We start from the raw sequence: 72089 nt of genomic DNA, 5'->3' as shown, positions 1-72089 counted from the left end.
CCGAATAAAAGTGGAGAATGGAGAATTGCACTAGGCAATCACTACGCGTGGCTCCAGACTCATTGGTGGAGGATGCATAAACGACAATCAATTCATGGGGCTCCGAATAAAAGTGGAGAATGGAGAATTGCACTAGGCAATCACTACGCGTGGCTCCAGACTCACGGGTGGAGGATGCATGAACGACAATCAATTCATGGGGCTCCATATTACCCACTTTGCAAGGAATTTTATGCCATATATTCACATATATACACATCATTGAAAGGTGTTTTCCATGCTACCTATATTTACACACATATTTACATACCATCGAAAGGTATTTTCCATGCTACCTAGGTGCAAAGTACCCCTCATGGGGCAGCCCAAATTCGGGTAAAAACTCTCACAAGCATATCCTAACTTTCATGCCTTTTTACTTTTAAAACCAAAATTCAGATTTTTAGACATAAGCCATGTTTCCTTGCATTGAAACTAAAAGCTTGGGTTCTTAAGCTTAGAACTGCATGTGGGCATCTATTTCGAATCCTCTATGCTGTCCCTATGTACATAAAACAGTCCCACAACCCCAATCTTACAAAACTACATTCATATGTCATTGGGGCATTTCACCGAGCACTTGGTGGGCGCTTGTTTAGGCATAAATTGCAAGAGAATGGGGGCAATGTGGCATGCCCCATTGTTTCAGAATACCACATAGGCCTAAGGCCATCCCCTACAACCCCTCAACTCTAACATATCAAGCATAAAAAACCCCAAAACTGCCCCACAAATATGAGCACATTCTTACAACTTAGACTCCAAAAGATGAACAAAATACACAAATGGAAAGCAAAAAACTCAAGGATTGAATACTTACTTGTTGGAGTGAGTAGGAATACGAAAAATGAAAGCAAAATGAGACCAAAAGTGGCTTGGGAGACCAAAAGACGCAAGCTTCGTGAGGTCTCTCTTTTGAATGGGGGGGGGGGGGGAGTTTTTGGGTGCAGAAAATGTCCCCCTCCCTCATTTTTTATAATCTGGTGCAGGGGTTGCTCGCCCAGGCGAGCTAACCTGCAATTTTTTTTAAGGGGAAACATAACCACGGTCCCCCCCCCCTTTTTTACAGGTTAGCGTTTGCCTACTCGAACCTACTTAAGTTAGAAACAGGCATCGATTACATATTCAACATAACAATAGTAAAAATACTATGAATTCAAAGGATACTGGGCTGCCTTACAGCGACGTGCTCTGCTTGTCCAGCGCCGGGAAGGGACGAAGATCGGTCGGTCGTGACCCTATCTTCCATTTGCACCCATCCCTAAGTACCTGCAAGTAGGGAACAAACAATGTGCGGCCCATCATGACCGGGTCATTGTCTTACCTTGGTTGATTTCTGCCGTCAACTTTGTCTCGACTTCTGACCGCGGCCTAAGACGATCCTGCCCCTGTTACCACAAGATATGCATGTGTACGTACATGTATAAATGTTTTTAATGCAATGATTTTCCTTAGTGAAGGCTGGTTAGGTTCAGTTTTAATTTAAGCATTTGGGGCACCCCATGAACCGAGCGAAGAGGGCTCAGGTTATTATAAACTAACACAAGGTTTAAAACCAAAGGGAGGACTGAAGCCTCACCCATCTTCTCTTGTTTTAAAGAAACGAGACAAATACAGTGAAAGGGAATCCCTGGAGGAAACCAAGAAGAACAAAAAACTCAGAAGTAAAAGAACATGCAACGGTCCTCTCAATTGCCCCAGACTTTAAGCGTAATATCACTTAACGACATCGGAGTTCACGGGCGAGGGTAGCTCCTCGCCATCCATGTTGGTGAGTATCAGAGCACCCCTAGAAAAAGCTCTGTTCACAACGAAAGGTCCTTCATAATTCGGGGTCCACTTGCCTCGATTATCCTTAACAGCGTGGGACATCTTCTTCAGCACAAGGTCCCCCTCGTTGAACTTGCGCGGGTGTACCTTCATGTCGAACACATTCTTTATCCTTCGTTGATACAGACACCCATGGCTCATGGCCGTCAAACGCTTACCTTCAATAAGGTTGAGTTGGTCGTAGTGTGCTTGAGCCCATTCTGACTCTTTTAGGCCTGATTCCGCTATTATCCTCTGAGAAGGAACCTCTACCTTAAATGGGAGTACTGCTTCCATCCCGTAAACCAAGGAATACGGCGTTGCCCCAGTAGAAGTTCGTACCGAGGTTCTATATCCGTGCAGGGCGAAAGGCAACATCTCATGCCAATCTTTGTATGACACCGTCATCTTCTGAACAATCTTCTTAATATTCTTATTCGCGGCCTCTACAGCCCCATTTATCTTTGGCCGATAAGGGGTGGAATTATGATGCTGGATCTTGAAATCCTTGCACATTTCTTGCATCATTTTGTTGTTCAGATTGGTGCCATTGTTAGTAATGATCTTCCTAGGGAGTCCATATCGACAAATCAGCTCCCTCTTTATGAATCTGACCACCACACTTCTCGTGACATTAGTATAAGAAGCCGCTTCGACCCATTTGGTGAAGTAATCTATCGCCACAAGAATGAAGCGGTGACCATTCGACGCTTTGGGTTCGATGGCCCTAATGACATCTATTCCCCACATGGAAAAGGGCCAAGGGGCGGACATAACATTCAGAGGATGTGGCGGAACATTGACATTTTCCGCGTGTGCCTGACATTTATGACACTTTCTTACATGGGCGCAACAATCGCTCTCCATAGTGAGCCAGAATAACCGGCCCTAAGGATCTTCCTGGCCATAGCATGCCCATTGGCATGTGTCCCAAATGAACCCTCGTGGATTTCCTCAATCATGAAGTTTGCCTCTTTGGCATCTACGCATCGTAGGAGGGTCATGTCATGGTTTCGTTTGTACAGGATGGTACCACTTACAAAGAAACCAGTAGCCAATCTCCTTAATGTTCTTTTGTCATTGTCAGAAATCCCTGGTGGATATTCTTTGTTCTCAACATATTGCTTGATATCGAAGTACCACGGTTTCCCATCCCGCTCTTCCTCTATTGCACAACAATACGCTGGCCTGCCCTGAGATCTAAATTCGATGTACGACAGATCCCCGTGTGGGGCAAGTTGAAACATGGATGCTAGGGTGGCTAATGCATCGGCCATTTGATTCTCTTCCCAAGGTATGTGGCTAATGCATCGGATCCCTAGTTTCCCATTCTCCTTTCAACTGGCGTATCACCAAAGCCGAGTCTCTGTATACTTTGAGCAGCTTTACATCAAAATCAATGGCCGCTTGAACCCCAAGAGCGCATGCTTCATATTCGGCCATATTGTTGGTACAATCGAAACCTAGCCTGGCCGTGAAAGGAATACACTGATCATCCGGGGATACAAGGACTGCCCCTACTCCATGACCCAAAGCATTAGATGCCCCATCAAAGCAAACAATCCATTTGTCTAGGTCCTCGTGTGTCCGCTTCTCTTCGAACAGGGCCATGATATCTTCATCTGGGAACTCAGGGTGCATCGGTCGATAATCCTGGAGGGGTTACTGGGCCAAATAATCTGCCAAGGCGCTTCCCTTTACCGCCTTTTGGGTGACGTACACGATATCGAATTCAGATAGTAGTACCTGCCACCTAGCGATTCGTCCCGTGAGGGCCGGTTTCTCAAAGATGTATTTCCCGAGATCCATTTTGGAAATAAGCCACGTGGTATGGCTGAGCATGTACTGCCTAAGCCGATGTGATGCCTATACCAGAGCACAACACGTCCTTTCCAGCATTGAGTAATTCATCTCACATGCGGTAGACTTCTTGCTTAGATAGTAAATGGCTTGTTCCTTTTTCCCAGAATCATCGTGCTGACCCAACATGCACCCCATAGACTCGTCCAACACGGTCATGTACAGGAAAAGAGGTCTTCCTGTTACAGGTGGCATGAGCACCGGGGGGTTTGCGAGACTCTGTTTGATCTTCTCGAAGGCTTCTTGGCAGTCGCTATTCCACAGGACCGCCTAGTTCTTATGTAAAAGCTTGAAAATGGGCTCACATGTAGGGGTGAGTTGCGAGATAAATCTCGCGATATAATTCAACCTGCCCAAGAAACCTCGAACCTGCTTCTCCGTGCGTGGTTCCGGCATTTCAATAATGGCCTTCACTTTCTCGGGATCTATCTCTATCCCTTTCTGATTTACGATAAATCCCAGCAACTTCCCCGACTTTACCCCGAAGGTACATTTGGTTGGGTTTAGCTTTAGTTGGTATTTCCGCAACCTTCCGAACAGCTTGCGCTGATTGACGAGGTGTTCGTCCTCAGTTCGAGATTTGACAATCATGTCATCTACGTAGACCTCTATTTCCTTATGCATCATGTCATGGAACAACGCCACCATGGCACGCTGATAGGTTTCCCCAGCATTTTTCAGCCCGAAGGCCATCACTTTATAGCAGAACGTTCCCCATAGGGTGACGAAAGTGGTCTTCTCTACATCTTCAGGTGCCATATTTATTTGATTATACCCCGAGAAACCGTCCATAAACGAGAAAAGGGCGAACTTAGCTGTATTATCTACCAGTATATCAATGTGTGGCAGGGGAAAATTGTCTTTAGGATTGGCTCGGTTTAAGTCCCGATAGTCTACACACATTCGCACCTTGTCGTCCTTTTTCGGGATCGGGACAATGTTGGCCACCCACTTCGGGTATCGAGCTACAGCTAAGAAACCCGCATCGAACTGCTTTCTTACTTCTTCTTTGATTTTTAAAGACATCTCGGGCCTCATCCTTCGTAGCTTTTGCTTGACTGGGGAAGACCCAGGATTCAATGGCAACTTATGCTGCACAATGTCGGAGTCCAGACCGGGCATGTCTTGGTACGACCACGCAAAGACGTCTTGATATTCTTCAAGAAGGGTTATCAAGCCTTGGCAGATGGGTGCGGTCATACCGCTTCCTACTTTTACTTCTTTCTTTCCTTCCCCGGTCCCTAAGTTTACCAATTTGGTTTCTTCTTGGTAAGGCTTCATTTCGCGTTCTTTCTGAGCAATCAACCTCTCCAACTCTGGTGAAAGGACGTCCTCTTCCTCTTCCTTGTTCATCGTTTGGCTTACATCTCGGTCAAAATCGATCGTCAAACCCTCATCGTTAGAATCCCCAAAGAATTGACCCTCATATCTATACCAATCAAGACAAAAGAAACAAAAACATGCAAAATGATATGAGAAAAGGTGGGACTGCAAGAACAGATGAAACAAGATCTCTTTATTTATTTAATAAGGTAGATTTCACAAAACAAGAGAGAAAGGAAACTATAGCCTCTAATTACATTGAATCAGCAGTATAGACCTCTGACTGGCTTATCACGCGCCAGTTCCCTACTTGGGAATCGGGATGGCATGGCCGCACGAAACTTGGCGGGTCTTGAAGGCACTCCTCTCCGATTGCTGCCACCTCTTCGTCGAACATGATTCCGGCACTGGTGAAACATTGGCTAACATGGCCGGGCCATGTCCTATCCGCCCGGAATCTTGACGGTGCATTCCTCCTTCCCGGCATCCCGGGTTCATACCCCAATCCATACTTGTACGGATTTCCCCTAATATCGACTACATCGGCATTCCTGAGGCCGTCCTTGCCTAGACCCATTCCGGGCTCATATCCGTGCTTGAGTATCACCCGTGCCACCATTATGGCCGCGTTGGAGAGAGAAGGTAGCAACGGACTTGGTTCTACAGAGGCGCAGCTCACCACCTCGAAGGATTGGAAAGCTGTTTCCAATGATTCTTCCGCCACTTCTACGTATGGTGCGGAGGAGGGGCAACTCACCAACATATCCTCTTCACCCGACACTATCACTAAAAGTCCACCCACCGCGAACTTCAATATTTGGTGAAGTGTCGAAGGGACCACTCCCAGCGCATGAATCCATGGTCTCCCCAAGAGGCAGCTATAGGCGAGATTTATGTCCATCACTTGAAACACCACATTGCAAGTGTGGGGGCCTATCTGAATGGGAATGTCGATTTCCCCCATCACTTCCCGCCGGGTACCATCAAAGGCTCGTACCACCATCGAACTTGGTTTTAAACGTGACGCACTAAAAGGAAGTTTTTCCAAGGTGGTCTTCGGCATCACATTTAAACTCGATCCATTGTCGATAAGTACCTTTGTGACGACATGGTCCATACACCTCACCGACACATGTAGAGCCTTGTTGTGTCCTCTCCCCTCAACGGGAATCTCTTCTTCCGCAAACGCGATATAATTATTGGTGGTTATATGATTAACGATGCCTTCAAAACCCTCTAGTGAGATATCGTGTGCTACATGGGCATCGTTGAGAACCTTTATCAACAGCGCACGATGAGGCTCAGAGTTTATGAGAAGTTCAAGCAAAGAGATCCTTGCTGGAGTTTTATTCAGTTGCTCAACTACTTTAAACTCGCTTTGTTGGATGAGGCGAAGGAACTCATGAGCCTCTTCCAAAGTCACCGTTTTTCCTTGAAGACCCTCTTTCTTTTCAGCCCCTTTTACCATCGGGGGATCCACTTCTTTTGAGGGGGTGGCTACGTTTGTGGGCTCTTGGACCATGGGCGCTTTCCCCTTGGAGGGCAATTTCGCCGAGTGAGGGGGAGCGAACACTCGGCCACTGTGGGTTACGCCACTGAGGCCGGTGATGTTGGTCACCTTGGCTGACAGGGAGTCAACTTCGGTTGCAACTCTTTCTCCAAATGCGGGAGGGGTATACTTCCACGGAATGACCTTATTGCTTTGATATGCAAACGGCGTCGGCTTAGGCGCTGTCCGGGGGTATATGGGCGTGGAGCCGGTCCCTTTCCTAGTAAAACATATTACTAGGGCTTTGGGGGTTGGGGGAACCTTCTTTTCTTCTGACTGCATGCAAATCTGTGGTTCTTCCCTCCCTCCTTTGGACACTTCTAGCTGCCCCCAGTCCATGAGCCGCTGAAGCAATTCTTCCACCGCGGGATAAGTTTCCATGTCGTGTGACTCCCCGAGGTGAAACAAACATTCGTTCCTTTCGTCTCCGCCACGGGAGTCCATACATGCCGCTTGCAGCGATTGGTAGATGAAGCGTCTAGAAGTAGCCACCTCTTCTAATCTCTTTGCCCGCGATGGTCCATCCTCTTCGATAGCGTTTACGCTAGCCCCTCCATGACTGGCTAGTGGGTTGGTTTTAACATTGGGGCCCTCCTCTTGGAATGATAGCCAGCCGACATTAATTAGGTGCTGCACCTTATACTTAAATGGGATGCAGGAGTCAATGTTGTGTCCGGGAGCTCCACTATGGTATACACACTTGGCATTCGGGTTGTACCACTTGGGGTATGGTGGCTGGAAGACCTTCCCGGGTATGGCCACCACCAAATGATTCTCCAATAATGAAGGCCACAACTCGGAGTACACCATGGGAATAGGAGAGAAATCATCTTTTGGGGGTGGGCGCCGTGTATTATTATAGCTCGTGCCAGGAGCTGTATTATTGACTGGCCGAGGAGTGGTTGGAGCTGTGTGTTGGGCCGGCGTTCTTTCTACTGCGGGTGGTCCTTTCACTTGAGTTGGGAGGGAACTCCCGGCTCGGATTGAAAAATTCGGGGGGTTGGGCTGGTATGAGCTTTGGATATTTTGGGGTGCTCTCATCCACGTTGGGGCGGTGGTGACCGCGTGGTTATCTCCTTCCTTTTTCCTCGCGCCCACCACTGGGGCTCTTCTGTTGTTGTTGGGGGCCACGTTGGAGGCATATTCGAACTTGCCTTTTCTTAGTCCAAATTCAATTCTTTCTCCGACGAAGACGAGATCCGCAAAGTTAGCTGGCATGTATCCTATCAGCTTTTCATAGTAGAACGTAGGCAATGTATCTACCATAATTGTGATCATCTCCCTCTCCGTCATGGGCGGGACGACTTGGGCTGCGAGATCTCTCCACCTTTGGGCATATTCTTTAATGGACTCATGTTCTCGCTTGGTCATACTCTGAAGCTGGTTCCGATCAGGAGCCATATCCGTATTGTATTGGTACTGCCTAATGAAGGCAGTTGCCAAGTCCTTCCACGACCGGATCTGAGAAGTTTCCAGATTAGTATACCATGCCACTGCTGCTCCGGCCAAGCTGTCTTGAAAGAAATGCACCAACAGCTTTTCGTCCACAGAATATGCCCCCATCTTTCGGCAATACATCCGAAGATGCCCTTTTGGACATGTCGTCCCTTTATACTTATCAAAATCTGGTACTTTGAACTCGGGAGGGATGACGATGTCAGGTACCAGACATAGGTCCGCTAAATCCGAGAACGGGTAATTGCCGAGGCCCTCTACCGCTCTTAGCCTCTCTTCAAGTGAATCAATCTTTCCCTTATCTTCTGCAAAGGGAACGGATTCTTTTACGGGTGTGGGTGAAGATGGGACATGGCGGACTATGTTTGGTTGGGGTAATTCATGGGGGGCCGGATCCTTGAGGGGAAGCAGAGGGCCTAGATGGGCATCTCCTTCATCATCTTCTTGCAGGGGATAGTCGGCATAAGGAGGGAGTTGCCCCTCGAAGGTAAGGGCTTGGCTCAAATCTTCTGGAGCGGCACGGGGAGTGAAGTCCGGAGGCAAGCCATAAGGGTAAGCTTGCGGACTATACCTCCGACCGAACACCGTTGTGTTTCTATCTCGGCCCAAGTTTATTGCGGGCTGTAGCACCGGTTCCGCTTCCCTAACTGCATTGGAGGCGGTCGCCGTGGCATTATCCTCTATAGTTTTCTGGAGTTTTAGCATGGTCTCCGTGATAGAAGCCATTTGATCTTTTAAGGCCGATAGGTCGGCCTTCATCTGTTCTTGCACGCCTTCTTCATTGTCCATTTTTTTGGACCGAGTGTTATAGGGGTGCCTTTGTGCTTTCTTAGTTATGGTGAATTCCCTAAAGAAACAAACAACGGTGAGTACACCACCAAAACATGAATATGAAAATGAATGATCGGAGCACTTGGATCCACCTCAAGGTTTTTTAGATAATGTGATGAGTTCAAAACTTCTCGTTTTATAAAAAGAACAAAGCTTTCATCTAGCCAAGATTATACAAAAGTGTTACAACAGAACCTAACGATTTCTAATTATATGGGCCATCAAATCTATCATGTGTTGACAGTAATTGATTAGCCCATGAATTTCCTCGGGGGATGTACACACTTTGGCGATGGCTTTTGCTTTGGCTAGTAGTCGCGGGAGGTCTTGACTTCCGTTCAAGGTCAAGGCGAACCTATCCATCCACATAGTCGCTTCTTGATGCAATGCATCAATCACCCTCCCTCTTGCTTCCTTTTCGGCGTACACTTGTGCGAAATCCTCTACTAGCTTTTGTTCATGGATCACGAACTGGTTTAACTCTTCCTTGTACTGCCCTATGATAGCTAGCATGCTTTGCTCCGTGGCTTCTAAGTGTTGAGCCAAACTCCTCTTGGATCTTGCACAAGCAACTAACTCTTCTTTTAAGATCATGCCATGCACCTGTGACTGGTCTCTTTCCTCTCTCTGGAGCTTGAGCTCATTGTTGCTACCCCACAAGGCTCCTCGGAATTTATCTCGGCCATGTTCCTCCTTGCGGGCCCTTTTGGTTTCTTGTTCAAGGGCTTTTGCAGTGGCCACGTTTTCCTCTCGTAACTCGGTGCACTCTTTCCGGATGTTTGTAGCGGCTGACTTAAACTTTTCTTTGGTGAGTCTTGCCTTCCCTAGCTCTAATTTTAGAGCTTAGACTTCTTCATCTTCCTCCGGAGCTTCAAAGTTCTCCTCATTGATAACTTTCAACTTGGAGAGCCAATCTAACCCTCGCGTATGAACTCTTAGCCATCCATGATAACCACCGATGATGCCATTACGGATGCCCCTAAGCTCTTTGTCTTTCCTCAACGGACTTCTCCACGCCTTGTGGACTCTTTGTATAACCTTGAGACTTTGCGCGCCAAAATCTCTCACAAGGAAAGGCGAGAGACTCTCTTCTGTTGGCGCTCCCCTCATGGGGTACCCTAGCTGTCTTATGGCAAGTGCGGGGTTATAGTTAATACAACCCCTCGTCCCTATCAATGGAACATTAGGGTAGTCCCCACATGAGAAAAGAACTCCCTCCTTTCCTTCCTTCCATCGAGGAAACCAATTGATCACGTTGCCTCCTATCCCAGCCAAGTGTTGGTCCCAATCGACTCTTCTTTTTTCGATGCACGAGCGATAACTTTGAAGCAGACACGGATGTCTTATGTCTTGTTGGAATAGGTGCGAACCCAACCACACACAGAGAACGGGTAAGCAACAGACAATCCATGCGCTGTTCTTCTCGCACCTTCGGTCAAAGGTATCAAATAAGTCCGCCAAGATAGCCACCACTAGGCTCTCCTTGCTATGGTGATAGGCAAGGAAAGCATCGATCGCGGCTAAGTCCACCAAGCCGTCCACGTTCGGAAAGAGGACAACTCCAAAAATTAGCAAAGCTAGTATATCCGCAAACGGGACCCACTTCTCTTGGCTTGCCATATCTCTTGCCTTGCCTTCCAAGTATTTCCGCGGCAGGCCTACTACGCCGTTCCGAGTTTGCTTCATGCGATCCAACTCTTTTGCCGAATCTCCGACCACAACTGCAATCTTACTCAAGGAGGGAAGAAACCCGGAGAAAAGGTACGGTTTTCTTCCCCCAAGAAGGCATCCTAATATCTCCTCAAACTCTTCAACAGTCGGTACCATTTGGAAGTCCCCAAACGTAAAGCATCTCAACGGCTGGTCATAGTATTGGGCGAGGGATACAACAGCTTCCGTAAATACCTTCGCTGCGGTCAAATCTAGAATCTTTCCGTACACTTTGCGGAAGGCTTGCCTTTGGAGAGGTCCCATCAATCGTCCCAATTCCCTGAGGCTGGTGACATCTAGACCCTTAACCTTGACTTGATAAAATCTTTTTCCGTTTTGATTAGTCCCCATCATTTACCTAAAAAAAGGGGTGGATCAAGACTCCGATATGAATGATGCAATGTGTATGCATGAAACAAAAAGAAAACAAAACAAAGGGGTAATTTACATATACGAGACCGCAAAGATCCATCTTTTTAATGCTACGTTTTAGGCATCATGGCGCCTCAACGTAAGTATTAAAAAGTTACGTATTACACTAAAGAAACAAAATATCACTAGCAAAACTATAATTTAGTGCTATTTGCAAAAAATGGCATGAGAACAAATGGCACGGAGCATGTTTGCTCCTTGCCCCTATTTGGGAACCTATAGGACAATCTCTAGGGGTCTCTAATCATTACCCCCAACAATTCATAACTCACACGGCTGTTTTCTAGAGGTATCATCACTCAAAATAATAATATTGTGGCGGTATGGAATACCAGCGACAACATATTATAAAGAGAGAAAGCTCTAGACAAGGTTTCACTATTATCAAGCAAGTCGGAGACCTAGCATGATGATAGATTCACCTCCACTCCTTAGATTCCCATGAACCCGGGTATAGGGCCCCTTTTTTACTCAAACCTGTGGGTGCTTAGAATGCAGTGTAAAGAATGCGAAATAGACAACAGTTATTTACATTTTACACAGTTCAACAAGTGCACACACAAAGTTTCACAATTCCACAATTCTTTAAAATAGTCCTAACTCACAAAAAGTCCCCAGTAGAGTCGCCAACTGTCGCAACATGCCCTTTTGCGGGCGAGTGAGGCGAGGCTCACGGGTGCGCTTTCCAAAGGAGGAAAGATGCGCGGAGTCACCACCAACGTTTATTTGTGGAAAACGTCGGAAAAACCGAAGGAAACCGGTCAAAACGAAAATTCTAAGTTCGGGTGTTGTATTTACGTTTGAGGAAGGTATTAGCACCTCTCACATTTGTCTCAAAGGACAACAGCCTATTTTTAGAATTGTGAAATTGTGTTATCTTACCTTTTATTTCTTTTTATTTTTTGAGGTCGACAAAAGTGGGGCTTTTGCTCCTACGTACCCTCCATCGAAGAGGAAATCAGACCTACGTAGTTCTTTCTTAAGAGTGAATCAAGCGATTCTTTTTTACTTGAAAGGTGATCATTTTAAGGCGTTGGACCTTAAAAATGATCCATTTACTTGGTAAGGAAAACTGAGATGATAAACTTTCAAACTCTTTTTAGTGACTTTTTTGTGGACGAGCTTGACTAGGCGAGTTGATTTTAGCCTTAGTTTCACTTTAGTTATTAGTCAATTCAATTAAGAATGAGAAATCCCAAAGAGAAAACGTCCGATTGATTTTTTCGCTTCATTTTACTAAAAGGTATTCTTTTATTATTATATTATTATTTTACCTCCTTTTTTGATTTCCAACGTGGTTACGGCACGACCGAACGGTCGGAATTCATTTTAACATAAATTAACGGATATTACAAATCAAATGATCGGTGGAAATTTATTTTATTTTTTGATTAGGCGAGAAATGACTTAAATAGATGACTGAAGCACGTCAAAAGGAAGTACGGAAAGTAAATGAAAACGAAAATAAAAGTACGTGAAACAAATGGGGACCACCACGGGTACATAGAATGAATTGAAAAGCTCGGTTTTGGGGTACTTACCAGTTGAAGACCGAAGAAAACGAAGAACGAACGATGAATGTCGAAGAACGGTTGAAAATCTTCGCATAATTACCCACGGAAACGTTACGGAAGTGCCTCGGCTTGGGTTTTCTTCACGGAAACAATTTTCCTCAACAATTTTAAGAGAATACGAAGTGCCAAGAAGGCTGAACCCTTTCCCTCTTCATTCCTCCCCCTATTTATACCAAAATAGGGGAGGAGCTTGCCACCCAGAAGCAACCGCCTTCTGGAGGGCCCATGTGGGCCTGGTTGCTATTTACACCCCCTTTTTTACTAAATGCACCCCCCTTTGCTTTTTTTGTGATTCTTTTTTCGTAACGTTACGAAACTTTACGAATTTTGTAACGATACTCATTTTCTTTCCGTAAGGCTACGAAACTTTATGAATCATATATTTACTCTTTTTTAGCTTTCGAAGAAGTTACGGAAACTCACGGATTGCGTAACAATACTTCCTTTTGGTTTCCGCCACATTACGAAATTTCACGGATCGCATAACCATGATTTCTTTTGATTTCCGGCGCGTCTCGGGACTTCACATATTGTGCAACAAAGGGTGCTAAGTACTTCGAAGCGGTCAACCAAAGGTTGCATGCCATCAAGCAATAGTCCCCGGACGAAATTAAGGTATGACACTCGTCACCCTCCATGCATACAATATCTCAATACACATGTATCTTACAATTCAACACATACTCAATTTATCACATACACACAATTTCAATCACAATGTTGTAATCCCAAAACAACATGTTATCAATCCTCGTGAATCATATACACATCACACAGTATTAATATATACATGACACAAATACAGATTTTACCTATGAACTATGCAATACACACAACTACTCAATTGTTTTCAAAATTATTTTAACTCGCCGAGTCTCAAAGTGATTAGATTCGTCGGGTTCTCACAGTGGATCCCATCATAAAACTCGTCGCGCATTAAGTCATCGTCCTTAAAGAGTCTTATAGTTGTGTGATTGTACAATTCATAGTTCACAACTCAATGCATACAATATCTTAATACACATGTATCTTATAATTCAACACATACTCAATTTATCACTTACACATACTCTCAATCACAATTCCATAATCTCAATATAACAATTTTATCATGCCTCATGAATCATATACACATCATACATTAGTAATATTTGCATGACACAATATATATATATATATATATATATATATATATATATATATATTAAATCGAATTATATTATTTTCAATTAAAAAGAGTTTCTACAACAATTAAATTAAAATTGTATCAAAAGAAATTACTAATAAGCATTAACTTTACAAATTTATTTAATTTATTATTTTATTACTTTTATTATTGCAATGTATATATAACATGTTGATCATTATCGTGGGAAGATACAAGACAAAGGCAATAATTTGTATAAAATAAGCAACTAAAGAGAATATTATTTAGAGTATAATTCACGTTCTTTAATAAAGTGCAATTGATGTGTGTGGTGTCAAATATCAAAAGTGCAGTGGTACAAGACATAAAAATTTGCATACGATTTCGGTTTATTTGAAAGTTTATTTTAATATAACATTACGATACCTTTTTCAATATACCACAATATGTAAAACAAACACAGAGAAATTTTTTTTCTTTTGATCATTTATTCTTTATCACAGTATGCTAGATTCAAATATAAAATCATAATGCAACTTAACTAGTAAAGACATCATACTAATCATTCAGTTTCATCAATTCACGCTAATTAGAAAAAAAAATCCAATTTCTAAGGTTTACACTTAACACAAGAACACATCAATTTCACAATAATTTTGCATTAGTACATCAATTAGCCCGTCAAACATATATAATTTGCAACTATAATTATAAAGATAGAATCAAAATTGCAGAAGTACCCCAAAACCCTTCCCTATTGATCGTCTAAGGATTCCTACACGTGTTCTCACTACTCCTCAATTGTGAATAACTCATCCATTACCTCTAAGCGGGCTCACGTGTGTAGTCTAATAGTGATAATGGCGTCTCTAGCAGTTTTCTATGATTCTTCAAGCTTCTCCCCCGGTCGCTCTGCTAGGATTTTTAAGTGTTAGAGAAAAGGAGAAGGGATTGGAGCTTCAAATTCACCGTCTCTATTCGAGGGACATCTCTCTCTCTCTCTCTCTCTCTCTCTCTCTCTCTCTCTATAGATATTATTTTGCAAATCCCAACAATGAGAATGTGAGAACATGAGTTCCAAAGGTTGTACCCAATTTTCAGGACGATCCAACGGTTAATGAGTTCAATATCATAGTTTTATTAAGACAAGTTTGGGTGTATGTGGGAAAAAAAACAGAGTTTTGGGATAGGAAGAAGAGAGAACAAATTTGGGAGGAAGATAGAACATAGAAACGTATCGTAAATATAAAAACTGACATAATATGTCTCTATTTATAGCTAAGGTATTTTGAGTCTATTATTTCATAAAAAGAAAGCTTTATTTTACTCCTTATTAAATAAATAAATAAAACATTCTTTTTATTTCTAAAAACACATATTTATTTTATTTACCTTAAAATTATTATTTTAATTAATAAAACTATTTCTCCTTATTTATTTAATTACAAAACCCCCATTATTTTTCTAAAACTCTATTTATTTTTAATAAAATATTTTTTAATTTATTTTACGAAAAACAAGGTGTTACAACTCCATCACCCTTAAAAGAGGTTTCATCCCCGAAACTTCCTTGAAAGATCGAGAATAAAAATATTACACATCTGGTTCCCAATACCAGGCGGTGTGCTCGAAGCGCTTTTTAGCAACTTCGACCACAAGACTCTTTTTCACTTAGTGACTAAGCCCAGCGAATCTCGCTTCATCAATAATAGTATTTCATAAGTCAAGTTTTCTCACGAGAGTGATATCTCAATGATAATAGAATGTGAATGGCATACGATTTGAAGTTAGGTAATATCATAGGAAACACTGATGAGAATCTAAAACGAACATACAGACACAAGGAAACACGATTGACCACATGATCGACTCTTTTTCGAACATAGGATGATTCAAGAAAAGAGGTATAAGTTTCGAGACTTCAACGCTCTTCCAATCCTAGTCCACACGCGACTCTAGAGAATACATGATTTACCTACCTTCGGATCTAGGTCTCTTTCCTCAGCACGATCTTCTTCACTTTTGTATACTTGACTCATAACTCTTACTTAGGTTCAAGGGATTCTAACGGTTTCAGTCTAAGGTTTCCTACCTGATACTAACTAGGTGTTAACTGGATAAGCAAAGCAGACAACTTCTCACTTCCATAAACTTGTTCAAGCTTAAGGTAATCTTGACACACTGATCGAGGCCGTACCCGAATCAAATAAACATGAAAATGCAGTAACTAGGAAGTGATCCTAGGTCGTTTCCCAACGAGCAGTGACAAACCAAATGTTCATAATATACTTGCAGTAACAGTGACGATTGGGGGGGGTTGTTTGTTTTGTGATTAAAGAGCAGAACAAGTAAATTGGAATACGAAACTACTAATATTAAAAACGGGTTGTTTCCTCTGATTCAGAAGCCATCCTCTTATCCTGGGTTATGGAGAATTCGTCCCTAACAGTCAACCACTTAATCCAACCCTATTTCAATTTACTAAGCGAAAATCAACTTAGGGTTGTCAATACGTGATTAGGCACCACATACACCAGTTAGCCCTTCATCCATTAAGCATGAACGCAAGTTAGGCTCAGAGGCAATTAATCGAACACGAAGCGTGCACTGATTAATATTCACGAATTTGGGATAACTGGTGAAGGGAAAACTGCCAGGAAACCACATTACAAGCGAAACCTCAAAGAGAGTTGGGCTTCGTCCTCAAAAGGAAACAACACCAGAAAATCTAGCCTTCCATGGATTCAAACAGAAAACACAAACGAAACATGAACAGAAACGTAAATGAACAAAAACGTAAATGAACAGAAACGTAAATGAGACAGAAACGTAAATGAAAGTAGAAGAAGAAGCAATAACGAAATTGTAATTAGAAGCAGAAAACGGAAAATTGCATTAAGAACGAAAACAGTAGCCTTAGAACAGAAAAACGTAGAAACCTAAAACAAAAGCTCTGAATAATAAAATAGCATAACAGAATAGCCTTGCACGAATCCCAAGGCTGCTATTTAAAAAGAGTCACTCAAAGCCACTGGGCCTTATTACAATACTCTGGCCCTAAACGAAATAAACACTGAACAACATAAAATAAAATTGCGAAATTTCCTAATTAGAAATTAACTAAGGTAAGCGCTGCTTTATTTGCCCTCTTCAAGTCCATAACCAAAATCCGGATTAAGCCCAATGTTTCATTAATTCCTGAAATTAGATTAAAAACATCAAATTAGCTAAATGAGCCCAAATAATAAAACTGCCTGATTAATTGACAATTAAGATCAATCAGTAATTAAAATGGTGCAAAAAGGGTTTAGAAAATAGAAGAAAATGATGGCACATCAAAACCCCCCATACTTAGCCTTTTGCACTCCTAGGCAAAATGAAATAAAGAACAAAATCCAAGGATATCAAAGAGAGACAAACAAAAACATTCACATATTTCTCAATGAACATCAAGGGATGAAAGGAATGGGTAACATCTAACATAAGGAGATCCAAAAAGTCAAGACATTCATGAAAATCATCCAAGCAACCCAATCATGGCAAAATAGTTAATCAACTCAAGAATGAAAAGTGATAAAGCCTCACAAGATATACACTCTATCTCTCAAGTGTTTAGGCTACTATTTACCCTCAAAGCACCCATGAAAGCAAACATCACATAATCTTGGCAAGATTCTAAAATTGACAATCAACCCACAAACACAAGCACATGAGGATCAAAAGGTCTTTTACGGTTGTAATGGGGCCAAGGACAAGGTATGGAGAAATATGGAATAAGTGGCTAAATCCCAAAGGAATAGAGGAGCAATGGGGAATGAGTGCATATTAAGAAAAAAAATAAGAAAATAAAAAGAAGTAAAGATAAAATTTAAACATAAAGAGTAGAACCAAGAGTTTCATCATTCTTGTGCCATTTAAGATCTTATTCACTCAACTTTATTGCTTTTCTTTTTCTTTTTTCGAATTTTTTTTTTTTTACTCTATAGCCTTTGAGAAACAACATTTCATTCAGCATGTCCAACATTTAACCAATATACAATGTACATCAAGTATGGCCCAAAATTCATCATGAAGCATAGCCAACAAAACAAGTTATCCAATGAAACAAAAAACCCCCCCACACTTATTCCCAAAACAATTCCAAAGCTCCAAAATTCCTTAAGGATATGGTGATATCATGGTTTTTCATTTAAGGCTTGTAGTGAGCTTCAAAACAAAGAAAGGGAAACAAGGCTCAAAAGGGCTATCAAAGGAATTAATTCAAGGTAAGTCCATTTGGCTAGAAGCTTATAAGAACAAAATTGCCTTAATCATTTCCAAATATGCATGTGAATTAGGAAGCATCAACAAGAATCAAGCCAAGGCTATTGTGCAAGCAATCAATGGGGCAAAACACACCAAATGATTATGATGATGGATGGCTCAAATTCTCACAAAGGTAAACTCATCACTTTCAAATTGAGCTTTCAAAACTATCATGACATGTAGAGGAGAATCAAGGATTTCAAGTCACAAAATGTCAAGAACTTTATTTTCAAAACAATTACCCATTTCTTGAACATATCCTATAATTCAAAGAAAAACATGCAAAGTCCTACATGCACACAAAATTGACCCAAAATATTAAACTAAAAATCCGACGAAACTAACAACATTAACAAATTAACACAACTAACAAATTAACAAAACCAACAAAACTAGCAAAACCAAAGAACACTCTCCCCCCCCCATACTTAAACAACACATTGTCCTCAATGTAGCACAATTAAAAGATTAAAAACAATTAAATCATCAAAGAGAATCGAACAAGTGTAATAAAAGCAAAGAAGGAGATAGGAAAAGAAAAACTCCCTAAGTCATGGTGGAGGAAGAGTAGGGTGGAGTAAGGAAGTCTCTTCCACCACTACGTTCACTAAAGAAGGGTTCGTGAGGAATGGCTTAAGTCGATGTCCGTTGACCTTGAAGCTCTTGTTTATGGAGTCTCTTTTGATCTCAACTGTACCATAAGGAAAAACATTAGTAACAACAAAAGGACCAATCCACTTAGACCTCAACTTACCACTCATGAGTCCAAGCCTAGAATTATACAATAACACTTTTTGCCCGACCATGAAGTCCTTTTTAACTATCATGCTATCATGGAACTTCTTGGTCTTTTCTTTGTAGAACTTGGCATTCTCGTAGGCTTCTAGGCGGATTTCATCTAACTCACTCAGTTGCAACTTTCTTTCCTCACCAGCTTGATCCATAGAGAAGTTGCAAGTCTTCACTGCCCAGTAAGCTTTGTGCTCAATTTCCACTGGAAGATGACATGCCTTTCCAAAGACAACCCGATAAGGAGACATTCCTATGGGTGCTTTGTAGGCAGTTCGATGTGCCCAGAGAGCATCATCAAGCCTGGTACTCCAATCTTTCCTGCTTGGCTGCACAATCTTCTCTAAAATTCGCTTGATTTCCCAGTTAAAAATTTTTGCCTGTCCATTGGTCTGGGGGTGGTATGGTGTGGATACCCTGTGTACCACCCCGTACTTTTTAAGCAGGGCATGCATTGTCCTGTTGCAAAAATGGGTTCCTTGATCACTAACAATTGCTTTAGGTACTCCAAACCTGCAAAACAGATTAGACCTGACAAAGTCTGCAACAACTTTAGCATCATTAGTTCTAGTGGGCTTGGCTTCCACCCATTTTGAAACATAGTCAACTGCAAGGAGAATGTAAACATAACCAAAAGAGATAGGAAAAGGGCCCATGAAATCTATACCCCAAACATCAAACACCTCACAGAATAGCATAGGTTGCTGAGGCATTTGTTGTCTCCATGTAAGTGTATTTCCTGCTCTCTGACACTGCTCACAAGTGCTACAGATCTTCCACGCATCTTTAAAGATGGTGGGCCAATAAAAACCACAATCAAACACTTTGCGAGCTGTCCTTTGAACACCCAGATGACCTTCCGGTGCGGAAGAATGACAGAACTACAGGACTGAGTCAGTCTCATGATCTGGAATGCATCGTCTAATTACCCGATCACTGCACAATTTCCACAAGTAGGGGTCATCCCAAATAAAATGCTTAGCATCACTTTTAATTTTATCTTTTTGGGCCTTAGATGCTAAGGGAGGAAAAACAGAGGCAACTAAATAATTGACAATGTTAGCAAACCAGGGAGTAGAAAGAGAGTCAGAAATACTATACAGTATATACAAATGATCATCCGGGAAATCATCCCGAATGGGTGAATCCGCATCTGATACACGTTCGATCCGACTCAAATGATCAGCAACTAGATTTTGTGCTTCGCTCCTATCACGGATCTCCAAGTCAAACTCTTGGAGCCAGAGCATCCATCGGATCAACCTAGGCTTAGAATCAGCCTTCTTCAACAAGTACTTTAGAGCTGCATAGTCAGTGTAAATAATAATGCGGGTACCAAGCAAATAAGATCGAAATTTTTCAAGAGCAAAAACTATGGCTAGAAGCTCTTTCTCAGTAGTAGTATAATTCGCTTGGGCAGCATCTAAAGTCCTAGAAGCATAATATATCACCCTGGGCATTTATCAATTTTCTGAGCAAGGACAACCCCCAATGCATAATTTGATGCATCACACATAAGCTCAAAAGGGGTTGTCCAATCGGGTGCCTGGATGATGGGGGTGGTAGTCAGCGCTCTTTTGAGGCAATCAAAAGCCTCTTTGCATCGGTCATTAAAGTCAAACTGCACCTCCTTTTGCAACAAGTTGGACAGTGGAAGGGCTACTTTGCTAAAATCCCTTATAAAGCGCCAGTAGAATCCTGCATGACCAAGAAAAGATCGCACCTCTCGCACACAAGAGGGGTAACGCAATTGTGAAATAACAGAAATTTTTGCAGGATCTACTTCAATACCCTTATTGGAAATAATGTGGCTTAAAACTATACCTTGCTCAACCATAAAATGACATTTTTCAAAATTTAGAACAAGGTTAGTTTCAATGCATCTATTCAAAACTTTTTCCAAACTATTCAAACAACCATCAAAAGAGGATCCATATACAGTGAAATCATCCATAAACAACTCTATGCAATTTTCTAAAAAATCACTAAAAATACTAATCATGCACCGCTGGAAGGTACCAGGGGCATTGCACAGGCCGAAAGGCATCCTCCTATAAGCAAAAGTGTCGAAGGGGCAGGTGAATGTGGTCTTTTCCTGATCCTCAGGAGCAATAGTAATTTGCATATAACCAGAAAAACCATCAAGGAAACAGTAGTGGGATTTACCTGCCAAGCGTTCAAGCATCTGGTCAATGAATGGCAGGGGAAAATGGTCCTTTTTGGTAACCTGGTTCAGCCTCCTATAGTCAATGCAGACTCTCCAACTGTTCTGCACCCGAGTAGGAATCAGCTCCTCCTTCTCATTTTTTATCACTGTGAGGCCGGTCTTCTTCGGGACTACCTGGACGGGACTCACCCATTGGCTGTCGGAGATAGGATAAATGATTCCAGCTTGCAAAAGCTTGGTTATCTCCTTCTTCACTACATCAAGAATCACCAGGTTGAGTCTTCTCTGTGGCTGTCTTACTAGTTTAGCTCCATCCTCTAAATTTATTCGATGCATACATGTGGATGGGCTAATACCAGGAATATCCGCCAGGGTCCAGCCTATAGCCTTCTTATGCTTCTTGAGAACTGACAACAACTTCTCCTCTTGCTCATCAGCAAGGGAGGCAGATATAATCACTGGAAAACTCTTGCTATCATCCAAGTAAGCGTATTTTAAATTTGATGGCAGAGGCTTCAATTCTGGTGTGGTCGGCTGGACAGTGGTAGAAGGAGATGGTTTCTCAGCCTTTACCTCATAAAGAAAGTCAGAGGTATGTGTACTTCCTGAAACATGGTTAGTCTTATCTGACTCTATAAAATCAATCTCGAGAGGTAAAACACCACCACCAGACATGCAATCAATATCACTCTCAGATTCACTCTCAGCATCAAATTCAGACATATGATCAAGTACAATTTCATACTCAATGCATGAAGAGTGAGAGGCATGCAGATTAGAATAAAGATTAGTCATGTATTCATCAACAACATGGTCAATTATTTCAGCACGAAATACAGAAAGATCTTCAGATGGGTATTTCATAGCAACCAGAATATTAAAATGAGCAGTTATATCACCAAACTCCATGGACAGTGTGCCTGCATAAACATCTATCTTAGTTCTAGCAGTTTTCATAAAGGGTCTGCCTAGAATGATGGGAACTGATCCTTGAGAAAATCCATCTTCCATATTCAAAATATAAAAATCAACAGGGAAAATCAGTTCACCAACTCTAACTAAGACATCTTCTATGAAACCAACAGGATAGGCAACACTTCTATTAGCTAAATGAATTACCACATCAGTTGACTGCAAGGGACCTAGAGATAGAGAATTAAAAATAGACAGAGGCATAACACTAACAGAGGCTCCTAAATCTAGCATGGCATTGTCAAACTTACTATTCCCTATAATACAAGGTATGCTGAATGTACCTGGATCTTTGCATTTTTCAGGAATTTGAGGAACAGATTTACCAATCAATGCGGAGACATTTCTGCCTATGCTAATTCATTCACTTCCTTTAAGCTTCCGCTTATTAGTGCACAGCTCCTTCAAGAATTTAGCATATCTTGGAATTTGCTTTATTGCATCCAACAGAGGTATATTTACCTCTACTTTTCTAAATGTTTCCAAGATCTCTTTCTCTGCCTCTTCCATTTTTTTGTTGGAAACTGCTCTTGGAGGGAATGGAAGAGGGGGAATGTGCTGCTTTTGCAAATCAGAATTACCTGTGGAAGAAGATTCACCTGCACAGAAATTGTTAGGTAAATTTTTGTTATCACTTTTTTTTGGAGTAGAGTGAAGTTTGGCAGGTTCATTTGCAGATGAGGAAGGTGCTACTGGTTGAGGTCCTTGACACTGCTTTCCCGACCTCAATGAAATGACACTGACATTTTTGGGATTTTGGACAGCTTAAGAAGGCAGCTTGTCAGAATTCTGGGACTGTTGTTGATTCAATTGTGTAGCTAATTGTCCCATCTGATTAGTCAAGCTCTGAATGGAAGCTCTGGTCTCTTGTTGAAACTGCATGTTTTGCATAGTCATTTGCCTCACAAGTTCTTCGAGGGAAGGTTGTGGAGGGGCCTCAACTGTTGGTTGTTTCTGGGGTTGTTGCTGTTGTTGGATTGGTGGAGGAATGTATGGTTGTTTGGGCCAGCAGCATTTTGGAAGGAAGGAGCAGGCTGCTGTTGTTGTTGCTGAGGGCTGGACCATCTGAGATTAGGGTGATTCCTCCATCCAGGGTTGTATCTATTGCTGGAGAGGTCATAATTGTTCTGCTGTGGTTGATTTTGCTGCTAAGGTTGAGGAGGTCTATTGTAAATATTTGCAGCATAAGCTTCAGGCTGCTCAATTGCTCCAGGTTGTTGCATGGAAGGGCAAAGGTCTGTATGGTGGTCAGCAGAGGAGCACAAACCACAAACCCTTGCGACAGGTACAGATTTCTGATTCAAGGCCAGCTGGGTTACCAAGTTAACCAATGCATCCAGTTTGCCTTCAAGCTTCTTGGTCTCAGATGATGCAGCTGAGTTTGTAGCTACCTCATGCACTCCTCTAATGACTATAGCATCATTTCTGGCGCTAAACTGCTGGGAATTGGAAGCCATCTTCTCAATTAAATTCCTGGCTTCAGTAGGAGTCATGTCTCCAAGGGCTCCACCACTGGCAGCATCTATCATACTTCTCTCCATATTACTGAGTCCTTCATAAAATTATTGGAGAAGAAGCTGCTCCGAAATCTGATGGTGAGGGCAACTGGCACATAGTTTTTTAAATCGCTCCCAGTACTCATACAGGCTCTCTCCACTGAGTTGTCTAATACCTGAGATATCTTTCCTGATGGCTGTGGTCCTGGAAGCAGGGAAAATTTTTTCTAAAAATACTCTCTTAAGGTCATCCCAGCTCGTGATGGACCTTGGAGCAAGGTAATACAGCCAGTCCTTTGCCACTCCCTCTAATGAATGAGGAAAAGCCTTCAGAAATATGTGATCCTCTTGGACATCTGGGGGTTTCATGGTGGAGCAGACAATGTGAAATTCTTTCAAATGTTTATGCGGGTCTTCACCTGCAAGGCCATGAAACTTTGGAAGCAAATGAATCAGTCCAGTTTTAAGAACATATGGGACATCCTCATCAGGGTATTGGATGCACAAGCTTTCGTAGGTGAAATCAGGTGCAGCCATTTCCCTTAGAGTCCTCTCACGGGGTGGAGGTTGTGCCATGTTCTCAGAATATGCAAAATCAGAATGCTCAGAATCAGAATGCTCAAAATTATAATGCTCCAAATCAGGATGTTCAAAATCACCAATAACAGAATGCACAGATTCACCGGTAATGGAATGCTCAGGATGATCAAAAGGTATAAAATTATGCCTAACTAATCTATGAAATGTCCTATCTATCTCAGGGTCAAAGGGTTGTAAGTCAGATGGATTGCCTCTAGTCATACACTACATTCAGCATGCACAACTAGTTGCCTTGTCATGTAAATAAAGGTGCGGGTTTGAACTACAGCTACCCTCAAATGATATCCAAATGACTTGAAATTTTGTGAGCAACCTTATAAAATGATGAGAAGATAGCACAAAAAATTTCAGGCAAAAATTCAGAGTCTAACTATGGAAGCTAAAAATGGTGGGTTAAGAAAAATAAGTGAATAAAACTTGAAAAATAAAAAACTTTTGACAGAATCACTATTTTTGGACGATGGAGACCTCAGCCAGCCTATGTCAGGCTGCCACGGCGTAGGAAATTTTTTTCTACCCCAAATGCATATATAACAATTGCGATTCTGATAACCGGAGCAAAAGTTATGGCCGTTTGAAGTTTCGACAAACACAAAATTTGGTACTTTTTTGGAACTTTCAAATCTGACCAAACTAAAGGCTCTAGCTATTTTTCCCACAAAATATAGGTTAAAAGAAGTTACCACAAAAAAATTCAGCCAAAAATAACAACCCTAGCTACTAAAACAAAAAATCTCAAATAATTCAGCATGGGTGGTCGCTAAAATCCGTCTCTACTTGATTTCTACTACTCTGTTTTGCCGCAAGCAAAAGTGGTCGCTAAGTCCATCGCAAAACACTATTCACAGCAAAACACCCAAGACTGAAACAGGGGAAACACTTAATGGGAAAACTGAAACAGAACACACATTAAACAAAATACCAGGACACTAAACAACACTAACACACATACTAACACAATACTAATAATTAAACATAAAACACGAAAGGATTAAACACACAACACTAGTTAGCTATTATGAACCTTTGGACAATGCTCCCCGGCAATGGCGCCAAATTTGATCGAGGCCGTACCCGAATCAAATAAACATGAAAATGCAGTAACTAGGAAGTGATCCTAGGTCGTTTCCCAACGAGCAGTGACAAACCAAATGTTCATAATGTACTTGCAGTAACAGTGACAATTGGGGGGGGGGGGGGTTGTTTGTTTTGTGATTAAAGAGCAGAACAAGTAAACTGGAATACGAAACTACTAATATTAAAAACGGGTTGTTTCCTCTGATTCAGAAGCCATTCTTTTATCCTGGGTTATGGAGAATTCGTCCCTAACAGTCAACCACTTAATCCAACCCTATTTCAATTTACTAAGCGAAAATCAACTTAGGGTTGTCAATACGTGATTAGGCACCACATACACCAGTTAGCCCTTCGTCCATTAAGCATGAACGCAAGTTAGGCTCAGAGGCAATTAATCGAACACGAAGTGTGCAGTGATTAATATTCACGAATTTGGGATAACTGGTGAAGGGAAAACTGCCAGGAAACCACATTACAAGCGAAACCTCAAAGAGAGTTGGGCTTCGTCCTCAAAAGGAAACAACACCAGAAAATCTAGCCTTCCATGGATTCAAACAGAAAACACAAACGAAACATGAACAGAAATGTAAATGAACAAAAACGTAAATGAACAGAAACGTAAATGAGACAGAAACGTAAATTAAAGTAGAAGAAGAAGCAAGAACGAAATTGTAATTAGAAGCAGAAAACGGAAAATTGCATTAAGAACGAAAACAGTAGCCTTAGAACAGAAAAACGTAGAAACCTAAAACAAAAGCTCTGAATAATAAAATAGCATAACAGAATAGCCTTGCACGAATCCCAAGGCTGCTATTTAAAAAGAGTCACTCAAAGCCACTGGGCCCTATTACAATACTCTGGCCCTAAACAAAATAAACACTGAACAACATAAAATAAAATTGCGAAATTTCCTAATTAGAAATTAACTAAGGTAAGCGCTGCTTTATTTGCCCTCTTCAAGTCCATAACCAAAATCCGGATTAGGCCCAATGTTTCATTAATTCCTGAAATTAGATTAAAAACATCAAATTAGCTAAATGAGCCCAAATAATAAAACTGCCTGATTAATTGACAATTAAGACCAATCAGTAATTAAAATGGTGCAAAAAGGGTTTAGAAAATAGAAGAAAATGATGGCACATCACACACCTATACTCACGCCACTATATAACTTCGCACTTAAGGTTGAGGGTTTGACTGCTGTTTACAATGTCTAACTCTCTAACTAGGACACTGGTCAAATCAAGGGTTTTCTACTCAAGTTGCAACTATTAAGCTAGCTCTAGCGGTTGTAACTAAACTCACAATGATAACTACTAAATATGACTTATTTTTTTATAATAAAAATATATTGAAAATATCTTTAAAAATATTTATTTAGCAATTATTTTTTACTTAAATATTAAGAATTGATATTTTTCTTATTTATGGCTTACAAATATGAAAAGGAGGGATTAAAAGTAAAAAAATTCAGAAATATCATAAATATAAATAAGGAAGAGTTTTTTGCATCAGGTCCAAGTCCACTCCAGCAACTATAGAAAGGGAGTCAAGTCCAAGTCTGCTCCAACAACTATAAAAAAGGGAGTCAAGCCAAGGATAAAAGACACACCGAGTCTCAGAGCACTCTAATACACACTTAAAGCCTGAAAACTTTCCCTTAGGGAATTCTTTCTTCTCTTTCATCATTTTTTATTCTCTTTTTCCATCCCTTCTCCTCCATTAGTTCTTGTACCCCTTTTCTAGTGTAAGACCCCTTATGGCTATGATAGGCTAAACCCTTAGTTAGGGCCTAACAGGCCTAAAAAGCCAAAATATGTATTGTTCACTTAATATTTATCAATGCAAATAGGTGTTTTATTTCCTATTATACTTTCTTACTTTTAATTTCATGCATCATTTATCATTGCATCATCTTTGGGGGTTAGGTGCTCGACAAAGGGAAATCTTTAATAGAAAAACAATGAAGGTTTTGCATGCATCTGTTTTAGGAATTAGTCGCACGACAGAGGATAATTTCTAATAGAACTAAAAGGAATGAGTATCTTAATAAAATCATTGCTAGACATAGAGTGATTGCATTATACCCATGCATCAAAGCAAACATCTAGAATTATAACTTCATGCATTTTATCTATTGACTCTTTGCAAAGACATTTGGGAGATAGATAGGTAAAATGAGCTTGTCATTGTGAGACATCGGGGGCAAGTATTCTAATAGATGTGGGTAGGATAAATTCACATGATTGATAGAGAAAAATCACAAATAACACATCTTAGGCAAATAAGGCATGCTAGGTTCTAACATTCTCATCCCATTGAATTCCATTTTATATCTTTTGTCTCTTTTTATCTATTATTTCAATTATTGTTTCTTTTAAACTCATCTTTTCTTTTACCTTATCTTATCTTTTCTCTTATAAATTGGAAATTGTCCAACACAAGTACAAAATAAAGTTTCTATGGAAATTGACACTCAGACTTCTGAGTCTTTATTACTTGGACATTTGGTATACTTGCCAATGAGTTAACACACAACAAGATTCTTAAGAATTCTACCCATATCTTCTACCTCGAATTCAACTACTAAGATTCTCACAACGCAACAGACTAACGGTAATGCCTTCAAAACGTGAAGGCGAACACCATGGCTACCAACTCTAGATCATACGTAGGATAAATCCTTTCATGAGTCTTGAGATGTTGAGAAAACATAGGTCGCTACTTGGCCTCCTACAAGCACTCCTCTAAACTTAAAACTTACTTTGAATATTTTACTACTCCAACAAGGACTTCCTCGGGTAAGGTAGCACTCAATTGGTTACGGTGACTAACTTCTCTATGAAACTCAGAGTTTACTCCCTGTAAAGACCTCACAAAAGTTTCAACTCTCTCGAGTCATCTCTAACACAAGTTAAGGTTAACTTAGGGAATCCTAGAACAATTTCCTGGTTCAGTTACTACTTAGGGGCATCTAATCTTAATCTTAGGTCTCCTCTCATCCTAAAGCAACTTCTACCCAAGAAGGATCTATAATTATCTCTCACCTAGATGTAGCACACTCTAAGAGTCATCCTCATCTAACTAAGCTTCTAAAATGCCTAGCATGAAAGGTGATTCCCAAGAGGAAGAAGAGAGAACAAATTAAGGAAGAAGAGAGTGTAGAAATGTATTGTAAATGTAAAAGCTGACATAATATATTTTTATTTATAGTTAGGATATTCTGAATCTATTATTTACTTTATTTTTTTTATTTTATTATTTCATAAAAAGAGAGTTATATTTAACTCCTTATTAAATAAATAAATAAAACATCTTTTTTTATTTTCTAAAAACACATGTTTATTTTATTTACCTTAAATCATTATTTTAATTAATAAAATTATTTCTCCTTATTTATTTAATTACAAAAATTTCATTATTTTTTTAAAATTCTATTTATTTTTAAATAAAACTCTTTTTAATTTATTTTTAAAAAAGGGATGTTACATGCATGACTCTCTTTGTTACTTTTGCGTTAAAGTGCATGAGAATTCACACTATCAAGATTTCAACGGCAACACAAACGTAGCTTAAGTTGACAAACTTTAGCGTAGAACTTATGAAACTAAGTTAAAATATTTTATAAAAAAAGTCATAAATTACTCTCATAAAAATATTTAAAAAGGGATAAATTATGTTTTTAGTTATTGGATTTTTTTTATTTTGATTCCTACACTTTTGGTTAACCTTGACTAATTCTCTAACTTTTGTTTCATCTAATATTTTAGTTCTTATATCTATTTTGAATGTTAAATAATGACGTTACACATAAATTTATGGTTATTTTATTATGATTTGATTTCTATCGATTAAAAACTGTGGAAGTTTTAATTGACGGTAATTGAGAATGCAACGAGTTTGAATCGAAGTCCTGGATTTGCATGGAGCTTCAATTCAATTAGGGTTAGAGTTGGGGTAATTAATGATTTTATGTCTATTTTTTATTATTTTTTTAAATTTGTGTTTGCATTTGATCTGGACTTGTCTGTACTATTTTATTTCCTAAATTTGTGTTTGATTTTGATATATGGACTTGAGTCTACTGATTTTGATTTTACATTCGCGTCTAATTTGGATTTGGGTGTTTTATTTGTTGTTTATGGATTTGATGTTGGAAAATTAAGTTTATTTTTTCATAATGAAATAATTTTTGGTGGTTTTGAGTTGTTAGAAATCAAATTATAATAAAATAATAATAAACTTATGTGTCATGTTATCGTTTTAAAATTAAAAATAAACAGAAAAATATAAATATTAAGTCGAAAAAAGGTTAAAAGACGAGTTAAGTTCAACTTAAAGTGTAGAGACCATAATCAAAACTGTAAAAAATTCGATAACTAAAAACATAATTTATCATTTAAAAAGAGTTTATGTATTAAAAATTTATAAATAGTTTTAGTTTTCATTTTAAATACTTGTATGATAAGACAAATTAAACACTTAAAATTTAGAAAAGCTCTTCCAAATATCCCTAAATCATTATTGACGTTAGCTTGAACTTGAAGTACTGACCCATAAATGTTGTGAAGAGTATAGAAAACAATCAAAGCATGCCTTCTTAACCACTAGCCTAATCTTATTTCCTTGTTATTTTGGTAATCTTTTAGGAAACAACAGTGGATTTTGTAATAATATAAGAGAAGCTTCAGTCCAATGTGCATGAATTTTTTATTACTTGGAAGGAAAAGACATAGATGCAATCAATACTAAGCAGATTTTTTATTATCTTAGATCTATAAAGATTATTTTGAAAAAAGAGAGACAGCAATGAGCAAGTGCATATGATTAGGATTAATAATTAATTTGTCCTCTCTGCAATTGCAATAACTGAAACTAACCATATGAAACCACAGTCATGTCCCACCCACCTATACCACACTTTGGTGTACTGTGATGACTCGGATTTTGGCTAATGAGAGAAAAAATAAATTCTTAATTACTCCAAATTAGGTTGGTAGTGTGATTACGAAGGAAAGACTTAAGAGTGAAAGGAGAAGAAAGAAGGAGTAGTTGGTTGAATTTTTTTACTAATATTTCTAACAAAATTAATAAATTAATATTTATTGATAAAAGAATTTCTCTTACTCCAAATAAAATATAATATGATAAAAGTTAATAGAGGTAAAATTCAAGATAATGAAACTTAAATAAAAACCTAAAACTATATTTCCAATAAAAGATCTCATTTTAAAATCTTAGTTATATTTTTGATAGATCTCGCGGTGTTATATCACTTTCAAAATCTCTTTTATTTTTTATTTTAATAATATATCTCATTTTGAGATTTTAAATATTTTTTAAGTCCTATAAAAAATGAATGCAAATTAATTTTATGAAGAGAGAATAAAAAATTATTCTTATGAAATGGATGTAAATCTTAACCTTCTTCTCCAAAAAATTAAATCTCCACATGAAAGATCCAATATTATATTCTAATATAGGATCTTAGGAAAATTAGATATTGAGATTAAAATTTCCTTACAATATCCCTTAGAAAGTAGGGGCATGTGCCTCGTACTAATACACGTTGGTTCATCCATTTTCATACTCCAACTTTGTTTAAATGGGGGCTCGTGTAAGCTTAAAATATATCAATTATATATTTTCTTAAACACCATGCATGAAACGAAATGAGGTGAAAATAATTATTTGACTAGGCATATATTAACATTATTAGAAATTTTGAGTATGTTTATGTAACGGGTTGAGTTAGGCCGAGTTTATAAGATATTTAAATTCAAATATATCAGTATTAATCAATTTAAATCGGTTTAGATTTTTCAAAATGAATAAATAACAACCTGAAATGAACCAAGCTGACAATATTCAGGTTGGATGATTAATTAGGCTTATTAAATAAAATAATAAAGAGAAAAATGTGATAAAAGAAATCATAGAATGAAAGAAAGTTGTTGAGTTGTCTTGCAGAATCATATAACAAAAAATTAAAAGTTATTTAAAACGGTAGATTCAAGTTAATTTGAGTCAGATAGAGTTCCATGTGCTCAAACCCAATACTTGAATCAGTGTCATTGGGATTGTAACATTAAAATACAAGCCAAACTGCCAGTCCAAACTAACCCAAAATTTTCCTTCATTTTGGTATGAATTTATCCATGTTAATCACCCATACCGGCCATACGGTAATGATTCGCTTAATAAGTAAAGGTATACATGTAAATTGCCCACAAAATTAGATCGGAATGGCTATGCTAGACAAGTATCTCATTTCTTAATTTTGGGTATCTAATAGGAAAACTTTTTACGTGAGAACGACATAAATAAATATTGACCAATAGTTTTTATCATAAATGATTAAGACTAAAATGCACAAGTTATGTGACTTTCAGGGCCATGTAACACGTTAGACGATTAAGACAAGGACTTAGGCCCCTGATTTTATTTTATTTTTGTGAATAGGCCTCTAGTTATTTAAATGTTTATTTTATAATATTTTTATTTAACATAAAAACTTGTATTTCAAATTTTTTACTACTTTAATTGAGACATCATGTTTATTAGAATATTAGGAATACCACTCATTAATTTTGTGCAGTTTGTATCTATTGATTATTTGACTACAATAAATATTGATAATTTCATTATTCAATTGTTCTCTGGATGAAAGTTATGGAATAATACCAGTAATTAAAACTAATAGTTGAATATAATGATTTTTAAGATAATTTAATTAAGACTAATAATATTTTTTTTAAAATACAATATGGAATTATTTTACCTTTTATTTTGCATCTATAAATTAAAATTTTAGGTGAAGATGAATTGAAAAATATTGTATTAATCTTGAATTATTTAAGATTAAGTGAACTTATTTAATATTATACATGTAACCGTTGTAATTGTTGAAAGAAAATCTTTAAGATTAAATTTTTTTAAATTCTATATAAAATTAACAATATTATGAGATAGATTAAATAAATTAGAAATCTTATCGAGTGAAATGCTAGAATTAATTAATTATAAAATATTAATTGTTGAATTATGTTTCAGCTCAAAATGTTAGAAAAATAATATAAAAATTTAGAACTGATATTATTATAAGTCTATTTAAATTTTTTTTCTTTAGTCCTAAAATTCTCTGGACACGCCCCTAGTGACTTTTTTAAGTAATCATGTGAGATTTAATCCCTACCATGTGGGAGAAAATGGGTAATGAACATGGATGGACCACCTATTTGTGGTCGATCTTGGGGGCCTTGGTCTCCCTAACTTTTTTTATAAAAAAAATTATAATATGTATAATATATAATATTTTTATAAAGTTTTTATTTTTATTTTTATTTTAGAGTCTAATTGTGACTATAATAATACTTAAGTGACATTTTTTAAAAAAAAATATTTTATTTCTCTTTTATTGTATTTTTTTATTATAATAATATATTATTTCCTATTTTTGGATAAATCTTTTTTATAATCTTTATTGTAAACATAATTACATTGTTCCATTTTCCAGACAGAATATTTGAGTATCATTTTTTCCCATAATAATTTTTATTTTTATAACTCGTTATTACTATTTTAAAGATTATAAATTATTAACATTTGCAATTAAAATTTTCTTTATATTAATTTTATTATAATTGTTATCTAATTTCTTTATGAACACTGCATATGATATTGAAAACTTAAGTTTTGAGATACACCAACTAATATTCCCTCTTCTAAAATTTATTTTTTAATCTCTTTATTTTTCTATCTCATGTTTGTTCCTTTGAGCATTGCTTATGAGGTTTGAGTGTATTTCTGGCCTCGACATGGATTCAAATAAGTCGTCTTGTAGACTTTGGGAAAACATAATTAACATGACATAATACTCACTGCTGTTGCATATGATAATATGGTGAGCAAAATAATCTATTTTGATTAAGTATATTTTTAGAATATAATTAATATCACTTTTTCAAAAACAAAATATGATTAATGCATACATACCATTTTTTATATAAAATCATGAAACAAATGATTGATATTTGTAATTTGTATTCTTAAAAAGTTTGTTTTTTGTGCAGATATATTTTCTATTAAGCTTTTGAAATATTACTAATGTAAGTAACATTTTAAAATTTAGTTTTTTATGTTTGGCTCCCTCTACTATTAAGGTCTGGTTCTACCCCTGATATTATGTGCTAAAAAAAGGGTAAATTGAACAGTGCAAAACTTTTTTAGAAAAAATAATATTTCAATTCTTTTTTGAAACTTTTCATAAGTATTTTATCTTTTGTTTCTATTGATCTTAGATCATCGATTGTGGATCATCTGAATGTCCGTATTGTAGATCAATTAATCAAGTAAGCATTTGTGTCATTCAAACTCTTGGGTCAAGGATGGTCCAATTGAGAATGTGTGAATCTTTCATCCCTGAGCCCAATATAATGTTTTATGGAGGACTTACCAAATAAATAGGTGTGATCTGGTCATGTTAGGTCACACCATAGTTTTAAAATCCTGTTTGAACCAATTTGTGGGACAAAGAACTAGTGGTTGGGCCGGTCCAAGCCATGTGTTGAATCAGTTATGCAAGTAAAAGAAAGAACAAATGTTACAAGTAACATCCTAAAATTTTAATATAATAATTGTTATTAGCTTTAATATAAAAATGATTAGTATAAAAATTTATTTAAATTAAAATGATTATGAATATATATATATATATATATATATATATATATATATATATATTGAATGCTTGTATTAATTATGATATATTAAATATCATTGAAATAATTGAATAAAAATTATGCATCTTTTAATTACTTTATTTAAAATTGATCAGGTTAAATAATTATTTTATCAATAAAAAAATTAGGTGATTGATATAAGATTGTTGAAATTATTTTATAATTATAAAAAGAAAGCTGACAACTTCATATCCTAATTAAATATATTAAAAGATTATTATTATAAATATAATTATTATAGTAATAATATAACATTGTATATCTAGTTTGGATAAAATATTTATTATATTTGAATTTGTGATCATTGAAAACGATTTAAATCTTATCATATTTTATCTTAATATATCTTGAAAGAAAATAAAATATTAGATAATGTTAATAATTAGATAAATCAAGATAATAGAGTATAAAAGATAAAGAAAGATTTGATTATCGAAATCTATTGAGAATATATCTCATGTAACCCAATCTTAAATCATATGTTTTTGTATTATATAAGAATAGACAATTCTCTTTTCCTAAAACTTTATAAGCGGTCACTCTCAGAAATAAAAAATTAGTAAATCATATAAGTTTGAGAAAAAAGAAGAAACAAAGAGAATCTTATTGACCCACTAAATGAAGACAAGGAATAATAAGCAAAGGATGCATGAATTATTCTGTGTTTCAAGAGGTGAGTAAAAAACTTTCTTCTAAAATTTCACGGTATAATTATTTTAAATTACTAAAGGGACCCCAATTGGAAACTTAAGTGTATTATAACTTTTTCCTTAAAATCGTGTGTTGTTCATATAAGAATATAAATTTGGTTGCATTTGGTCTAATGTTATAATATAATTATAAGTGAAAGTGCATAATACTAGTGAGGAAAAATTCGAGTATGAGTAATTATACATGTGAAGTTAATTCAAATTGAAATTACCTTACAATATTTTTTTTCCCGTGTCTTACATTTGAATGATTAAGTTATTAACATTCCTTTAATCGTGCACCTTTAGGAAGCTGATATTTGAACGGTAATCTACATAATTGAGAGGAGAAATTCATATATTAATTGCATGTACAAATATGTGAATTAGTTGAGAGCGTGTTTTTGTAGCTTTGCATGTGAATGATTACATTGATATATGTATATTTGTGTGTTTGTTTAAGTATAATCGTGAATGTTGTTCATATCATAAATTGATATTTTTAAATTATATGGCATATACCTCTTACTAGGATGATGATGAAATTATTATAGATACTTTCATTTAGGATGAAGAAGAGATTATGGATACCTCTATCTATGATGAGAAAGACAATGAGATGTCATTGCATGGAATATGAACTCATAGACCCTTTGAAGAATATGAGATCCACACTGGTTTTGGAAACCAAAGAGTTGTGCCTAGTGATTCGAATCACTAAGTTATGTTTGTGATAATTGTTTATTCAAGAATTGAATGCAGTGAAGTATTGATATTTATTTAGTGGAATGTTGTTCTTTTGTTGTGTGAGTAAATTTATAATTGTTTTATAAGTACACACACATAGGTATTTAATTTAATTATGCGGATACTATGGTTGGATTTTCCGGTTATCGCGTTGGGTGAGAATAACACTATTTACGAACTCTTTTAAAATTTATTTTCTTCATCGAGATTACTATCTCATTGAAAGTGTTGTTTTTAAAGTTCGGGGAAGAAGCTTTTGAGACGGGGGACAATTGAAAACTTAGTTTATTATTAGTTCAACCTTGTAGATGCCTATATTTGTGAATAAAATTGTTTATTTATGTAAATACTCATTTATTTATAATATTTGAAGTATTTTGAACCATTGAAATTTCTAAATTCTTATTTTACGGGCATTTTAAAGTATATTTTTATTATGAGTTGCTATTGTAACGAAGGACATTACGTAATCAAGTCGGTTGATCGAACCAACTAATTTTTTGAAGCAAAAATGACTCCTTATGGAGGGTGCATGACACACAATTTCAAAACAAATTATCCATTTTGAGTTTCTGTGTCTCTATCATTTCACTACCCGGACGAATAATTTCAAGATCTCAATATTATGTTTTGAAGATGACTCAAATTGTCACACTCTTTAGCATGAGATTTTGAGTCTTGCGTCTACCATTTCACCATCAAAGCATCTTGAAAGTGAATTGTATTATACATATATCTATCCAATGTGATATATGGAATATATGACAAAGATATAATATTAAAATATTTTTATTAATTGATCATATCATTTAAGTTTCAAATTAGACATCCAATTGATTCGATTTGAATTATATATCCATGAAATATCTTATCTATTTATATCTATTTAGAGCCCCTTTTAGACTATTGCATTGTAGTATACAATATTTTTTTTGTCACAACAATTTGTTTTTAAAACAATATATAATACAACAGTTGAAACATTAAGCGATGATATAGGACATAAAATTTATCAACAAAATATTTGTTTTCTTAAAATGATTTTATTGACTAAATAAAGGTTTTCAAAGCACTCTTCAGGTGCATTTGAATTCCAGGGCATGTTTTCCTCTACGTTTTCGTGCTTCTTCCAAGCATTTGAGGCATTGAATTTAGACTTGTTGGCCAGGTTTTTTAACTGGCGTGTCATGCAGGTGACCATGACTTGAATGTGTGTATGTGTCACAAGTTTTATTAATTCTTCCTCTTGTCCAATAACATGCTTTCGTGCACTTTTCGAATCCTAAAATATTTTCTCTTTTCTTCCCCAAATTTGTGGTGAATATGTTTGTAGACTAGTTGGGATCAAGGAATGGCCACACTAGCCATTTTGAGCCAACGGTTTCTGTAGCAATCAAACAAATGTGAGTTGGCATTTTTATATAATATTTTGGGAGGTTAAATCAACTGTTTGTGTGTGTTTTTATTTGTACTATTTACATAAGACCACCAATACGTGGTAGGATTTCTTTTCTATATTCTGTATCCTCAGTTTTACATAAGAATCCACGCTTCAATAAAAATATTTTGCTCTTTGCTTAAACGTGATTGTGGAATAGGGTGGATATTATCATTTATCACCCATGTAAAATTGTAATACATGCATATCTTGTATAATTTCTACGTATAAAATTACAGTTGATAATCCCCGTCCTATCTTATTGTCATGACTGATAATCATTACATATATTAGGATTTATTTTCTTATTTTAAGAAAATTTTTTATTTAAGAATTAAAACAAATGGTCTTCATCTATAATTATATGATATAAAATTAAAAATTACAAATCAATAACTTTCAATAATTAACGGATGATGCACTGGATCTCCTACCCTATGCAAAAAAATAACTTTAGAGTTATCAGATAAATTTAGATTCCATAAAAGAAGATATAAATTTAGAAATTACAACAAAGCATCAAATCGATAACATTCAATAAATTAATGGATGCATCTAGACCTTATTAGTTATTACCTAATTATGAAAAAACAACTTTAGAGTTATCAGATACAATACTATTTAAGGTTTTAATTTTTAAGTGTTAATCTTTATTACTTTATTAAAATTAGGGATGATAATGGGTGGAAGTGAGCACAAATAATAGTAGTTTCTTCGCAACCACTCATACTTAGTGGATATTCGTTAAGCTGCTATCTATAAATTATATATATTCATCTGTTATTATTTATGGATATTTGTTAAAATATAAAATTAAAAAACTAAAACTAAAAATAAATATTTTAAAACATATATTTATACTAAAAAAAACAATTTTATGACATATATTTATACTAAAAATGAATAACTTTAAAATATATATTATACTAAAAATAAATTGGCACAATTTAGTTTATACATAATTAAAATTATTTAAATAGTTTTATAGTTTGGGTACTTGCAGTATGAGTATCTTACTAATCGCTTCCGCACTATTAATGAAAGAGTATTCATTTAATTATCAATTTTCAACTAGGCCATAACGGATTTTATCCATGCGTACCTAATTAAAACATTGATTAAATGGTGTTTTGATTTGTTTAAAAATATTCAACGTGTGATATCAAGAGATATTAAACATTACTTCCTCTGTTCCGTCTCATTTTAATTTTCGTATAAAAAGATTTTTAAAATAATTATTATTTTAATTTTTCAGTATAACATTAATTATTTTTTTATCTTTATCTTTATATATATATATATATATATATATATATATATATATATATATATATATATATATAAAAGGAGACGGGTGAGAGGATAGTCTTGGAAGAAAAAAAATAGTAATAAAAGGAAATGGGTGGGGTGGAAGAATTGTTTTTTTCGAAATAAATCTATGATGGGTTTAAAAATCACATATAAATGCATATATTTATTTATATTTCCTTAGTCCTTTTCATCATGTTATATAAATTATTTACTTTGTTAATTATATTAATATTAATTTAAATAATAATAATATATTAGTTTTGAAACAGAAAAAAAAACATTGTTATAAACAAAAATGTATTCTATTAGGTCCCTCTCTTTTTTATACAAGACATAAATATGAATGTTGAAAAACAAATCTAAAAAATCATTTAATATAAATTAAATGATTTTTGTAAAATAATTTTGTATTTTATATAATTCAAACTTCCGTACATAATTTAATTTTTTGATAATGGAATGTGAATTAAATTCAAATAAATATCCTAGCAATTTTAATTTTTTTTAATTTAATTCACATAACTAGTGAGATGTTCATGAATTCATAAATCGATTTTGATTAGTAACTTCCAAATGAACTTAATTATTTATAGTATTGGTTTATTACTATTATTAATTCATACAATGATTATCCATAATAATAATAGAAAATATAAGCATTTTTTCATCTTCATAACAACCAAATAATGTAATTATATTAAAAATATTAATTTTAATTTAAAATATATTTTTTCTTAAATAGAAACTCAATTAATTATTTTAAATTTCTTAGACAAGTTTTAATTGATCACTCTAATCCTATATAAAAGAAAAAAGTAAATATGTATTTTATATACTTCAAACTTTCGTTCATAATTTAATTTAATTTTAATTAAATTCAAATTAATTTCTTAAAATTTTTAAAAATGTTTTTAATTTAACTCATATAATTACTGAGATGTTCATGAATTCATAAATTAAATTCGCGCGATTAGTAACATCCAAATGAATTTAATTTATTTATAGTATTGGTTTATCGTATTATTAATTCAAACAATGATTATCCATAAATAATAATAATAATAATAATAATAATAATAATAATAATAATAATAATAATAATAAAGTTTAAGGGAAGAAAGATTGCAAACTCAGATTTATACTGGTTCGGTCACACCCTTGTGCCTATGTCCAGTCTCCAAGCAACCCGCTTGAGAGTTCCACTATCTTGCAAAAGTCTTTTACCAGTTCTGAACCACACAAGGATAACCCTTCCTTTGTGTTCAGATTTATTTCCAACAAGAGACCCTCGGTCTCTTAATCCCTTTTCAGAAATAAGATGAAGAGAAGAAGAAATCTCTCTTGAAAGAGATAGATTGAACAATTTGAGCACTCAAATAATTCCGTATTGAATTACAAGTATATTGGCCAAGGAATTTTTAAGAGGATAAGATGATTTTGCTTTTTGAGAGGATAAGACCTTTTTGTTCTGAAAAACTCTGAGCAAATTCGTGTTCCAAGTCACATATAAATAGACCTTTGATGGCCATGTAAAAATCATTTAAACAAATGTGACCCTTGGAAATAATTTTCTAAAAATCTCCTCTGGTAATCGATTACAAGACTTGGTGTAATCGATTACAGGCTTTAAAATTTGAATTAAAACGTTCAATAACTGCTGGTAATCGATTATCGTCCATGTGTAATCGATTACACAGTGCAAAATTTAAATTCAAATTTTCTAATGGCTGTTATAAATCATGTTGGCCACTGGTAATCGATTACATCCTCTGGTAATCGATTACCAAAGAGTAAATCTCTTGAAAAATACATTTTAGCTTAAATTTCTTGGCCAAACCTTTTGTTGTTTCAATTTGGAATTCCCTTCCTAAATCACTAGAGATCTTCTTGATGTTGTATCTTGTATTCTTGGATTTTTGTCTTAAATTAAACTTGAGAAACGCATTTTCATGATCATATGGCATCATCAAAACATCAAAGTCAAAGTCTTTGCTTCTACAATAGTATACTATTTTACTCATTGGTTGGGCATTCAGCTGTTGAGTAATATAGGATGTTACCCCAAATTATAATTCTTCCTTTAATCATGCTTAGGTCATTCAACTGTTCAAAGTAATATAGGATGTTACTCCATTTCACAATGCAGGCATATGAAAGGTGAATTCATCCTCCAATTGCTATCATAAGGTAATGTATCTTTATTGGAGATAAAGGAAAGAGAACCTAACAAGGAATAAGGGTGCAGGGGTTCCTTAAAATTATTGTACTTATTAGGTAGCAGAAAGTGTTTCTGGCCAAAAGAAAATAGATATTCCTTTCGGGATGCTTCAATTTTCTCACTTTGAGCTACTGTATGCAGTCCATGGGCATGTCTTAGTTCAATTCTCAACTTTTCCAACTCAAGGTTATATTTTGCCTGATCAAATAAATAACCACAAAGAAACTTTACTTGCAAATGAGAGTTGTATCTAACCGGAATTTGCTGAAGCAATAGTTGTCTGACAAACTACACATAGTTTTCTATGAATGATTGCATATTAATCAAAAGTAGGGCTTGTGCACAACATACTTGGACAAACATAGTTGTAATTTTGCATTTGCATAAAACAGGAGTGACACAATGATTCTAGTCAAGATGAAAATTTTATTGTGTTGTCGGAGACTTGTCAAATTTATGATACAATGAAAACCAAAAAAGATATGAATTCTCTACCCCCAATGTTAACTCATATCATAGGTATATATATGACTGTTTTTTCTAAGAGGGTACCACCACCTGATGAAATAAGTATCATTTCATCAAACCATAAGAAAGGAATTTCAATTACCTGCCTATTAGGTGATGGAAGTGTAGTTGCTAGTTGCACATCCTTGCTAGAATTTTGATCATATATCCAAGATTCAGTATCTTAAATAAAGCTTTTGCAACTAGAGACTTGACTTAAGGCATGATCAATGTCTGAGTTTCTGGCAGATCTTGAAGCAGTATTTTCTCTCCCAAGATCTAGAGATTGGCCTCTAGAATGGTTAGTGTCAGCAAAACTTGAATGGTTCTTGTTGAATTTGGAGGGAGTTAAGAGGGAATAGCTTGATTGATATTGGTTGTGGGTGTAGGGCTTTTTCAGAGCATCTATATATATAGATTCTTAATAGACTACATACAGTTTATGCTTATTTTGCTTTGACTTAACCCAATTACCTGGTTGCTTGACAATCTTATTTGGTGTATCAGGTTCTCCAACAGAGATAACCACTGTACCTTTATATTAGGTTGCCAATAATATTCAATATGTCAGTTTAGCTAGTTACTTCACAGTCTGATTTGGTGTATTAGCTAATTCACACCTTTACAATGTTTTCTATTGTTTCTTTTGATTAATCTCTCCTCATTGTCTCTTTCTATATATAACCTTTCTTCTGATTTTTTTTACTTGATTCTCTTCCAAGTCATTGATTCAATTCCACTGTTTCTTTCTTATTATCTTATCTCTTATGCTTATTTGTTTGGAAAGGCCCTGAGAGAATGAGATATCTCCTTTGGAAGATAGGAAAGTCAAACAAATGAGAGGATGGAAAATTAGGGATTAGGCCTAATCCTTTCTGTCCCATTGGGGTTTAACAAAGACAAACACTTATATGGGTGAGTTGCTTATACTTTGTAAAAAAGATATAGCCATTGCAATGTAATGGCACGCCAGAAAAAAAAAAAGAACAAATAATAACCAAACAATTTAACATGTTTCTAAGTATTTGCCTTTTAACATCTATAATCAAAATCCAACTTAGCCATTTAGTTTTGCTTTAGTTTCACTGTATCCAAATAAGAAAACAAAGTACTCTAGTAGTTACCTTTGTATGAATGAAGTTTTCAACATTGGTTCAGACTATCAGATTCAGAGCTATAGAGGTAGCATTTATATATATATATATATATAGCTTCATTGCTTCACCAATATCCCATTCCCATACCAATGTATTGTCTTTAAAGAAGCTAGTGTTTAGAAACTAACTTAAACGAGTTTTAGCTTAGCTGCCTTTAAATGTAATGTCATCCACTACACTAACAGTCTATGCCAGCTAGCTGAAAATAATTGAAAGCAGTGCTAGCCTATACATGTGGCTACTATAGGGTCAAACGTTTTAAAGAATATTGTTCCCATCTTTCCCCATTTCAGATTCTGAAACTAAAATCCTAAATAATTACTATTTGGAACCCCAATTGCATACACAATCTCTTCTTATAGGTAATCTCCCAATTGCAATTGCTTTGCTTCATAAGTTAACCAAAATCAACCTTGGTCTGCACTCAAAGAACAAAACCTTCAAAATAGTATCCAAAACACCCTTTTTACTCCCAATATCTCAAACCCAATTTCAATTTCAAAATAGTATAAAAAAACCTTAGCCTACACATAACCCATTTATGTGTGTTGGTTGGAAGCTAAATCCAGACCCCAGAACTTACTACCACCAAACATCAACTTATCTGACTTCAACCCTCAACAATACCAAAGTCCAACCACAAACAAGCCTAACTAAAATTTTGTTCATCATGCAAAGCCAATGTATGTGCCTACCCCTCAAACAAAGACCAGTACCAATCAAGCCATTCTCTAGTGGGGGTGATTATTATTTTCTAACACAAAAGCAACCTAATAAGTCTACCCCTCAAACAAAGCCCAATAGCAATCTACCCCTCCAGAAATCACAATTCTCATTCAGACAAGATAACAAACAAACAAACAAAAAAGTTCTAATCATACTCATAAACCAAAAAAGTTCTAATCATACTCATACGCATCTAGCAAAATAACAATATTTACATAACCATACTCATAAACCAGATATAACCAAAATTATAAAATAAAAAAAAAGCACCTTGGGAGCACGAAGCACCTTGAGAACACCAACGGACTGAAAGTCGCCACCTTATGCACCTTGCAAGCACGAACCTCCTTGCAGTGACCACCTGGGTAACGTGCAGTTACAAAGAAGAAGAAAAGGAGAAGAAACAAACAAACAAACAAATAACAACAGGAACAAGAAGAAGAAGAAAACCTTGTATCGTGAGGCTGTACTTGGGTAACGTGCAATTACAAAAGCATGTACTGTGAGGTCACGAAGAAGAAGAAGCGAGAAAGAAGAAGAAAAACAGAGCGCGAGGAAAGTAGCTAGGGCTCGCATTCTCAAATTTTAAATTATAAGTACAACATCGATTTTGTCTAAAACCGATATTAAAACTGTTTTTTGAAATAGTGATTGTTATCTTGCTAGGTAAATTATGACCCTAGTCTAGCCCTTGTATCCAGTAGACTTTAGATGGATTTAATTTCAATTAATAGTCAATTTTGATTAAAGTTGAGACGTATGAAATATTTGAAAACAAAGGTGTAGTTGAGATTTAATTTCACCTCTCATATGGCTGGCAGTAGTATAGCATCAAACTTTTCAGTGTCTACTGTACTGTATATATAGCTTATTTTTAGCATCATTTAAATCTTCCTCTCATAAGATGTGGTTTCTTTAAGAAGACGTATGCCATCTTTAATGCCTGAATTATTTGGCCTTCTCATTCGCTTCATGTGACATCAATTGAAATTTATTACAAAACATAGCGCGCGCATAGAGATGTACTAAAGATCGCTGTCAAGCTGATGGAGGAAGAGTGTCCGAAAGAAACTCTATATATCAGTACTGTTATGTCATTGTTCAGGAAATTGGCAGATTTTGACCCAAAGTAAAAAAGAAAAATTATAAAATTAACTCGATCTCTTAAATCTTACTAATAAGAATTTGACGTAATTAATTACAGTGAAAATGTATAATTGGCCTATTTCTTCCAAAAACTAGAAGTCGTTGTTAATTTAGAGGATTAGTTCAACTTTCAAGTCAACATACACCATCTCAATTATATGTAGCTTCTACGTTTTCAGCATATCCAATTAAGGAAATTAATTATCATGTTGCCTGCTTTCACTTTAATTTCTAACACATTCACCAAGACACTAGATTAATTAAACTAAATTCCCAACAATCACATCATTAACTAAACGCAAACCCTTCCAAATACCGTATTTAATTCACACTTTACAAACTTGACCAACCACTAACATATAATTTTGTTACAACAACTAAATGAACGTTTAAACAAACACATAATAACTAGTACATTAACAACACGCTCAACACCATATCAACTATTACTGGTTAAGGTAGTCCCACGTTAAGGGCTTGAAGACATGAGCAGCCTCAGATTCTATGATCTCCAACTGCTTCTTTGCAAGATGCATGTACACAACCCAATCACCATTCTCCAAAGGACTTGGCATTGGCATAACATAGCCAGCTTCACCAGCCCAAGGAAAATGATATGATGCAAACACAACTTTCCCCCACCCAAAATCCACTTTGTCCTCCGGAAATCTCTGTCCGGAAGACACCACAAAGGCTGGTCCCTCTTTGGTGTTGCTATAATAAATTTTAGCAACTCCAGGGACCGGTCGGTGATCCTCCACCCAATCAATTAGCCCTAAGAAGTGCTCCTCGGTGGCCGCCGCCATCAAAAACTCGTGAACCGCCTCCGCCACAAAGCCTAGTGGCTTCTCCACCAACTCCTGCACCGGTTTCCCGTCAAAGGGTATGGAAAGCACGTTCCCAAAATAACACTCCATCATTGCTTCACTCTCTTTGTCACCGTTGCCAAGCCTTTTCCTTCCATCAACCACAATGCCCATTTTGGCCACAACCCTCTTACCATTTTCCTCTTTTGAAGCCGCAAGTGCAACCATCTTCCATAAGAATGCGGAGAAACACTCGAGCTTTGTGCGCGTGGCGGCGAGAAACTGCATGCGGTGGAGCTGCTCCGCCTTGACGTAGTATATGCGGCTGAGGAGAGCGGTGGCGGCGCTGGCCGGAGGAGGAGGGAACTCGGAAATGGGGGTGTACATGTGGTGTAGAGAAGGGTGGATAGAACCCGGGCGGCGTGGGCTGAGGAGGGAACGGCGGAAACATGGGTGGCGATAAGCGGTTGCGGCGGCGGCGGTGACGGCATTGTTGGGCTTGGTGGGCTGGGCCATCTCGGCCCATGAAACAAGGAACATGTTTGTTGAATAGGCATCTGCTACACGATGGTCAAATGTGCATGCCACAATTATTCCGCCACACTTGAGTGAAGTTGCCTACAGAGGGAAGATTCAATTATTCTAACTTCAAATGTGGCTGCAAATTAAGTCATTCCATCTCCCAATTATCTCCTTGAGAATATTTGAATAATAATATAATATCTTAGCAAGTTTATTTTTATATACATTTTACTACGTGTATTTTAAATTTAAGTAAAATTTAAATATTAAATTAAAAAACATATAAGTGATAATAAAAAAATACAATTATTCTTAAACAATGTATCGTAATTAAGAAAGAAAAATAGGAGTTAATTAATTATGTAATAACGTGAATTATATTTTATTAAATAATAATGGATCAAAGAAATTAGGACTTTTAAAGTTCAGAAAAAAATTATAAAAATAAATCATTTGAATTAAAGTACATCATTTTTAAATTTATTTGTTTGATAAAATACGTAAAAATCTAGAATTTGAATTTGAACTTGATGTAGCAATATATACTTGAGAAGAATAAAAAATAAGTTTAACTCATTTTCATTGATCAATTAAAAGTCATCGTATGTATAGTTTTGAAATAGTTACTGTAAAAAATAATTAACATACATGTTAATTTATAATTTAACAACATAAAAAATATTTGCAGTATTAGTACCTTCTAATTATATTCATAAAAATATAATTGCGAGAAATATTTTATTATTATGTAGTTACTTTTAAATTTTTAATTGATTCATAATTTTTTAATTTTTAAATGAGACAATATTTTATAAAGTGTTTATATAATAATACATTCAAATGCTTTAAAATTGTATAAACACTTATTAACATGCATATCCAAACGCAAGAGGAATGTTCAAGATTAAAAGTAAAATGCATATGATTTTTTTAAAATAGTCATGTAAAACAAATTTTAATTTTGATTATTCACGTGTGTGTGTGTGTGTATATATATATATATATATATATATATATATATATATATATATATATGTATATAACCTAGATTTTTAATGTTTCTTACATTCTTAAATTGAGAATTATTTATCAATAAGTTATTAATTGGAGTAATATTAAACTTAATTTTTAAGTAAGATTGAGTTTTATAAATGAAAAAAATATGATTTAAAGAAAAAATCACAATAAAAATTATCAAACAGATACTCCAAGTAAAAATGAATCATTAGTGGATACTTCAGTTATTGCTGCCAAAAAAATTTGAAAACTGTTCTTAGTTGATACTTGATACTCCTGTATATGTGTGATTTGAATGGTTAAATTTAAAAGGAAAATGCATGTGACTTTCTAAAGTGATTATGTTTTCTGCATACTGATGTTTAATTGTATGATGCAAATTTAAGATTTTCACATTTTCAAAATGAGAATTGTTCTCACTCACTGAAACACTTCTCATATCTTGGTATCAGGGGGCGGAACCACGTTCAGGATAAGGGGCCCTATGCATAAGGTGTGCTTAATACATGCATCAAATGTTATATACTTTGCCCCCTCCCCCTGCCCCTACTTTTTCTCATGACTCCTTCTAAATTTCTTACCTCCCGCTCCCCCTTTTACTGATATATAGTTTAGGCTTTAAGATTATACTATACCTTTATCTATATATTTAGATGTTTGTTGGAATAAATAAGTATTGCATGTATATCAAGTATTAATTTTTTTTCTTTTAAACTATATTTTTTATTTTAAGATTTAATAACTTATGAATAATTTTATTGATAACAAATATGAAGTTGAAGCATCACAACTCAAAAAAACTCGAGTGTGTTTGAATAAGTATTGATGAAATTAATTTTGAATAGAATTGATTTTGAAATGATTTGATTTATGTTTGGATATTTTTACTATAAAATCAAATTAGGAATAAAATTTAATATAAAATTTTGAATCCAATTAAACTTTTTGTTAATATGAAATCAAACATGTAAAATATATCTAAAATTAAATATAAATTGGAAATAAATTCTCCATCGTAAAACCAAACACACATTTTAGAAAAAAAACAATGGTTTTGATCTATTCCACCATGTGCCTATACCACAAATTTCAACAATTTCACTATAATCTTGCATTAAAGGTAATTATAGTTACTTTTATATGTTATTTAATATTTCATATTTATTAAACTAAATTTTAGATAATAAATAATTAAAATTTAGTTATTTTTAATCTTGTTTATTATGTGTTAAAATTTTGCCCCCTTAACATATTTTTCTAGTTTCGTTCATGCTTGGTGCATGTGTCTATTATTTGAATGATCAACATTAAAATAAAAAAAAAAATAACCTTTTAAAGTGACTGACACACACATGACCTTTTAAAGTCACATACACAATCATGAGTATTTCAAAATATCAGCATTGATACTTAACTTATCATACAAAATAAGTTTGAGTGAGTTGTTTATAAGCTTTCAAATGGGGCTTTATTAAAAAATTGAATATTGAAATTTAGTATATATATATATATATATATATATATATATATATATATATATATTGTTTCCTGATTCAAAAATGTCATTTTAACATAATATTAATTTTTTGAAAAACTTAATATAAATACTCTTTAATTAAACTATATTCATGATCCAATAGAGCTTGTTTAATTTACACCTAGAATATCAATTTCACACATTGTAACATATATTTCAATATAAAATTTATAATTTAAGAAATGTAAAGTCTATTATCGAATATAAGATAAGCATCATGTGATATTCAGTGCTACTGTTACTCATTCAATTAGTTCGCTAGTTAGTTAGGTTTCTGGTTGTGGATAGATTTGACAATACGGTCACAGACAAAGATTCAATATCCTAATAATGTTTTAATTTCACACCCGAATAAAGTGGGGGAGAAACGGATGGAATTTTTTTAGGACGAGTTACGTGTTAAAAAAAAATTGTGAAATATTACGTACGTATATAGTTTCCGTTACCTGCGGGGATTAATGCGACAACTGGCACCAACAGATAAACTCTTCATTAAGTATACTAATGAGGAGCTTCATATGATTCATCAAACACTAATCGTGTTCCAAACTACTTCAAATACAAATCGTGTTCCAAACATGTTCCAAATACAACACTCTAAGATCGACCTAACGGTGAAGTAGTGAAGGATTGGAACAGATACATGAAGATTAAGATTCAATTCTAGTTTGTTATGGTTGTTGGAAAACAAAAATCCAAACCTTTTCCATCTCTTAGTATCCATCAGCTTCTTTTTATAAGAAATTATTGATTTTTTAAAAAAGAATATAGATAATATTTCCATTTGTGAAGTCTGTGTTAAGGAAACACTTCCTATTTCTTCTATTTCTACATCTTTCTCTAGGTGAAAATAAGATTGAAGTGTCCACAAAACATTTCTCTTAAATGAAATGCAACTCGGACCAATGTTATTTTAAAGGCAAACATAAACTTAAAAAATATAGACTTAAATATATTTTAGTCATAATATTATATTTAATTTTTTTTTGTTTTTAATTTTTATACTTTTTGTATGCTTTTATTATATATTTTTTTAATCCTTATAAAATTGGAAACTTCTGATATTGGTTCCTCTTATATTAGAATATATTTATTTGAGTCTCTATTATTTAAGAAATGTCAAGTCTATTCTCAAATGGATTGTTGACACATCATCAATGAATAGTGTCAATGACGAAAATCATAAAATAAATGTTACAAGAATTAAAACCATAAAAAAATTATGAGAACTAAGAACATAAAACAAATATATCACAAAGACTTGAAACATATTTATGTAAAAAATATAACATAAAATAAGTTTTGACAATAAACACGTTTCATATGATTTTGACAAAGTGTAAAAGATATTTGAATATCCAAGAGTATACCTAAAAATAAATAAATAATTGATATGATTGAGAACGTGATGTGGCAGGAAAGTAGAGAAAAAAAAAAAAAGAATGAGGAATATCAATTAAGTGTTATTATAGGAGTTCAAATATTATGACTCTTGATAAAAAAAAAAAATGGTTTTCATGCTAATTAGGATTTTCCTTCTTATCAGGGCTTGAGGGGTTGTTTTGCGATGCGACTACCCAGGACTCATGATCAAAGGAGGTCCAAAAAATTTCAAACAGCTATAGTATGAGGAGGGGAAAAAATTCAATTTCTTTAAATAACAACTTCATTTTGTTAGCTTGTCTAAAACTCTTTTAATTCCTAAATTTTAACTTTTTTGTGTATTAAAGCTAAGAAAATTTGAAATTCTAAAAAAGAAATGTTTATTGCATGCGATATCTTATATCTTTATGGATTCGAGTAAAGAAAATTAACATTTTGTATTTAATAAAATTTATTATTTTTAATGAAATTTTGTGTCTAATTTTTATGAAATATATATTTATCATACTTGTACACAAAAGAGTCTCTGTCTAAGATAGGCATCTTCGATTCTTATAAATAAATAAAAAATCTTTATATATTATTTCATCATGGACCCATAAAATATACATCAGGAGGATGACCCTACTTCTTATGACCATATATAGATCCCATGCATATTTTGATGTTTTTAATGAATAATGGCATTATGCCCTGTTAGTAATTATTGTTAACATATAGTACTATCTATATATATAGTACCTGGACAGCCAGCACACCATTCTTCTTCTTTGGAACAAACCTGCCCTCAATGGTGTCATCCGGGTTGTAAAAGTTGAGGCACTTTAGCTCAACATCTGCCACAGCTTCAACAAAATCAACCCCACGATTATTACAAAGCACTTCGGGTTCACCCATATTGTTAGGCACAACTTCTCCTGCAAATACATAATAAGAGATTAGAGCTCGTGCTAAGGCTTTTTTTAGAGTCCCCACCATGGATCCAAAGGTCATTTTGTTGCCATTATCCCCTAAGGTTGTGGATATGGGGTTTTTGTAGCAAAAGAAGACTCCTACATCAACTGGAGGTAGGAGTAGGTCAAGGTTAGAGAGTGGGAGCCAATGTTCTTGCATTGGTACCACTGCTGCCACCACTTCTTCATTGGTCACATTCACGGAGAAATCTCCATTCTCAACACCCATTTTGGATAAGAATATTTTAGGGGTAAGATGTGATTAAGAGTGTTTGATTAATTTCCAAGTTAATTGATTGGCCTCGCAGTACTAGTTCTATAGGTCTTATGTATTTATAAGCTTAGTGGGATGGTACAGGTGTCTTTAATTGGAGCCAATGTTTTTTTATTAGTTCTATAGGTCTTATATTTTTAATTGGAGTCAATGTTGGTTCATCTAGTCCATTTTTTTTTCATTTAATGGAAAGAATAAACATTATATAGATGTAGGAGTGGCGAACATATCCTCCTAAACTTAATTTCTAATTGTTTCCCATACTTTATGGGGTACTTTCTCAATCATTGTGCATAAGATTCCCCCGTGTGTGAGATATTTTTTATATAGAGATCGATTTTTATATAAAGATTGTACGGTCGAAATAAAAACATCTTAACTTTAAAATCTTAGTTACTACTGTATAATAGTATTAAATATTGAGAGTGAAAATTTTATCACTTATAATCAGCATACTTAAACAAAATTCCTTCCCGTGAGAAACACCTGAAATCTCTAAAGAAAAAGAATAAGTTATATATGTCTGTGGAAATACCGAATTAAATACTAGAAAGCTAATTATGCTAGTAGACTCAATTCATATAAAAATTCTTCACACCCTCCATAATATATAGATAGATCTGAAATATGTGCCAGAGAAGTATCGAAAGTAGATAAATTTCAACTTAAAAATATGAATATATTTCAAGATACTGATACAATACAATATATAAATAAAGATATCACCGGTGTAGAAAATATTTTTTAAATCCATTAAAAACGATAATATATGACGTGACTAAAATATGCAATGTAAAATTAATCTAATATTCGCATATACTTAAAAATTTAAATCACCCCAAGAGAATTTATATTTTAATTAAGAAATAACTAAATTTTAGAGTCTGTAATATAATGAAATTTTATAATTTATTAAATTGTTGTAGTGCCTAATTAACATGCGTACCACACCAAGAAGCCTATTATTTGATAGTATATTATTAACTTTCTAGACCTTTACCTGAATTTATAATTACAAAATTCTATTTTAATTAAAAATTAAATCTCTGTATAATTAAAAAAAAAAAAACAAAACTGATGAAGCGCCCCTTGTTGCCTACGATCCGTCCCTGTATTGCTTTGTGATAATTTATCCATAAACAAATCCTCTCATCCAAGATTTAAAGATAAATTGGCTGAATGTAATTAATGTGTTTAGATAGAGAATTTTAATTAAGAAAAGTAATTTATGAGAGAATTTAAATTTCTGGAATTTTAAAACAGAATTTTAAACATCTAAAATGTGAGAAATTAAAATTATCTTCTTGATGAAAGAATCTTTTAAAATGTTCACTTATTTCCTTTATAACTTTCATCTTCTTTTTCACCTGAAAGTTTCTAAAATCTCGTTCTTGAACTCACGATACTTCTCTCACACCGATGATCCTCATCTACAAGAAACATATTCTGAGCTTGTGGAGCATCGATCGAGTGTAGGTGTATGAGGACACCTAGAACTGCACCCACCAGTCAAGGGAGCAGGCATCGCTATCCATCACGTGACAGAGGTGCTCGCCGATTCAGAGGGTCTGGGTCACGCCTTGCGCCGTTGAGTGGTCGGGTGCGGTGGTGTACATCGTGTCCCAGTTTCCCTGTGACTTCCCATGCTGCATCAGTATTTTTTTTGGAAGCAAACCAACTATATATTCTTTTCTCTTTGCATTTATTTTCTTTCACTCTCACAATTTTAAATTTTTTTTATTCAAACACAAAATTCTGAAAATAAAAAAATTTTAATTAAAATATTTAGAATTCTTAAAATTTAAAATTTATCAAAATTTTAAATTCTCTTGTCCAAACAAACTCTTATTAGAGTGTGATAGCAAAGAATTAAGAAGCATGTGATCTTCTACAGCATAAATGTAATGTAAGATAGTGTCCAAATCCAGCATAAATATGATGCTTCTGCAAACGGAAATTGAAGTTGTCACTGCAATTCAAACTCGCACTTAATTTTTGTTATGAAAGAGACATGTAATTTTACGGAAGTTTAATTATAAAAATGACGGTAGAAACTAGAAAAGTATATGTTATATTAGTAATCTTATATGTATTTTTTTTTCCTAGGATTATTGATTTCACTTGCTCCAAAATCACACAACAGTTGCTCTTCATTAAGCATGAGAACCTTGGAAACTTCACTCAGCCGTACCTGTATCCCTAGCAAGTGGGGACCTCCTTCTTGTTTCGTAACTTTTTTCTTAGTTTATCTTCTTAAATATAAGGAAAGGTCACGTCTTTTTCTCACTAGGTTTATGTTCACCTAATCGATTGATGATTCCTCAATTCTAAACCACTCACTTAACCTTTGATTCCTCTACTCCAAACTACTCACTTAACCTTTATCTTCCTGACGTGATTGATGCATCTAATTTATTCAAATGCTATGACACTTGCATTACGTACATGTTGTTCTCTAATCAATTAGAACGTGCATTTAATAAATAATAATCAACAATAACTGTATTGCTTTGTTTTTGGACAAAAGTTTTATACAAATAAAAGTAAGAAGTATATCGAATTGTTTTATATTTATTTTTATAAGAAATTTAAGATATTTTATAAAATATATTAAATATTTCTTAAAAGCATCTTTAAGGTAATAATATGTTTTATATATATATATATATATATTGATAATGTAAAAAAAATTATAGTGTCATTGAATCACAAATTAAGTATCATGCATATAAGTTTGTTGATTTTACAATAATTATCTTAAAAGTATTCATGTTTATGATAATTTCTTATTGGTTAACAAGGTAAAATTGTTGGATCATAAAACGAATAAGGACTTTCAATAATTTTTATTAGATGCAAATGATTATAAAGTTTAAAAGTTATGTGTGTTTGATAGAACAAAGGAAAGCAGACAAAGGTTAAAATTCTGAGATACATTTAAGACGAAGTTAACATTTTGTTGTCATGAATCTTTGCTGCAAAGAATGTTCAAACATCTTCTTAGGATATGTCGAAGTCAAGGAAAATAACAATTAAAGATCAACTGTGCCAATTGTTGTACCCTGTTGCGGATAGACATGCGCTATGTCCTAAATTCGATTTGACCTCTTAAGCTCATTGATGAAGTATTGTAGCTCAAGGAAGATATATAAGCATAGTGGTGTATTAGCATGTACTGGATGTGAGTTTAATGCTAGCATCTAATGCACCAACAAACACCTTTTTCTAGCTCAAGCTAAGAGTTAAAATGAAGACCTTTTATAGACAACAGCTACTTGCTAAAGCTAGACATTTATAAATACCAAAAAAAAAATTGAAGAGTTGAAGTCAAGAGAACAAACTCATTTTCAAATCCCTTATTATTTCTCATCTTCAAGCTCTTTTCTGTATATTCTAAGTTTGTATATATAAAGCTCTCAACATTTTATAAGACTGGCATTTTCTGTATGCAATCAAACATCAACAAATCTACTGATTTGTTTAGAATCAGAAGTGGTTTGATAGACAAAGAATATCTAGGTTGTAAAAGCTTGGAATAAGCTTTCTATAGAGCCAAAAGTTCAATGAAAAATACTTATTTGTGAAAATTAGTGAAAACTTGATGATTTGTCAAGAATTGAACACTCCTTTATGCCAACACATTTTGTTAAATCCAATCACGTAGAAAACCTAGTTACATATGCTTAGAGGAGTTAAACTTAGCCAAACAGTGGTCTTCAAATTAAATTATCGTGTTTAATGAATTGGAAACATCTCATTAATTGGCTTGAATTTAGGGTCAAGGTGTTAACGGTGAAATTTGCGTCCATTTTTTCTAACAAACATAATCTCATAAGTATATTTAATGAAAGGAACAATTATTCCTTTGGAGGCCTTTTACCCTCCCGGTAGGCCCTGCACCATTGGTTTATGTCTTTAATTTTTATGTTTAGTTCAATTTAAAATATATGATTACAACTACAATCAAACAAACTATTGATACATATTAAGTCAAAAAAGATGTTATTGAAAGGAAAAAGTAATATAGAAATGAGAAGGGGATGAGAAGATGCGCAATAAAGATAAATGAAAGTAAATAAAATTACCTGATAAAAAAAGTAAAATGATGGAAACAAAATGGTGGTTGAGAACATTGTCTTTATAACTCGTTGATATGTGAACGTTGTGTGGACTTAATAGGATATGTGAGTGTTTACATGTTTCAACCTTTACATGGTGCAAACTAGTATTTATAGACAAAGATTCATAACTACACAATAACTTCTAATAATTTCTCCTAACTAATAACTTCTAGTAATTTATACCATTGATGACTTGTATCTTCAATCTTCGTCGTTGATATTTTTTTCTTCAATCTTCACTCTTTATGACTTGTATCTTTAATCTTCACCGTTGATATCTTTTACGGTCTTAATGCTTGCTAAATCTTCATTTCTCAGTCACCATGAAATTTGTGAGAAGCTTATGTTTTGACATTTAGTCTAAATAATCTATTAATATCAGTTATGAACCGATGTTGAAATTATCGTCGTTAAAAGTATTAATTTTAACATCAGTCATAAAAACCAATGTTGAAATCCACTATCTAACATCTGTTCTTCCCAAAATTGATGTCGTATAATAAGAAATATACATAAAAATGCAAAAACATCAATTTTTGTGAAAACCGTTGTAAAAAATGAATTTTCTATATCAGTTCTTCAAAAGCTGATGTAAAAAAAGACACTTTCTACATCGATTAGGCCAAAACCGATGTTGTATAGTCACTTTCTACATCATTTGATACATAACCGATGTAGAATGTCTTTTAAAAAAAAATATGCCTTATTTGTTCTACTATCTCAACCTACCCAACTAAATATGCCTTATTTGTTCTACTATCTCAACCTACCCAACTAACCTAACCAACTAGCTCCTCACAAAGACACTAACAGACCTCTAACTAACTACTAATGCTATCTATCATAAAGGCTTTCCCTTTTCCAGAACAAAAATTCTAATTAAACTATAGAATTATAAGTGTGAAGTTGAATTTAGGACATTATAAGTGTGAAGTTGAATTTAGGACATGACCGCTAATGATCAATTATTATTTCTATGTTGCTTATAATTGCATTCTATTGCTAACTGAAACTAATTCAAATCCTTATAAAACTGTAATTACTACTATTACCATTATTTTTAATTTTGGATCTATATCATTATCATTATCATTATTTTCAATTTTGTCCCCTAAGGAAATGATAGCGTGATAAGACTTTGTAGGCTCCAAGCAAATGGCTTTAAGATCATGACAAAATGCAAAAAATATACTTTTCATGAGCTGATTAGGTTGATTTGGTTGGTGAAAATGCAAAAACTGCATCAAACTATACTATTGATTGAACAGCCCCAAGTTTTTCATTTTTCAATTCTAAGAGACTTTCTCAAAATAAGATAATCAAGAGCAAGATGTAACCAACAACTTAATCCAATACTCAACATTTTAGTTTATTGTACTAGAACCACGGGAACAAACCTCAGAGTTGTAAATTGTAATTTAAAGTGAGCTGTCACAAAGAGAATAACTCTGGCACAGTGTCAAGTCATTTCTGATTGAAAACATCAGAACTTAAATACTGCTGAGGACCAATTTGGTCCATTTTCTACATAAACAAAATGCACTTCTATTTTGGAACTTCATGAAGCGCAATTAAAAAAAAGAAATTGGGTCTTTCTACCATAACACTTACTCAACTTCAAATACCTACATATGCTTTAATTTCAAATGATCATAGTATATAAGCTATTAGAAACAAACAAGATGTTTATGCAAAAAATAAGGTGGAAAAAAGAAAATGGAGCCTGTACCTGTATACCTATGTCAGTTTGTCCTCCTTGAGCTCCACTAAGAGGTTGGTGAATCATTATCCTTGAATTTTGCAAGCTATATCTCTTTCCTTCATAAGTAAGGAAGGGATTTTAATTAGAACTTAGAAGAAGCATTTTTCTTTTATCAAGAAAACAGGGAAATAAGAAACACAAAAAATAAACAAAAATAAGGAACAAATACATACAATGACTGCAAGTTAAAAGAATCATTACCTTTAGTCCCTGCGCTAAGCAGAAAAGCACCCATACTGCTCATGAAAAGGTCAATGGATACAAGTATGGATACGTGAAAGATTTAATACCAAGTGTACAATCAACTAAAAATCAATTTCAGTATCATATTATCAATGCTAACAAGAAATAAAGGGTAATATAAGCCATAGGATTCAAGAGGGGAGTGGATGAAATAAAGAACAGTCTTAGTATTACCTGTGACTATGAGACTAAACAGAAGTCTTAGTATTAACTATGACAATCTTACCAAAACATATTGTTAGTAGTTAAAATACAAAGACTAAACAGAAGGTGAACACTCAACTTTGTTCACCATTTGTTCAATAATAGGTACAGCAACAAGTCCCTCAATCACAAAGTGACTTGTTGTGCCAATTAATTTCACACCTGCATCAACTTCCTGCCAATAAAACCAATCACATTAATCATATTAGACTAAGACAAAAACCAATGGTCTCAAAATAAATATCACCATGTCTAAAAAAACAATTGTCTCAATAATATCACCAAGTCTAAACAAAAAAACCAATTGTCTTAATAATATCACACCAAGTCTAAACAAAAAACCAAATGTCTCAATAATATCACCAAGTGTAAACAAAAAGTCAAATGTCTCAAAATAATATAACCAAGTCTAACTAATAGTCTGATTACAATTTCAAAAGGTATCTCTAATAGTTCAAATACTAAGGACAATAAGGACATAAGAGTCTTCCTAAGGTTGTTGCTCTTGATCACCATAACATTGTTGTTGTTGTAGCATTAATAAAAAAAAAAAGAATGATTTATTATTTCCACAAATGCATTAAAACATTATAACAAACCAAGAGATATGATAAGGGAAACATACAATAAGCATCCTTTTCAACCTCAGTATCAATGGAAAGTATCATAAAAATTTTGTGGGCAATTTTTTTTGTTGCCTCCCAACCATTAAACCATGATCATTAACATTCTCACGACCATTTTGCTTCTTTTGCTTCCACCTAGATGTATGACATGTTTTGTGTTCCTCTTTATCTACATCTTCCCCCTAATATAACATGCAACCCTTAGGACATGCATGTATCTTAGTGTAATGAAGACCAAACTTGTTGAGGAGTTTCTTTGCATCATAATTAGATGTAGGGATGTTTGCATGTTTGAAGGCATCATGCAACAATTCAATGATCATGGTCATTGCTTTGTCACTAACTCGACACAACACTTTCATGTGATATAATTTCACCAAGAATGACAATTTTGAATACTCAGTGCATCCATCATAAAGCGGTTGCTCTCCATCTTTAAGTAAATCAAATTCCTTAGCCATTCCATGATGCATTTTCAGTATACCTCCTTCACCCCACCACTATGTTCAGGTGATGATGGAAATGACTCTTCATTGGCACACAATCTAGACAATCCAAATGCATCATTTATCATTATATGCATTGGATCTTCATTTAGTGTCTCTATCCCACGATCCTCATCCACGAATATGTCTTGAATTACAGGTTGGGAAAGAAGAGGTTCCCTTGATACCATCTCTCCATGACGACATCAAAATGTGTAACCTTCAGGAAATGGTTTACAAACCAAGTGGTCATACACTTCTTATCGAGTTCTCCACTTCCTAAAGCCACATTGACTGCATGGACAACTTATTGTACACGCACTAGCAACATTTTGAAAGGCAAAATCTAAAAAGTTATTCAATCCCACCAAATATTATGTTGTATTGTGTGGCAACTTGATCCAAGATTTATCCATATCTAAATGCAAGCAAGTGCACAAACTTCAGTATATAAAACATAAATGGAGGAAAAGGTAGCTATGAAGTTAACATTCATCTACCTTATAATTAACATAAGAAAATAAAGTTAAACAACATTACATGTGGAAGACATAGTCACACAAAACTGGATTTCCTTTACTTGTGCAAAAGGAGAGAGAGAACATGACATAAATTATGTATTTTGATACTTCATCAATATGATGTTGTAAAAGAAAAAGTAGAATATGCGAAAGGCCTTACCTTGCTTGACTGAGGAGAAGGAGCTAGAGCTAGAGTCTCAATGGTAACAACAAGAATCTCAACCTGAATATTACAAAAAAAATGAATTTAAACATATACTAGTGACATAAATCTAATTTTTTGTTACCTATAATATGAGTATTTACAAATTTAACTTCCTAGGGTGATTCAAATTGAGTTCAGAATAGGGTCAATATGGTCTAACAAAATCTCTTGTACTCTATTTCCAACCTAGCATTTCTATTGGGTCAAATGCATGTAAATCTCAATAATTGTAGCCTATACTTGTGTGTGTATTTCAATATTAACTTGTGTGAATTACTAATAGAGTAGATTAATATTAGGTTGTAAATGCATGACAGATCTTGAGCAAACATCACATACTAGTTATTTAAGAGGGGAGTTCAGCAGTTGCCACTAATTTTTATTTGAATTGGGAAAAGATTTAAAAAGAACATTTTAGTGAAGATCTTGTCTTGTCTGTAAAAAAACATTAGATTTAGAGCTCTAATTAAGTATAGGGAAAGATAAAAAGTTATGGGCTAACATGGTTACCATAGCGTTAGTGGTGCAAACATTTAATTATTTTTATCATTATTGAATTCATTCCATATCAAGGAAATAAATAAATGATGGTGAAAAAATCATGTTAATGATAGAATGAACTGGAAATATCATGTTTGAGTTCCATCAGTAAGATTCTCTTATAATAGACTGCAAGTAATTCTATACTTTCTTAATTGTCTACTCCTTTACAAATTATAGATATATATCCTAAAAAAATTGAAATTTATTTTTCAATCTAATTTTAAGTAAATCATTTTCCAATGAGAAACTATTAATTCAAAGAAATGACTATTGTACTTGAAAAAAAATAGGTTGTCATTATGTGATAGGAAAGGAACTGAATTTCCTGTGGACAATGATCTGATTTCAAAGGTAATACATAGAAAGTTTGGAAATTGAGAATGAAAATAAAAACAGATTAGAGAAGGAAAACTTCTTTGCCCTGCGGCAATAACCACCCCAAAAAATTATTACCAACCTATCTCATTTCCCCTTTCCCCTTGTATCCCGCACAACCTTTAACTTAGCCACAATGCTTTTCACACTTGTTGCCCTGTATGTAGTTTGGGATAGCTAGTTTACAAGAATCCCTTTTGCTGGCCCTTACCCATATAGCCATATAGGAGTGCCTAACAATAACGTAATAGAATTATGTTGGTAATCCTTTTGCCGTCACAGAGTTAATTTCCATGAAACAAATTTATTGACAGATTTCCATAGAGGTTTAGTTAGTTATTTGGTTCTTATAATTACTAGAACTTTCTTTTTTAGTTCGTGTACTTTAAACATTCCATTTTACTCTCTACACATACCATTTTTTAATCCTTTTACTCCATACCCATATCTTTTTAATCTCTTTTAGTCCCTTCAAGGACTAAAAAGGTTTAAAAATAATATATACAGGGACGAAATAGTTTTTTGTTAAAAATAATTACTAAATAAAAAGTAATTATTGATTACAATTTGAATAACTAAAAGTATATATAAAAATATGGTTTAATTACTCATTTGGTCCTTATAGTTTTAAAGTGATTTTTTTAGTCCCTATAGTTTACATTTTAATTCTTTTTTAGTCCCTGTAGTTTGAAAGTGATTTTTTTAGTCCTTATAATTTGCATTTTAATTTTCTTTTAGTCCCTATAGTTTGAAAGTGGTCTTTTTAATCCCTATACTTTATATTTTAATTCCTTTTTAGTTCTTACCATCAAAATATGAGTAATATTATCAATTACAATTAACTACAAAAATATTAACAAATAATTCGTAACTAATTTATTGCAAGATAATTTATAATAAAAAAAATAGTTGATAATTTATAACTAATTTATAGCTAATTATTTTTATATGTTTTTTTGTAGTAAAGATTAAATGGTAATTAAAATACAAATTATAAGGACTAAAAAGATCACTTTCAAACTATAGGGACTAAAAGAAAATTAAAATACAAACTACAAGAACTAAATTAAAATATAAATTATAGGGACTAAAAAAACCACTTTCAAACTATAGGACTAAAAGATACGAATCGTGAAACTATAGGGACCAAATGAGTAATTTAACCTAAAAATATTATTAATTTTTTGGCAAAGAGGACTTAAATTTCATAAAACTCAATTTGAAACTATTCAATGAAATTAAAATTGTGTTAGTGGCTGATTACAGTTTCAATTTTGAGAATAAAAGAATGTTTGAAGTTACTTTCTTTTAGTAAGTGGAAATCTCAGAAGATGTTATTAGTTTTATCTCTTGGCACAATAGTATTTGGTCTCCGAGATCAAAGTTTTAAACGTTTCATATTCTTAGATTATATGTGTGGCACGTGATAAAACTTTTGAAAATTTCTACCACCTTAGTCTTAGTGTTTTACTTGAAATTTTTTTATAATGATTTAGTGCAAGGTGCATAAAAACAACTTTGGAGTTTCTTCATCTAGAAACAGTTGCTGCTTCCTGGGCCATTTCACAAAGCTTGTATCAGGGGAGTTTTTTTATTACTATTATTAATTTAAAAATTTCTCTTGCTTAGTTGAAGAGTTAGTTGGTTAGTTGAGAGCTAGAATAATTAGAGAAGACATGTTCAAGGTGAGAGTGAGAGGTATTGTCTTTTTTATTATTAGGAGAGTGAAAGTGATTAAATTGAGCTCCCAATTAGATTTGTTATCTTAGACAAACACAATTTCCCTACCAAATTTCACAACCCTAAGATATTTACACTTACACTACCTTAATGGCCAAGGAAACCTGAAGTTACTATTCATTCAAAATTTCTGTATGGAGACAACCTAGATCAAAATTCTGCATAATAAGTGCAGAGGAACAAAGATCTTGTATCACTCACAAGTCACACCACTAAAATACAAATTCAAGCTAGAGGATGCAAACATTTACATGCCAAAAAAAGAAGGAAAAAAACAAAGAATGTTCTTTATTTAGCCAACAAAATTACATTAAACCTGAATACATCATACCTGTAAGGGATGTACTTAAGGCACCTCTAAACAGCATGGCAACTAGAATTATGACAAATGCAAGTGGATAAGTATCAAAGCCAAGATGTTCTTTTGGATATAAATCAACAAATGCAAGAAGATCCATCTACTAGCACAGTCAGATTTAATGTGCAAAATGAAATTGGTTTAAGTGACACTGATAAATTACAAACTGCATTCGAAAAGAGATTGCAAGCTCCTGCAGTCACCATTCAAAGAGTTCTAAATTCTTTTACTTGATTATTTTATGCTAAGAGTTCCAAGAGTTCTAAGATTTACCAACATATTAACATACTCAAACATCCTAATCCCTATGTTTCTAAAGATAAATACAACCAATATACATTATCCATGTATCCAACACCATATGATAGGATTAGAAAAATATCTTTAACTGTCAGGAGCAAGGAAAAATCTTCTACTTGAACAAACTTTAAGAATAATGTATAAGTGTTCATAAGCTTTGATTTAGAAATCTATTTGTCGAAAAGGTGCTTTGGGAAGCTATCAAAAGTTGAATTCCTGGTATAGTAAACTTCAAATTTTCGTTTGAATAAGTAATTCAGTTTTGCTTCAAATGAAACTTTTCAACTGTTATAAATAACTTAAATGAAACCTGTTGGAATAAGGCAAGCAAGTCATGGCTTCTGATATAGTGGAGCATATGCAGATTTTGTCCCCCTTCTTATCTTTATCTCGCTAAAATTTAAAAATTCTATTAATTATACCTTGTACTAGTATTCATTCAAAACTTTTCATAGCATATTTCCTAACCACTAGCCAAATTCATTTTGAAAATGTAAAATAATCAAAACATTAGGCAAAACAATATGTAATACGGTGCATTTCTTACTCTGAAGTTCACTATATGAGGTTCAATAAGAAATTTCACAAACCCATGAAAATTTAATTGAAATTACTATTAGAAAAACAACAACAGAGATAGCAAGGGAATTTTGTTCCACACATCACCAGATTTGAGTAGCACACTGTATTAGAAATCAAAATCAGAGAAAAGCAAAACAACAATTGCATTGTTAGAATGAGAATGAGCAATACCTTTAGATTCGCGAGAATGAAAAACCGGATAGAGTCACGAGTCACGAGTCAACAAAATCGCCTAATCAAACTGAAAGCTAGGGCTTCTGCAAAACTCCGATGCGAGAGACAAACTGTTACATGTTATTTTTTTAAAATGCATTCATATAATAAGTCATGATAGAAATATTAATTAAAAAAGACTTTAAATAATAATTAGACTTGCATTAAACTTGAGCACTAGATTATAATTTGCAGAATGATAATTCCCTTTTAAGGGTAAGTACTTTGCTTTATTAATTTAATTTGCTCGTGTTGACTGTTGAGTTTCAAAAGCAATTTGTTGATTGTCAATATATCAGTCCCCCATTGGAAATTGAAATTCAATTTGAAGTTAGATACTGGTACGAATCTTCTTTTTCTTTTTGTAATATAAGTCAATTATTTGCACTTTTAACTGTAACTTGTTTAGTTGACTTTTGCATTCTCAAATTAATTTTAAATTGTTGTATGTTGATTCATTAACAATTATTAGTTAGTTCTCTTGCTCTTTATTAACTTTATTTTTCTGTGTTCTATTATTCTGTTATAACATGTAACAGTTAATTAGTTTTAAGTTGATTGGGTTAGTTATGATTGAAATAGTGCTTCTATTTCTTCTTCTTGTATAACCTAAATCAAGAGAGAGTTTTTTTTACTGTAACTAGAGAGAGAGTTTTGTACTTGAAAAATTCTGCAGAGATTGAATAAAGTGGTTGCTGTGAGCACAGTGCAGTTTTTCTGTTCATCCTTTTTTCCTGCATTTTGCTTATTCTTGTTCATACAAGAAACTCATTCTTTTGTGAATTATAATCTGATCTTGGCACAACAAATTGGTGCGGTGAGCGTGGAGCGATTTTGAGTTCGATTCAAGAAATGGGCTCGGCCAAGTATGAGGTTGAAAAATTCACAGGGCAAAATGATTTTGGGCTATGGCGAATGAAGATGAGAGCTCTTCTTGTTCAGCAGGGCCTGGTGGAAGCACTTGATGGAGAAGTCAAACTTGAAAAGATGATAGTTGATGGGGATAAGAAAGCACTACTGCAGAAGGCACACAGTGTAATTATCCTCAGTCTCGGAGACAAGGTGCTGAGGCAAGTCTCTAAGGAAACAACTGCTGTTGGGATTTGGTCAAAGCTTGAAGGTTTGTACATGACCAAATCTTTAGTTAATCGTCTTTACCTAAAGCAATCTTTGTATTCGTTTAAAATGCATGAAGATAGATCAGTAGGAGAACAATTGGATTTGTTTAATAAACTGATTCTAGACCTTGAAAATATTGATGTCACTATTGATGATGAGGATCAAGCTTTGTTATTGTTGTGCTCTTTGCCTAAGAGTTACTCTCATTTCAAAGAGACTTTATTGTTTGGAAGAGATTTTGTTTCTCTTGATGAAGTGCAGGTTGCTCTGAATTCAAAGGAATCGAATGAAAGAAAGGAAAAGAAGTCCTCTGCAAGTGGTGAAGGGTTGACAGCAAGAGGCAAGACCTTCAAGAAAGATAGTAAATTAGATAAGAAGAAGCAAAAGCCAGAAAATCAGAAGAATGGTGAAGGAAACATCTTCAAAATCAGATGTTATCACTGTAAAAAGGAGGGTCATACAAGGAAAGTTTGTCCTAAAAGGCAGAAAAATGGTGGCAGTAACAATAGGAAGAAGGACTCAGGAAATGCTGCAATTGTTCAAGATGATGGCTATGAATCTGCAGAGGCACTTATGGTGTCTGAAAAGAATCCAGAAACTAAATGGATAATGGATTCAGGGTGTTCATGGCATATGACACCAAACAGATCATGATTTGAACAATTTTCTGATCAAGCAGATGGGTTAGTACTCCTTGGAGATAACAAGCCTTGCAAAATTGAAGGAATTGGATCTATAAGGTTCAAGTTTCATGATGGGGTTGAAAGAATTTTCACAGAGGTCAGATATGTACCTGAGTTGAAGAGAAATTTAATCTCTCTTGGTGAATTTGATAAAAGAGGGTATGTGTTCAAGGGTGAAAAAGGAATATTGAATGTAGTTAAAGACTCCATGGTTGTCATGAGGGGAATTATGGAGAATGGCCTATATTCTGTTGATGGTGAAGTTGTAATTAGCTCTGCAGCCACTGCAACTGGAAGAGTTTTATCAAAAACAGAGTTATGGCACATGAGGTTGGGCCATGTAAGTGAGAAGGGATTGATTGAATTGGCAAAACAGGAGTTGTTATGTGGGGACAGAATGGAAAGATTAAAGTTCTGTGAACATTGTGTCTATGGCAAAGCCTGGAGAGCCAAATTCAATGCTGGACAGCAAAGAACAAAAGGTACTCTTGATTATGTTCATGCTGATATTTGGGGCCCAACCAAGACTCCCTTTCATTCTGGAGCAAGGTATTTCTTGAGCATTGTGGATGACTACTCAAGGAAGTTGTGGATCTACATTCAAAAAACAAAAGATGAGGCTTTTGATAATTTCAAAGGCTGGAAAACACTTGTGGAAAACCAAACAAGCAGAAAGATCAAGAGGCTCCGTACTGATAATGGTCTTGAGTTTTGTTCTGAACCTTTCAATGATTTCTGCAAAGAGAATGGCATTGCAAGGCACATGACAGTTGTGGGCACTCCTCAACAAAATGGCTTAGCTGAAAGATTCAACAGGACCAGTTTGGAGAGAGTGAGATGTATGTTGCTGAGTGCAGGATTACCCAAGATTTTTTGGGCTGAAGCAGCAATGACTGCTGTATATCTCATCAACAAGTGTCCTTCAACAGCTCTAAATTTCAAAACCCCTGAGGAGATTTGGTCTGGCCACCCACCGAGTCTAAAACAGCTAAAGGTATTTGGTTGTGTTGCCTATGCTCACATCAAGCAAGATAAATTGGAACCTAGAGCTGTCAAGTGTATTTTTCTAGGATATCCTGAAGGAGTGAAAGGGTATAAGCTGTGGTGTTTGGAGGCTGGTTTTAAGAGGTGTTTGGTGAGTCGTGATGTTGTCTTCAATGAAACTGAAATGGCCTACAAGACTAAGCCCATCATGGTTCAGTCCAACACTGATCAGAGTAAGGAAACTGATTCTGAAAAATTAAATTTTGAGGTGGAGACTGAGGATAAACATGTTGAAACACAAGTTGTTAATTGGCCTCTTGATGAAGAAAAATCTGAAGAAGAGGAACAAGAAGAAGCTGACTATGTGTTGGCTCAAGATAGAATCAGAAGGGAAATCAAACAACCTAAGAGGTATGGATATGCTGATCTAATAGCATTTGCTCTGGTAGCTGCTAGTGAAGTTTTGGAGGAAGATCCAAAAACTGTTAAAGCTGTCTTAGCTAGTAAGGAGAAAGAAAAATGGCTAAGTGCCATGAATGAAGAGATTAAGTCTCTCCATGACAACCATACATGGGAATTGATTAAAAAACCACCTGGTTCTAAAGTGGTCAGTTGCAAATGGATCTTCAAGAAAAAAGAAGGCATCCAAGGAGTTGAACCAGACAGATTTAAAGCTAGACTTGTTGCTCGAGGGTTCACTCAAAAGGAGAGAATTGACTTCAATGAAGTTTTCTCTCCTGTAGTGAAACATAAGTCAATCAGAATTCTTATGGCTATGGTGGCAGAATTTGATCTTGTGTTAGAACAGATGGATGTGAAGACAACATTTTTGTATGGGAAGTTTGATGAGGTGATATTGATGAAACAACCCGAGGGGTTTGAAGTCAAAGGTAAAGAGGATTATGTTTGCAAATTAAACAAATCCATGTATGGTCTAAAACAGTCCCCAAGACAATGGAATAGGAGATTTGATGAATTTATGACTCACATACAGTTTCATAGAAGTCACTATGATAACTGTGTTTACTTCAAATTTCCTTCTAAAGTTGAGTTTGTGATATTGCTATTATATGTTGATGATATTTTGATAGCAAGTAACAGCAAGAGTGAGGTTGAAAAATTGAAATCTGAGTTGAGCAGAGAATTTGAAATGAAGGATTTGGGAGCAGCCAAGAGAATATTGGGAATAGAAATCAAACGGGACAGAAAAAGGAAATTGTTGTATTTGTCCTAGGAGTTATATCTCAGAAAAGTTCTTGAAAGGTTTGGAATGTCAAATTCTAAACCTGTAACTACTCCTATGTCACAGCAGTTTAAACTCAGTACAAGTCAAGCACCTAAGACACATGATGATATAATTTACATGGAAGGTATTCCATATGTTAATGTTGTAGGGTCACTGATGTATGCTATGGTATGTACTCGCCCTGACATAGCTCATGCAGTGAGCTTAGTAAGTAGGTTCATGGCAAATCCAGGCAAAGCACATTGGCAGGCCCTGAAATGGATACTCAGATATATCAGAGGATCACTTGGAAGAGTTCTGATTTATGGTGGAGCTAGGAATAGCAGAAGGATAGCTGCTATTAAAGGTTTTGTAGACTCTGATTATGCTGGTTGTTTAGATTCAAGGAAATCCCTCACAGGATTTGTGTTCACTACTTTTGGCACTGCAATTAGTTGGAAAGCTAGCCTTCAAAAGGTAGTGGCTTTATTAACCACTGAAGCTGAGTATATTGCTCTTACAGAAGCTGTGAAAGAATCTATGTGGCTTGAAGGCATTGCAAAGGAGCTGAAGATACAAAATGAAGTGATCACAGTACACTGTGACAGCCAAAGTGCCATTGATTTATCCAGAAATTATGTGCATCATGAGAGGACAAAGCACATTGATATTAAGCTGCATTTTCTCAGAGAAGTTATTGGTCAAGGATCAGTTATAGTCAAGAAGATTTCAACTGATCACAATCCTTCTAATATGATCACAAAGGCTCTTCCAAGTAGCAAGTTTTTCCATTGTTTGGACTTAATTCAGCTGAAGGATGATTAAATCCTGTTTCTGCAGCAGCCACTGTTTTTCTGTTAATATTTTGTTATTGAACCAAGGTGGAGAATTGTTGTATGTTGGTTCATTAACAACCATTAGTTAGTTATCTTGCTCTTTACCAACTTGTATTTTTCTGTTTTCTGTTATTCTGTTATAACATGTAACAGTTAATTAGTTTTAAGTTGGTTGGATTAGTTAGGATTGAAATAGTGCTTCTATTTCTTCTTCTTGTATAGCCTAGATCAAGAGAGAGTTTTTTTCTGTAACTAGAGAGAGTTCTGTACTTGAAAAATTCTGCAGAGATTGAATAAAGTGGTTGCTGTGAGCACAGTGCAGTTTTTCTGTTCATCCTTTTTTCCTGCATTTTGCTTATTCTTGTTCATACAAGAAACTCATTCTTTTGTGAATTATAATATGATCTTGGCACAACATAAATGTTACTTTTTTTACCTGTAAATAAGTTTTTCTAGCAAGGCTATTTAAAATCGAATCAAATGTTTGTAAACTACTTGTCCAAAAAAATTGAAAACCATCCAAAACAAAAATTAAAAAATCACATACTCTTTACCATTTGATTCAGTTTTCGAATTCTATTATAAAAAGTTGACCAAACTGCGTATTGCAATTATACTGTGGTAATTAGTAATAAGTATAAAATAATTTATTAATTTTCCTTTGTTGTATAATTAAGATACATATTTTACTTTCATTTGTTAAAAAAGATGTACTAATAATATTAAAAAAAATAGTGTTAAATATCAAATAAGGCACAAATTACTATTATATTTAAAAAGAATTAGTAATATCATTTTATATTAATACTAAATAGAAGTTAAAATAATAATTTTCAACTAAAATATATCAAACAAAATTTAATAAAAATAAATAAATTCATTTTTAAAATAATATAACATAATAATTACGTAAGTTTAGGTGATAGATTTTAAATTATGATAATATATTAAAAAAACAAAAATATCATTTAACCAAATCAAACTATAAAAAATTGATTTATTTTGATTTAGATTTGATGTTATAACCAAATGGCATCTTTATTTTATATTTAATTCGGATAATTTTTTTGTCTAAAAACCAAACTGAACCCAAATCCAACCCTAGTTTATAGTAGTACAATTTGTTGTCATTGCTTCACTGCCATTTAATTTATTTACAGGTGCATTTTTATTTTAGAAGGTGTATTTTATTTATTATTCTTATTATTTTTGTTTTGATAGTTCATTAACGAATTTTTTGGGAGAAGTATCTTTGTATTTTTGTTTTAATACTTCCACTAGTCCATAATACGGCACTTTGTACATAATCACATAGATCAATACAAATACAAATAGTTACTTTCTTTTTCCCTAAAATATAATTAACTAATTTATATTTATTAAGAAAGTAAGTTAATTTATTTATTAGCATTAATAATACTAATAATTAACATCGATAAAAAAGATGGAAAGTCAATTTATTTATTTATTAGCATTAGTTTGTCTATATTTATAATATTGTTCTAAATTCATTTTTAATTTTATTAGAAACCTATTTATCTTCTCAAATTTCTATAGGAGAGACAAAAATATAATCCAGGATATTTTAGTAAAAAAAAAAATGAGTGCACAAGACAATTGAAATAAAGTCTTATAAAAAGGATAAAGTTTTTCAAAATTGTATCTTATAAATAAAAATGAAGAGAGTAATTAATTTTATTTTATTATTTTTTTAATAATATATTACGAATGTATCAATTTTAAACTTATTAATAACCATTACCTTGGTAGTGATGTAAAAATATTAAAATTTAAGAGTATTATGTACCATTATCAATAAAAATAACAAATACTTTGAGTATTTAATAAGGATAACTAGTGAAAAAAATTAAATATTTTATAAAATTATAAAATATCTTATAAAAAATCATCAATCTTTTCTAAATGATATCTTATTTTAAGGACATATGAGAGTATTTTTTTTTCAAGTAGTAAATTAATCATGAGAAAAGACCTCTATGGAGATGAAAGAGAAACAAATTGTTGGAAACTTTAGAGTTTAAACGGGAGTAATGTGTTTGAGGATAAAAAAAATGATTAAAAATAGTTTATTTTAAATTTTTTTACTAAATTTGATGTCTTAAACAAGTTAAGATTTGGTATAAACTTTTAAAAAAAAATAGCTTAAGTTTAAAATTTCAGCTATCTCAAACTCACATTGGCATTCCTTTGTATCTAAAGCTAAAATCTCCTATAAAATACCAACCATAACAATAGGCAACCTAACAATAAATATGTGGCATTCATGTAAAATCATATTCCATACCAGTTTTACGTGATAACCAAGAGACAATTAACTCAACAAGATAATCACTAAATCTATAGTTTTTATTTTTGGCATTTTTGTAATAATTTATGGTGATAACATTTTGAAATTTTGTAATGCTCTTGAAAGCCAAATTGAATGGTTGTTAATGGATGATAATGACCAATATTTTATTAATAACATGTGTTTCTTTTGTACTTTGTAATATCATAGGTTAAGAAATTTATTCTAACATTTGGTATCAGAGCAACAATTGCCTGTATTTCGTTTGATTTCCTTAATTTTGGCTTTTGAATCGTGAAAAATGGTGTCCAAATGAATTAAAAACGACCGGGTCTGCGTATGGGTCGGGTTTGACCCGCTAAAGGTTGAAGATGATGAACATACGTTTTGTGCTAGCTGGGTGTCAAACCCTTCACCCCGAGAAGGCTATAATATGTGCAAACCACTAAACCAGTAAAGCTTTTCTGATATGTAGTTGTTTTTAATACGTTATATACTCATTCTACTTTACAGTTTTTAGAATTTTGATTTAATTTATGCATGAATATATTCTGGAAAATTTTATTCTATGCATATATATATGAAATCAAATGCATAATATTATATTTCAATTATAAAATTATATGAGAATCTTATTCATAATTATATTGTATCTTGATTTTGAAATACAAAATATCATTTATTCTCATATAATAAAGTTTTATGTCTAAGTGATCTTTATAATTTTGATTAATTATGGATTAGCCACAACATCTATATTTGATTAAAATTATATATTAAGTTGGTTAAAGATCATATAAGGAATTAGACATAATATTGTAATTAATTATACTTATATAATGAATTTTATCTCACAAGAATTTTTATTATATCTGTATAATTAATTGGGATAAAATGACGTATTATTTTTTCATGATTTACCCATAGGCATCATGATGTATGTATAATTTGTCGATTTTATCATAAAGTAAATATTTACGATAGAAATTAAATTATTTTCATGTTGTACCCGTAAAGCATGAATATTGAGCAAGTAATTTGATTATTCTATCATAAGGTTTAATTGTTTCTTATTGAATTAAAAATTTAGCCCACAGACAATTTTTATGTCACAAGATTCAATTTTATGGTATGTTTACATTGGTAAAAGATACAATTAAGATTAGTATGCCTCAAATTTTGACATAAGCCTTTGGATTTTGCAGCTTCTCAAACTATTAATTTTTCTGATATTCAATGTGATGTTCCCGAACTTAAAGGAGATAACTATAAGATATGGAAGGAGAGAATTCTTCTACAATTGGGGTGGATGGACATAGACTATGCTATAAGGAAAGACGAACCACCTGCAATCACAAATGAAAGTAGCCCAGCTGACGTTGCGCTATATGAGCGGTAGGAGCAATCCAACCGGCTCAGCATGATGTTCATTAAGACCAAAATCTCGGCTGGGATACGTGGTTCTGTTGACCAACATGAAAAGGTCCGAGACTTGCTTAAGGCCATTGGTGACCAGTTCATCACTTCAGATAAGACTTTAGTAAGCACCTTGATCATGAAGTTTTCTTCTCTTCGGCTCACCAGTGTGAAAGGTGTGCGTGAGTACATCATGAAAATGCGAGATATTTCAGCTCAACTTAAGAAACTAGAGGTTGATATGTCTGAGTCCTTCCTAGTGCATTTCATTTTGAACACCCTTCCACATGAATATGGGCCATTTAAGATTTCCTACAACACACATAAAGATAAATGGTCTATCAATGAATTAATGACCATGTGTGTTCAGGAAGAAGAAAGGCTTATAATGGAGATGGGTGAGAGTGCATTGCTGACTACTGCTTATGGGAAGAACAAAGCAATTAAGTCTCAAGCTAATCAGAAGGGAAATGGTAAAATACCACCTCAAGATGATATTAAGAAGGTGGCAAAGTGTTTCTTTTGCAAGAAGAAGGGACACATGAAAAAGAATTGCCCCGGGTTCCAGAAATGGCTTCAGAAGAAAGGTAAATCAATCTCATTAGTATGTTATGAATCTAATATGGTTAGTGTTAATATTAACACCTGGTGGATTGATTCTGAATCTACTATTCATATTGCAAATTCTTTACAGGGTATGCAAAACCTAAGGAAACCAGTGGGAAGTGAGCAAAGCATTTTATCAGGCAATAAGCTAGGCTCACATGTGGAGGCCATTGGAACTTGCATTTTGACTTTAAGTAGTGGCTTTATTTTAAAATTAGAAAGGACTTTTTATGTACCAAGTTTTTCCCAAAACTTGATTTCTATTTCAAGGCTTGTATCGTTTGGATATTCCTTTAATTTCAAAGGCACATCATTTGAGTTATTTTA

General features: G+C 34.2%; 1 protein-coding gene, 1 long non-coding RNA gene and 1 other non-coding gene across 3 annotated transcripts; 1 reads left to right on the top strand and 2 right to left on the bottom strand.

Moving 5' to 3' along the window:
- The first annotated feature begins 23549 nt into the window (after nt 1–23549).
- LOC114397841 lies at nt 23550–23656 on the top strand. Its single transcript, XR_003663458.1, has one exon. It is a non-coding gene; the product is annotated as a small nucleolar RNA R71 (small nucleolar RNA).
- Nucleotides 23657–44103: 20447 nt separating this feature from the next.
- Nucleotides 44104–50355, bottom strand: LOC114395606 (shikimate O-hydroxycinnamoyltransferase-like). The gene is made up of 2 exons (XM_028357433.1): nt 49822–50355; nt 44104–45239 (listed from the first exon to the last, which is right to left on the bottom strand). Exons 1-2 carry the CDS (start codon nt 50260–50262, stop codon nt 44262–44264), a joined length of 1419 nt encoding a protein of 472 aa, XP_028213234.1. The 5' UTR covers nt 50263–50355; the 3' UTR covers nt 44104–44261.
- Nucleotides 50356–54410: 4055 nt separating this feature from the next.
- Nucleotides 54411–62673, bottom strand: LOC114395814. Its single transcript, XR_003663117.1, has 5 exons — nt 62544–62673; nt 61464–61505; nt 58430–58492; nt 56392–56812; nt 54411–56246 (listed from the first exon to the last, which is right to left on the bottom strand). It is a non-coding gene; the product is annotated as an uncharacterized LOC114395814 (long non-coding RNA).
- Nucleotides 62674–72089: the final 9416 nt, after the last annotated feature.

Source organism: Glycine soja, chromosome 18, assembly GCF_004193775.1.
Source record: "Glycine soja cultivar W05 chromosome 18, ASM419377v2, whole genome shotgun sequence".
NCBI lineage: Eukaryota > Viridiplantae > Streptophyta > Magnoliopsida > Fabales > Fabaceae > Glycine > Glycine soja.
This window is presented reverse-complemented; position numbering and strand designations above follow the sequence as displayed.

Bases quoted from the DNA above. Each gene is read 5' to 3' on its own strand.
- LOC114395606 (XM_028357433.1), bottom strand. From the start codon at position 50,262: ATGGGTGTTGAGAATGGAGATTTCTCCGTGAATGTGACCAATGAAGAA. The intron at 45,240-49,821 runs GTACTATATATA...TTCCCTCTGTAG, and splicing joins ATGGTGTGCTGGCTGTCCAG to GCAACTTCACTCAAGTGTGG.